Genomic DNA, 72089 nt, shown 5'->3' with positions numbered 1-72089 from the left:
ACCAAACCCCCGCTGGAGAGAGTACCGGTTTCATTCTTCTGAGATCCCGGAGCATACCCCAATCCAAACTTGTCTTCTTTGATGACTGGCTCCACAAATTTGCCCCAGCCTTGGGCATTACCAACTTTAACCACTTCGACAGCTTGCTTGTTTGAAGAGATAGAAGTCCCGACCTTCTCAAACTCACGTGAAAAGACAGCTTCGGGCGCGACCTCATTGATGTTTGTAGTTTCGAAGCCCTGACACAGCATCTCATGCATCTCGCCATCCATCTCTACATACTTAAATGTAGACAGGTGGCTAACAAAAATATCCTCTTCACCACATACAGCGACGATCTGACCTTCTAGTTCATATTTGAGCTTCTGGTGGAGGGTAGAAGTAACAGCACCGGCAACATGAATCCAAGGCCGACCTAGCAGACAGCTATAGGCAGGCTGGATATCCATCACATAAAAGGTGGTCTTGAACACCTGCGGTCCAATCTTAACTGGCAACTCAACTTCGCCAAAACAGCTCTCTTAGAGCCATCAAAAGCCCTCACAACTAAGTTACTTGGCCTCAGGATGATGCCATCGCAATCCAACTTCATTAAGGCTTTCTTTGGAAGAACATTCAGAGAAGAGCCTGTATCAACCAAAACATGGGAAAGCACCACCCCTTTGCACTCCATTGTGATATGCAAGGCTTTGTTGTGATTCCTGCCCTCAGGTGTCAGGTCATTATCGGTGAAACCTAGCCCCCGGCTAGCGTTTACATTGGAAACTACCGACTCCAGCTGGTTAACAGTTATCTCCGGTGGAACATAAGCCATATTCAGTACTTTCAACAAGGCTGCTCTGTGCGCCTCAGAGCACAACAATAGTGAGAGAATGGAGATCTTTGAGGGTGTCTGATTTAGCTGGTCGACTATCTTGTAGTCACTTTTCTTGATAATCCTCATAAACTCATCCACTTCCTTCTCGAATGCAGTCTTAGCCTTTAGCCTTTAGCCTTGGCAGCTGCCTCGGCTTCAGTATTCGTGCGTAATGTTGATGGTGCAAATAGGCGTCCACTGCGAGTGAAGCCACCAACCCCTCCAACATTGTCTATAGCGAAGCTACCAATGTCAATGTCTTCTTCGTTAACTCTCTTCCCCTGGCAGTAGATATCAGCCCCATAGTGCCACGGGATAGCACTGTCTTTCTCATACGGAACAGGTCCTGCTACCGTGATGGTGATTGGACCAACCAAAGTCGGTTGAGGGCTGTCAGAGTAAATTGCAACTGGTGCTGAACTTTCGATGTTCACCGCTGCTGGTTCTGTACTTTCTGGGAAATATATTATTGTCGGAGCGAGTCTCTCGGGAGCATATATTTCTTCAGGAGTGAAAGAAAACGTCACCGTCGATACATCATTCTTCATTGGACGGGCCTGATCGAACTAAAGACAACCTTCATCTATCAGTTGCTGAATACCCCTTCTCAAACTGTCACATCCGTTTTCGGCAGCTTGACAATTTCTGCATTCTTCCCCACAGCCCGGGAAAATCTGTCCTTTCAGAAGTCGGTCTTTAACCACCGATAGCGAAGTCTTCACCTTAGTCACATCAGAAACCAAATTCAAAGTTTCCCCACTATCATCAGCATTAATCCTCTGCCCGCCGTGAACCGGCATCGGGTTCTGGATAACATTAGGCACCGGAGCAAATTTGATAGCCTGGGCATCTCTCAAATCTTGTACCTTTAACTAGAGAGCCTTGCAATTATCTGTAGTATGGCCAGGTGCGTTGGAGTGAAAAGCGCATCTGGCGTTGACATCATAACCTCTAGGCAAATTATTGGGATCGATTGGTGGGGCCAGAGTTCTCAATGTAACCAGATTCATGTCAATCAGCTTGGGAAGTAATACTGAATAAGGCATTGGGATTGGCTCGATGACCCGGTCCGTCTGCCTTGGACGTTGTTGATAGTGTCTCTGCTGACCCGGATTACCTCCTTGTTGTTGATTGTTGTACCTGGGTTGTTGTTGCGGTTGAGGAACAGGTGTTGGAATAGTGACTGCGGCCACTTGATCTTGATAATAATTAGGGCGTCCTTTACTCCTACCTCTGCCGGCATACACAACGCTTTCCTCGCCTTCTTTTCTTCGCTGACCGTTACCAGCAAACGGTCTCTTGGGACCTGATGGGTTGGAAACACTATTGTCTTGAATTTGGCCCATCTTCAACAGACTCTCGATTCTTTCTCCAGCAATTACTATCTCTGCAAAGCTGATTGACGGGCAAGCAGCCAATCTCTCAATATAATTGCCTTAAAGAGTGTTCATGAACATGTCCGCCATCTCCCTTTCATACATAGGGGGTTGGACTGACGCAGCAATCTGTCTCCAACGCTAAGCATACTCTCTAAAGGTCTCCTTGGCAGTCTGGGACATACCTTGCAACAAGGTCCGATTTGGAGCCATGTCCAAGTTGTATTGATATTGCTTGACAAAAGCCTCTGCCAAGTCTTTCCAGCTCTTGATGGTAGTACGAGACAAATGAGAATACCATTCACGAGAAGCTCCAGTTAGACTGTCTTCAAAATAGTACATCCACAGCTTTTCATCTTCCGTGTGAGCTCCCAACCTTCCCAAATAAGATTGGAGATGAGTGCGTGGGCAAGAAGCCCCGTTGTATTTCTCAAAAGTAGGGGGTTTGAACTTGTGAGGAATCCTTACTCCCTGAACCAGACCAAGATTTGTGACATCAAAGCCTAAGGAATTTTGAGACTCCAAAGATTTGAGCTTCTCAGCAAGCTCATCCAAACGGCGAGTGGTCTCGAGGGCCTCGTCGTGCAAAGAAAATTGATCATACTGATAATCTTCAGTAACGGGGTGCCCGTTAATCCGAATTCCTTGATTCACATTGTACCTTCCGCCAATACCATTTCCAACATTCCCTGTGTTGCCAACATTACCCGGGTTTCCATCAGCATTTGCGTTACCCGCGTTACCAGTGTTCACAGGGTTATTAGCGTTCCCAGGGTTACCAGGGTTTCCCTCAGCATTTAGTATCTCCACCTCAGGCCTCGGTTGCCCAACCAATTCCCTCAGCTTTTCTTGACCTGCTGCCATACCAGTCATCAATGTCATGAACTGATCCATCCTTTCACGCATATCAGCCAGCTCTTTCTGTACTTGGTCCATCGCTAGTCGTGGACGGTTTTCCTTTGTCGGGTATCTGTGAACTCGCTTGGGACCAATAACTGCCTGATACAGGGAACAAACATTAGACACTGCGGTGACACCTGCAAAACAGACAAGGGTTAATATGCATGGTATGCGATGCACTGCTTGTTCAGTTTTAAGGCACCCCCGTTTTGAAAGGGAATACCCTGTAAATGAATAAGCATGAGATGTTGGATGCAAATATGCAGATGATGTTATGCAATGCAAAGGCATGTCAATCAGATTGATGGATCTGCTTGAACATCTGTCAGGTTGCACTTCCTGGAGAGAAATTCACTGAGGAATATAATACAAGACCAAAACTCTGCTCCAGAAAACCGGGTTGGTTGGAGGTTAAGGTTTCCTGAATTTAGCCCACCCCTCACTGGTAGGTTCTAAGAACAGAAGTTCGTCAGCATCAGCCCTTCAGTCGCGAATAATACGTTTACCACTGAAGGTTTGGCATTATTACGGGATAAAAGACCTCCACTGACTCCCCTCAACAAGACATCCTAAAGCAAGTTCCCAGTCTCGGGGTCCTCGGATTGATCAGGGAGAATGCGCCCACCAGAGCTAACATAATCACGTCTCGGAGGAGAGGCCTCGACTGAGTTCTCGGGAAATGGTCACCAGAGTCGACGATTTCTAAAGGAACACCATGTCATTACGGAACATCCGTAGGACATAATATATCCAAAAGAAACCTCGTCTGAGTGTGGTTCTTCACGAACGACTTAACGTAGCAACATGCCACGCAAGCCTCATGATCATCCACTCTAAAACCTGTGTGTACACTCAAGCCTGGGTAATGGGCTTATCTCTCATAGAACATCCCATCCCAACAAACAAACAAACAGATCCAATAGATACAACAGATGCATGCAAGCAAGTAAGCAAATAAATGTACAAAAGCATGAACACCCAATAAATAAGAAATCACACAAGCTAGGAGGGACTCGCTTAGGGAAGATGGACCAGCAAGAGGTCAACTTCTTTATCCCCAGCAGAGTCGCCAGCTGTCGCAACCTGAAATATACAGTGCACGAAAAAAACAACTGGCGAAAGAAAAAGACAGAAGAGTCGCCACCGTGCGTTATTCATCCCAAAGGAGGGAAAGGAAACGCTCGAAGTAAACCTGAAAAAGGAAAGGACAAGACGGGGTCTCGCAACCAAATCTTAGGTTCGGGAGTCGGTTATGCGAAGGGAAGGTATTAGCACCCCTACGCATCCGTAGTACTCTACGGGATCCACTTTTGTGGTTTTTGTCTAAAGGGTATGGGTTTACCTAATGTGTTTATTTACTAAAAAGGTTAAGAGAAATGACTCGCGCGGATGTCGCATCCACTGCATACGTATCTCATCTGAATGTGAGAATCAGAGTCTTCGTAGCTCGGATGACCTATGGGTTGGGGGATGTGTGCTCGCTAAGACATCGCGTCTTATGCCTACGTATCTCATCTGGAATGAGAATCAGAGCAAGCCGTAGTTCGGCTAACTACGGGGTTGTGGATTGGGTTTTGGACGAACGACGTCACTACGCAATCTACCGGATGCTCGACCTTTGGAGACTTACTCGCCTGTAGTAGAAGGAGTAAACGTGTGTTATGGAGAAGAAAAATCAATGAAGGGTTTGTTTGCATTGTAGGAACACGCATGCAAAAGGGTAATGAGGATAAGACCTCATAGCTCTTAACCCTGGACAAAGGAACCTGCATAAAGTAAACACAAAAACATTGCCTCCTATCGAGGTCTTCCAGCTAGGAAAGTAGTAAAATGCGGGAAAAATGTAAAAGTACCACGCGGATAAAGATCCGAAGTAACAGCAATTAGAGGAATGGGAAACCCTGAGATCCTTCCAAGCTAACATCATCAAAGAAAGTGGGTCAATACAGGTAATCGGAATGAACCTCCAGGGGTTATCCCACAAATAAAGTGGGAAACCACGCAAGTTATCCCTGCAAAAGTCATGTGAGCCCTCACAAAAACTCAACAAAAAGGTTAGTGAAACACCATAAGCATTTTTTTCATGGATAACAGTATGGTTTCAGAAACCTCAAACCCTGTGGCATACACTTCAGAAATCATGTGATTAAACATTCAAGGCATAGGTTTCACCCATTCATAATACATCACACATTTAGAACATTCAAATTGAAGGCGTAAAATAATGGGAATAGGGCAAACCTGATTGGAGAGCTTGATTGAAATTGAGTTGCACCCGTGAGGCCCTTCAGGGTTTGGAGGCTGCTCTGAGTTCTCTGTCAGGTTTCTCTTCAGGTTTTGTCCAGGGTTTTGTTCCAAGGAAACCTCAGAGTATTTTGCTTCCCTTCCCTTTTCTCAAGTGAAGCCTTGGTATTTATAGACTGAATTTCATGGTTTTGTGGGCTCAAATGAGAGAGACCCAAGTCCAAAATTTTTTATTATATTTTATTTATTTTTTTATTTATTTTTTTATTTTTTATTTATTTTTTTCGTTTTTTTTTTTTCGGATCTAATTCTGATTGACATGATGAAATGCAATATGAAATGCTAAATGAATGCATGAATGAGGAGGGCAAATTTTGGGGTGTTACAGTAGCGATAGGGGACCGCTTTATCAAAGGAGTATGGCACAAGGCCAGCTAGTTTAATGATCAAAGAGGGAGAAGCCTTCTGCTTGCTGCCATCATACCTGATGACAACAGGCTCAAGGATCCGAAATACCGGAGATATCACATTGACTTCATCATCATCATCAACATCTCGATTTTGAAGTATTTCAATTACGCCTTCATCCAGCATTTCTTGGATGTCTTTACGGACTTGGCGACATCTCCTTTGATTGATAGTGCAAACTCGGCATCTGTCATGGTCATGCTCATAATGACTGTATTCACACAACAGTCTGGGCATCTGTCATGGTCATGCTCATAGTGACTGTATTCACTTTTGACCTTATATTTACCAGGGTGGCCCTGGACCATGTTGACAGAGGATTTCCCATGCTCGAGCAATGGGTTCTTCTTCACATTGGGACCTACGTCCTCGAAAAACAAGATACCACATCTCACAAGGTCTTGAACCTTGATCTTCAGTGGGTAACAGTTCTCCACGTCATGTCCGGGGGCACCGGAATGATAAACACAGTGTAGCTCGAGCTTATACCACCACTGAGGGTTGATAGGTATAGCCGGTGGGTCTCGTGGAGTAATCAACTTCCTCTCTATCAAACAGGGCTATAATTCTGCATACATCATAGGAATAGGATCAAAAGTGACCCTCTTCCTCTCATAGCTTGTATTGGCTTGATTGTTGTTTCGAGGCTGGTAGTCCTGCTGTTGAGGACGATGTTGTTCTTGTTGATATTGCTGATGTTGCTGTTGCTGGTTATTGTTGTGCTGATAGTGTTGATTATCTCTAAAAATAGGTGTTACGTGAGCCACCTGATGTTGATTACCGGCAGGACGCACGGTCTTCCTCCTTACTGAGGGTCTTCTTGGTTTAACATGGGAGGTCACAGCATGTGCCTCGCCATCTTTCTTCTTTCCAAATGCCCCATATCGTTTAGCAGAAGAGACTTCTTTTCTGGTCAGGCGCCCTTCCCTGACTCCTTCCTCCAGACGCATCCCCATGTTCACCATCTCGGTGAAATCAGAAGGAGCGCTGGCAATCATCCGCTCGTAGTAAAATGAGCTCAAGGTCTTTAGGAAGATCTTGATCATTTCTTTCTCTTCCAGCGGAGGCACAATCTATGCTTCTAACTCTCGCCACCTCTGGGCGTACTCTTCAAAAGTTTCCTTGTCCTTCTGGGACATGGCTCTCAATTGATCCCTATCGGGAGCCATATCCACATTATACTTGTATTGCTTGACGAAAGTTTCACCAAGGTCATTGAAGGATCGGATGTTTGTGCTGTCCAAGCCCATATACCATCTCAGGGCAGCATCAGACAAACTGTCCTGGAAATAGTGAATAAGAAGCTGATCATTGTTGGTTTGAGTCGACATCTTCCTAGCATACATAACCAGGTGGCTGAGAGGGCAAGTATTTCCCTTGTATTTTTCAAAGTTAGGCACTTTGAATTTTACAGTGATTTTGACATTTGGAACTAAGCAGAGTGTCGCAACTGGATGCGAAAAAAACAACCGGCGAAAAAAGAAAAAACAGAAGAGTCGCCACCGTTCGTTATTTATCCCAAAGGAGGGAAAGGAAACGATCGAAGAAAACCTGAAGAAAAAGGAAAAGACAAGGTCTCGCAACCAAATCTAGGGTTCGGGAGTCGATTATGCGAAGGCAAGGTATTAGCACCCCTACGCATCCGTAGTACTCTACAGGATCCACTCTTGTTGTTCTAGTCTAAAGGGTGTATGTATATCTAATAGATTATTTACTAAAAGAAGGTTAAAAGAAAATGACTCGCAAGGATGTCGCATCCACTGCCTACGTATCTCATCTGAGTATGAGAATCAGAGTCTTCGTAGCTCGGCTACCTATGGGTGAAAGAGAAGTGTGCTCGCTAAGACGTCGCATCTTATGCCTACGTATCTCATATGGAATGAGAATCAGAGCAAAACGTAGTTCAGCTAACTACGAGAACAAGGGTCTCGATTGCAACTAGGGCAAGAGAAAGGGAAGGTCTCGATCGCAACGAGGGCGAGAGAAAAGGATCGCAACAAGGGCGAAAGCAAGTAAGGATTAGTTGTTAGTCGCCAGTCAAAAACACGGCAAGACATCGCAACTTGTGCCTACGTATCTCATATGAACATGAGAATCAGAGTTGTCGTAGTTCGACTAACTAGGGGTTAAGGATTGCCATCTGAACATGGACTTACAAAAGAGGACACCAGCTGTGTCAAAGGAAAGTGGGCAATGTGTTCAACGTCCTAGCAGTAGGTGTCGCAACTCGCTGAATCGAGTCTTAGGCAGTTACCTCTTTGCAATAGAACGGACTGACATGCCACAAGATCGGAGACGCACGAAAGGTCTAAAAAAATGGGGAAGCTCTCCCCTAGAGTTGTCATGCAATATGGACCTATGTGTTAGGATTTACAAATGGGAAATCTCTACCTAAAGTTAGCATGCAAAGAATAAGGGAATTCTACCTATGTTATCATACAAAGGGTTCTACCTAATGGGTGCTACCTAGACGGAACAAGAGTCGACGGATTGAGCAAGGAGAGGAACCAAGGATAAGGGTAGATGGCGATGCCATAGGAAATCGACTTACAGGTAGATGGCGATGCCTGAAGCAATCGACTTACAAGAGAAATGGTGATGCATGAAGCAATCGACTTACAAAAGGATGGATGAATGCGTATTGGTTATGTTAAGTTTTGAAAATGATTACTCGACGTTGGATCGAGCTTTTGATCTTGTTTTGAAATGATTATCGGATGTTCGTTTTAATTCTTGTATTAACAGATGAATAAAGAATTAAAGAATAAATATTATACACTTCATGGGAGAGGGGTACATTTGTTACGAATGGGGATGGCTCATGGCAATCAAACAATAAGAATATATGCCTCATACATCATACAAGTAGGCAACAGTTATCAATCAAATTAGATAAGCAAACAATGTATAATCAAATCAAAGAATCAAAGAATGAAATAACGGAACATTAAACAATGCATGGGAAGTATGAACATGTTAAACAATCAAGCAATAGTAAGCATGGATGAAAGAAACAGGTGTAACAAATAACAGATGAATCAGACATATGAATAAATGCACAAGAAAGGGTTCACTGAAATAATTTAATCAGGAAATGAGGTAAGGACCAAATAAAATCAAGATGAAAGGCCTCTAATACATGGCATACGAGATGAACAAGGGAGGATCAAAAGATCTCTTCAATTGCCATAAGCAATCCCTAAGTCAAACATCGATCATAAAGAAGTCAACTAAAAATTTGAGCCATCTTAATAATTATCAAATAAATAGTAAATTAATCAAGAAAATTATGAAAAATTAAACTAAGTAAGCTGGGGTCAGGACATCATCATCCCCCAAAAAGATTTTAAAAATAATTAAAATTGGTACATAATTTGATTGAAATAAAATAGAGGTCAAACCAAAAGTCAACCAACAAGATTAGGTGTAAAAATAAATCCAAAATATATTGAAAATGGGAAATAAAATTCCAAGAAAAGGTCAGGTTTTCCATGGGACATTTGTCAACCTTCATCCTAAAAATCAAAAGCTAAAAATAATTTGAAGACATAAAAATAAAATCAAGAAAAAAAATGTGTGTTAAAATGGACCATTTAGAATAAATAATTAAAATAAAATATTAACATTAAATAAATATGAAAATAAAAATAAAATAAAATTAAATAAGACATTAAGAAATGTGGAAAATATTTGTCAACCTTCATCCCAAAAATCAAAAGCTAAAAATAATTTTAAGACATAAAAATAAAATCAAGAAAAAAATGTGTGTTAAAATGGACCATTTAGAATAAATAATTAAAATAAAATATTAACATTAAATAAATATGAAAATAAAAATAAAATTAAATTAAGTAAGACATTGAGAAATGTGGAAAATATTTTTGGAATTTTTATGAATAAAGAAAATATTTTAAAATAATTAAAAGAAAAACAGAAAAATAGATGTGAATTAAAAAAGAAAATAAAAGGGGAATGGATTAGTGTTAATGGGCCATGAAAGTGGGGGTGTCAAATAAAGATGCGCAGGCCCATGATCCACAACAAATGTCCAGGCGTGACACATTTAAAATGAACATTTATTTTTAAAAAGCATGTAACATTATATCAACTGGTCATGTTGTTTTAAGTGACTAGAAGACAAAAAATAATGGGCGGCTATGATTAAAAGATGAGCAAGGGATCTAATGGTTATTCAAGCACCACATCATTGTCTTCTTCATGAAGACAAAACCCTAGCCATGCAGCCACGAAAATATGAAAAAAATAGTGGATTTTTTCAATTTTCCACTCAAGAATGCAAGCGCTATAGTGCACCAAATGCCACGAAATAAAAACCAAAATTCAAGTACAAAATGTGTAGATCATCATGGTATCCTTGTTTGAGTAAAATGATGGCTTGATCATGGATAAATATTGACTATAAGATGTCAATATGGGCACAACATAATGGAAAATCACAACACAAATCCATAACATCAAGAACACAAGCATAAGATTGGCATTATAAAGAAACATGAAACAACATGAGCATATGATTAGCAATGGCAAAAAAATAATGATAATAATGATGAGCATGGTAATGATGATGATGATGAACATAGATATATCCATACATGGCCATGGAAGATAGAGTAAGAGTTTACCTAGTCGAAGTTAGGTCCACTGCCCCTTTATTGTGGAGAATATGGAAGAATAGCAGGCTGCCTTGATGCTTCACTTCAAGATCTTAATGAGAGAATAAAGTCTGCTATGTGATGAAACTTTGCCTCTTTTCCTTGCTTGCAACTAAATTCCCATGCCTCCTTTTAGGTTTAGGGTTTGCAGCCTGTAATACCCCAAAATTTACCCTTCATTTTTCCTGAAAAAAAAAAAAAAAAAAAAAAAAAAAAAGTTAAAAATAAATAAATAAATAAAATATAACAAATTTTTTTGGACTTGGGTCTCCCTCATTTGAGCCCACTACCCACGAAAATCAGTCTATAAATACTGAAGTTTCAGTAGAGGAAAACACACTTGGAGTTACACTGGGAGAAGCAAAATACTCTGAGGTTTCCATGGTCCATCTTCCCTAAGCGAGTCCCTCCTAGCTTGTGCGATTTCTTGTTTATTGGGTGTTCATGCTTTTATACATTTATTTACTTACTTGCTTGCATTCATCTGCTGTATCTGTTGGAGCTGTTGTTTGTTTGTTGGAATGGGATGTTCTACGAGAGATAAGCCCATTACCCAGGCTTGAGTGTACACACAGGTTTTAGAGTGGATGATCATGAGGCTTGCGTGGCATGTTGCTACGTTAAGTCATTCGTGAAGAACCACACCCAGACGAGGTTTCTCTTGGATATATTATGTCCTACGGATGTTCCGTAACGACATGATGTTCCTTTAGAAATCGTCGACTCTGGTGACCATTTCCCGAGAACTCAGTCGAGGCCTCTCCTCTGAGACGTGATTATGTTAGCTCTGGTGGGCGCATTCTCACTGATCAATCCGAGGACCCCGAGACTGGGAACTTGCTTTAGGATGTCCTGTTGAGGGGAGTCAGTGGAGGTCTTTTATCCCGTAATAATGCCAAACCTTCAGTGGTAAACGTATTATTCGCGACTGAAGGGCTGAAGTTGAAGAACTTCTGTTCTTAGAACCTACCAGTGAGGGGCGGGCTAAATTGAGGAAACCTTAACCTCCAACCAACCCGGTTTTCTAGAGCAGAGCTTTGATCTTGTATTATATTCCTCAGTGGTTTTCTCTTCAGACAGTGTAACCCGACAGATGTTCAAGCAGATACAGTAATCCTGATTGACATGCCACTGCACTGCATTCACATCATCACATCATTTGCATTCATATCATTTAACACATGTTTATCCATTTCAAGGGGGTTTACATCTTCTTCTTGATTCCAGTCGGAGTTTTTCTGGTTCTCTTAAGATGGATATTGGTAGAAAGAGACTTGTCGCCTACAAGTTTCCGGTGGTCTGTCTGGAGCCCATCCAACAGTTGATGCAGTTAATGGATCCTGGTTCTCTAGAAGGATTCCGAGAGGATTACGGTATGATTCTAAGTTTCGTCACGGTTCTTTCCAAAGATCAACATGACGCCCTATTCACACTGCTACAGTTCTATGACCCTCCACTGAGATGTTTCACATTCCCGGATTATATCTTGGTCCCTACTCTGGAGGAGATTGCCAGTTTTCTCAGAGTTCCTATCAGGTCACAGTTATTGTTCTACAGTTCTGAGTTTCTGCCCGATCTCAGCATGGTTGCTTCAGCCACATATTTGGAGGAATCAGTCTGGAAGGCTAATATGTGTCAGAAGGGAGAAGTTAGTGGTTTTCATCTGAGTTTCTTACTGGGAGAAGCAAAGAAGAAGCTGGAAGACGGTAACCAGAGGGGTTTCAATGCTGTGTTGGCTCTTTGCGTGTATGGGATTGTCTTGTTCCCTAATGTCGCCAAATTTGTGGACATGGACGCAATACGCCTCTTCGTGTTGAGAAATCCAGTACCGACCTTGCTAGGAGATTTCTTTCATTCAGTGCACCACCGAAATAAGAATAGAAAAGGGGGATTGTTGAATTGTTGTGTGCCTTTGTTTTATAGGTGGTTCAGTTCTCACCTACCCAAATCAGGAGTGTTCGTTAATGTCAAGGACTCGTTGAGTTGGTCGAAGAGATTGATGGGGTTGAGAGCTGAAGATATTCCTTGGTGGTCCGACCGGAGCTTGCTTCGGGCAGATATTATTCATAGTTGTGGGAACTTCCCAAATGTTCCGTTGGTAGGAAGAAGAGGAGGAATCAACTATAATCCTTCTCTAGCAGTTAGATAGTTTGGATATGCTTTAAGAACTCCGCCTTTGGAAAAGGATGTGGAAGAATCTCTGTTTTTCCATTCTTCGCCTGATTTGACGGTATCCCGTAAGGCAGCTGAGGCCTGGCTTAAGGTGATCAAGAGAGGAAGAACCGTCCTTGGAAAAGGAGATTGTAGAACTTACCCTCGGTATGAAGAGTGGCTTCAAGGAAGAGTCGAAGAGTTTGGTCTGCCGTTCCCTATTGAAGAACCTTTGTATCCACCTACTCCTGAGCAGTCAACAATGGTGAGCCGAGAGGAGTACGACAAGTTGAAGAGTGCCATGGAGGGACTTCAAACCAAGAACTCAGAGTTAAGTGAGAAGTTGCAAGACTGTATGCATCAATTCCAGGAGGCAGAATATCAGAAGGGGGAAGCCGTCAGAGTGCAAAAGGAAGCAGAGAGGAGATTTACTGTGGAGGCGGACTTCTTCAGGAAGACAGACGAAGCCTTGAGATCATCCAGTTCTGAGTTGACGCGAGTCAAGCAGCAGTTAGTAGATGCTCATGGTAAATTAGCTGGGTGGCATGAGCAATGGGATGCATTTTCAACTTCTCGGAAGGCAAAGGAGGAGGAGACAGTAGCCGAACTGACTGGTCAGATGGAGAAATTGACGACTTTGCTGAAGGGGAAAAACAATGAGCTTCTGTGCGCCCGTTCTACTAATGGCTACATCACAGATCAACTCCATGAGGCTCGAGGACAGATTGAAGAACTCAAGGTGTTGGCAGGTTTGAAGAAATCCAGACTTGAAGAGGTATTCGGAGAAGATGATGGGAATTACTACAGAGAGCACATCAACGAACTGGATGGGATCATTCACAAGAGGAATCTGCTTATCCGGCATTTGACAGAATCTCCAGATCATCCTGACACGGTGGCATTACTGGATGAAGTGAGGAGCAGTCCTTATGGGTTGTATACAGGAGGCTGATCCCTGGTTTATGTTCCTCCCTTTACTTTTTGTTTTGTTGCTGTGTAGTGATAATCCACAGGCTTGTTGTGGGGATCCTCTTTTGATGTACTTTTGGCTAAGGCCCCTTTCCTGGAACTCATTTGTATGTTGGTTTCCCTTTGTTGCATCTTGATCTCAGAAGTTTATCCATGACTCAGTCTTCTTGCATTATTCGCCTGATGTGAGACTGGAATCAAGGGGGTAGAATACCTTTTGGATTTGATAAACATGGCATTGCATTTACATATTCATTGTCATATCTTGCATAACAGGTACCGCTGCAGTGTTCTCATATTGTTTGGTGTCCCACTAGCAGGATAGCTGACTCAGGCATTCATCGTTACTGTACCCGAAGGAATCAACAGAGAGCGATGGAGAGCCTACAAGCAGAGCTCGCCGAGATGAAGATTCGCATGAATCAATTCATGGATTTGGTTCAAGGGGTGGCTCAAGGACAGCAGGAGCTTAGATTGTTGGTACAGAGGGATCCCCCTATTACTCAACCGGAGACGTTGGCTGATCCTCCAGCTGGAGAGGCTAATGGTCCCAATGGATCGGGGCCTATCCCGATCCCGCATGTCAACCTAGATCAACAACCCATTCAGGATGGTCAGGATGATCAGTTTCCCTTGCTTCAGGAAGACTTTGGCATGGACCCCATGTTTAGAAGATTGGAAGAGAGGTTGAAAGCAGTGGAAGGACATAATCTTCTGGGAGTAGATGTTGCTGACTTGGGGCTGGTCCCAGGTGTGAGAGTGCCACCGAAATTCAAGATCCCGATATTTGACAAATACCATGGCAGCTCTTGCCCCAAAACTCACGTGCAAGCCTATTTCCGTAAAATGGTTGCATACTCTGATGACGAGAAGCTACTTATGTACTTCTTCCAGGATAGCCTAGCTGGGGCATCCTTGAAATGGTATATGAGGCTGGACAGAGCCCACATCCGTTGCTGGAGGGATTTGGCAGAGGCTTTCGTGAAGCAGTATCAGTATAATGCAGACATGGCTCCGGATAGAACTCAACTTCAAAATCTGTGTCTTAAAAGCAATGAGTGCTTCAGGGAATACGCTCAACGCTGGAGGGATACAGCTTCCCGTGTTCAGCCTCCTATGTTGGAAAAGGAAATGGCCAACATGTTCATGAATACGCTGCCTGGACCTTATCTGGAGCGTCTGGAGAAAGGGTGGAGAATTACCTAAAGACCTATAAGAGCCAGAGTGGAGGTGGATCCTCATCAGGGGTGAAGAAGCCGTTCATTCAGGGACAGAAGAGGAGAGAAGGGGATGCAAATGCCATATCTTCTTATCAGAACAGGGATAACCGGAGGAATAATTTTCAGAATTATCATCAGCAACCGTATGTTGCGGCTGTGACCATTCCAGCTACAACGCCACTACAACAACAACAATCACAACGTCAACCAGCTCAGTATCAACAGCAGCAACAACCGGGTAACAGACCCGCTTATCAACAGAGGCAAAGGATGATGGACCGGCGTTTCGACACCCTTCCAATGTCGTACGCTCAGTTGCTTTCTAGTCTTCAACAACTACAACTTGTGCAACTGCGCACTCTGGCTCCTCCTATTGGTAGACTTCCAGTGGGTTACGACGCCAGCGCTAGGTGTAGCTTCCACTTTGGGGCACCTGGCCACAATATTGAGAACTGCAAAGCTTTTAAGCACGTAGTTCAAGACCTCATAGATTCAAAGGCCATCGACCTTGCACCGGCTCCGAATGTCGTTAACAATCCCATGCCCCAGCATGGTGGGGCGAACGTTAATATGATGGAAGGAAAAGCCAAGTCCATTAAGGATGTGTTGAAGTTGAAGACTCCATTGTTGGATATCAAAGGATGCTTGCTGAAGGCCGATGTTTTCCCCGGTTGTGGGAAGGATTGTTTGGATTGTGCCACTCAGAGTGGAGGTTGTTTGAAGCTACAGCAGGGTATCCAGGCCTTGCTCGACAAAGGTATCCTCCAGGCTGAAGATTTGTCTGTCCAAGAGTCTGTGGAAGGGGTTGAGGAAGAAGTGTTTGAAGATGCTACTGATGAATTCGCAGATGTTGTTCCTGTTAATTTTGTGATCCCCAGTGAGGTCTCTGCAATAAATGAAGAGGGTGGGGATAGTGATTGTGACATCGACAACTGGGTGCATCCGAGGATCCCGGGTGAAGTCATCAACAATTGGTCTTCTGAGGAGATTGTCCAAGTCACTTTTCTGAAGGAGTAATTATCTTTGTTTATTCATGCATGTCCAAGTCTTACGTTCCGCCCAGGACGTAATGACTCATTGTAGGGCTCATCTATGTGACACTTGCATTTTTTATCATAAATGAAGGATATCTTTTTGCATTCAAATATTTCGTTCCATGTCTTTCTATTTTTGCAGTTTTTTTCAAAAAAAAAAAAATGGCAATGTTTTGTTTAGTTTCCACTTTTTTCTTTCACACTCATAAGCACATACCATCACTCATGCAGATGCACGTCACCGGATCCTATTGATAACGGTTCTGCTATGGCTCGCTTCGACTTTGAAAATCCAATCTTTCAAGCTGAAAAAGAGGGTGATGAAGACTGTGAACTCCCTGAAGAACTTGCCAGGTTCTTAAAACAGGAAGAAAGGCTCATTCAACCGTATCAAGAGCCTACTGAAGTGATTAATCTCGGCCCCGAGGACGCCAAGAGAGAAATCAAGATAGGGGCTGCTTTGGGAGATGATGTGAAGAAAGGGCTGATTGAATTGCTGCAAGAATACGTTGACATCTTCGCCTGGTCTTATCAGGACATGCCCGGGCTGGACACAGACATCGTGGTACACCGCTTGCCTCTCAAAGAAGGTTGTCCTCCGGTCAAGCAGAAGCTCAGAAGAACAAGACCAGAGATGGCTGTCAAGATAAAGGAAGAAGTGCAAAAGCAGTTGGATGCAGGGTTTCTAGCAGTCACCAATTATCCGCCATGGGTTGCAAACATCGTCCAAGTACCTAAGAAGGATGGAAAGGTACGGATGTGTGTCGACTACCGGGATCTGAACAGAGCTAGCCCTAAAGATGATTTCCTATTACCTCACATCGATGTTTTGGTGGATAATACAGCTCAGTTCTCGGTATTCTCCTTCATGGATGGTTTTTCTGGCTATAACCAAATCAAGATGGCACCAGAGGACATGGAAAAGACAACTTTCATAACCCCATGGGGCACCTTCTGCTACAAGGTGATGCCGTTTGGTCTGAAAAATGCCGGAGCAACATATCAACGAGCTATGGTGACTCTGTTCCATGATATGATTCATCATGAAATCGAGGTTTATGTGGACGATATGATTGCCAAATCTCAGACAGAAGAAGAACATTTGGTGAATTTGCAGAAATTGTTTGAGCGTTTGAGGAAATTCAAACTGAGACTTAATCCGAACAAGTGCACTTTCGGGGTGAGATCGGGAAAATTGTTGGGTTTTATTGTTAGCGGAAAAGGGATTGAGGTGGATCCCGACAAAGTAAAAGCGATACAGGAAATGCCAGAGCCAAGAACAGAGAAGCAAGTCCGTAGTTTCTTAGGGAGGTTGAACTACATTGCAAGGTTCATCTCTCACCTATCAACCACGTGTGAGCCAATTTTCAAATTGCTGAGGAAAGATCAGGCTATCCGGTGGAATGAAGATTGTCAAAGGGCTTTCGAGAAGATAAAAGAGTATCTACAGAAACCTCCAATCCTTATACCTCTAGTTCCTGGGAGACCTCTGATAATGTACCTGTCAGTGACCGAGAACTCGATGTGGTGTGTATTGGGACAGCATGACGAGTCTGGTCGAAAAGAGCATGCCATATACTAACTTAGCAAAAAGTTTACCGACTGTGAAATCAAATATTCGCAGCTTGAGAAAACTTGTTGTGCTTTAGCCTGGGCTGCTCGCCGACTGAGACAGTATATGTTGAACCATACTACCTTGTTGATTTCTAAGATGGATCCAGTGAAGTACATCTTTGAGAAGCTGGCTCTCACCGGACGTGTTGCCCGTTGGCAGATGATTTTAACAGAGTATGATATCCAGTATACATCCCAGAAAGCCATCAAAGGGAGTATTCTGTCAGACTATCTTGCTCAGCAGCCGATTGATGATTATGAGCCGATGAAGTTTGATTTTCCAGATGAAGACATCATGTTCCTCAAGATGAAAGACTGTGAAGAGCCAGTTGTTGAGGAGGGACCTGATCCAAACGAAAAGTGGACTTTGTTGTTTGATGGGGCTGTCAATGCTAGAGGAAGTGGAATTGGCGTTGTCATTACAACTCCGAAAGGTGCGCACATACCTTTCACCGCTCGTTTGACTTTTGAGTGCACAAATAATGAAGCTGAGTACGAGGCCTGTATTTTGCGTATTGAGCAAGCCATTGATCTGAGAATCAAGACTCTGGACATCTTCGGAGATTCAGCTCTGGTGATCAATCAAGTGAATGGTGATTGGAATACTCTCCAACCCACTATGGTCCCCTACAGAGATTACACGAGAAGACTGTTGACTTTCTTCACAACAGTAAAATTGTATCATATACCTCGTGATGAGAACCAGATGGCAGACGCACTTGCTACTCTATCCTCCATGATCAAGGTAATTCGTTGGAACCATGCTCCCAGGATCGATGTGATGCGCCTTGACAGGGCCGCATATGTGTTTGCTGCTGAACTGGTAGTCGATGACAAGCCTTGGTATCACGATATCAAGTGCTTTCTGAAGAATCGAGAGTACCCTGCAGGGGTATCCAACAACGACAGAAAGACTTTGAGAAGATTGGCAGGAAGTTTCTTCTTGAACAAAGATAATGTGCTATATAAGAGGAACTTCGATATGGTTTTGCTCAGATGCGTGGACAGACACGAGGCGGACATGTTAATGCAGGAAGTTCATGAAGGTTCCTTCGGTACTCATGCCGGAGGACATGCAATGGCTAAGAAATTGTTAAGAGCGGGTTATTATTGGATGACCATGGAATCAGATTGCTTCAAATATGCTCGGAAGTGTCATAAATGCCAGATTTATGCTGATAAGGTGCATGTACCGCCGAGTCCTCGGAATGTGATGTCTTCGCCGTGGCCGTTTTCTATTTGGGGTATTGACATGATTGGAAAGATTGAACCGACTGCTTCCAATGGGCATCGCTTCATCCTTGTTGCCATTGAATATTTCACCAAGTGGGTCGAAGCAGCGTCGTTCGCGAATGTCACCGGACATGTGGTTGCCCATTTCATCAAGAAAGAAATCATTTGTCGCTATGGGATCCCCGAAAGAATCATTACTGATAATGGTTCTAACCTCAACAACAAAATGATGAAGGAGTTGTGTCAGAACTTCAATATTCAGCATCACAATTCTTCCCCTTACCGCCCTAAGATGAACGACGCTGTTGAGGCGGCAAATAAGAACATAAAGAAGATTTTGCAGAAGATGGTCGTCACGTACAGAGATTGGCATGAGATGCTACCCTTCACCTTGCATGGGTACCGTACTTCAGTACGTACGTCGACCGGGGCAACCCCTTACTCCCTTGTGTATGGTATGGAAGCAGTCCTACCTGTTGAAGTGGAGATTCCTTCTCTAAGAGTCTTGTTGGATGTCAAGTTAGACGAAGCCGAATGGATTCGGACAAGGTTCAATGAGTTGAGTCTTATCGAAGAGAAGCGAATGGCAGCCATTTGTCATGGGCAGTTGTATCATAGTCGGATGAAGAGAGCCTTTGATCAGAAAGTGCATCCTCGTTGTTTCCAAGTCGGAGATTTAGTGTTGAAAAGGATCCTTCCTCCTCAGACAGATCACAGGGGCAAGTGGACTCCTAACTATGATGGACCGTATATTGTCACCAAGGTTTTTGATGGTGGAGCCTTAATGCTTGCAACTATGGATGGTGAAAACTTCACTTCCCCTGTGAACTCAGACGCAGTTAAAAAATACTTCGCATAAAATAGACCCGTTGGACAGTAAAAAGAATAGTCCAGGCAAAAATGGGCATGCCGACGAACCAAGAAAATGAAAAGGTTCGGGCAAAAATTAGGGATTAAAAATGAAAAGATCGTACACCCGGTAAGTTGAAAACCTGAAAAGGCAACTTAGGCAAAAAAATGGGTATCCCGGTGGATTGAAAACCCGAAATGGGCGATCCAGGCAAAAGTTAGGGATTAAGCGAATGACTGCGTTCTAAGTTAGTTCTGAATCTCATCTCATGTCGATGACTGGAAATTTTCGAAAGGTAGGAAACAGTCCAATCACCTTTTCAGAAGGCTGATCATTTGGAGGATCTTGAAGACGAGCAAGTCATAGCAGAATTGGAACCCAATAGAAATCCATTTCACATTGCCATTAGATTAATTTCTGTTTCTATCTTTTGTGCGATTACCTCTTTCCAGGGATTGCTTCCTGATGTAAATGCTTATTCAGAGGCCATTCAGTCAATAAAATCTTGTTATTCAGTATATCTCTGTTTTCATTTTCATTTTACTGTTTTGTTTGCAAAAATGACGTCCGAATTTTTGATAAACATTGCATCATGACACATAAGGGCTTTACAGGTACATGCTCAATAAACATTTAAAATTGCTGTAAATTTTAAGTGCTTTGGATCGTCTATTCAGAACAGATACCCTCGGGGCATTTCCTTAAAGTCCCCTGCAGATGATCGTGAATATCTTCCCCAGTGAAGTCGCCAACAGACGGATCTGGTGTCTTATCCCTGCAGAGCTGATCAGAGTGTTGGATTCTTCAATCCCCAGCAGGTTCTCACCACTGTACTTCCCCAAGCGTTTGTTTCAGGACATACACTCCCCAGTAGAGTTGACAGTGCCAGATTGTATACCCCCAGCGGAGTTGACAGTGTCAGACTGTATCTTCCCAGCAGAAGTGGCTGCTCCTTAGAGTTCAAGGCCAGATCGATAATCCCAATGCCAGATCCATGGTTTCTTTCCTTGAAGCAGAACCTCGGTACCGTATCAGTGTTTGCTTCCCCTGCTAAGTCATCTCTCGCAGATCGTGGTTGCTAGAACCGCTATCGCTTTCCCCAACAGCAGGTTTTCAGTGTCAGAATCTCGGTATTTCGTCATTGCTAGAACACCGTGTGGAGGGTCATTTCCCCACAGAATTCTTTGCGCTGTGCATCTCCAACAGCCTTGCCAGGGTCCAGAAGATGGTGATCATTTCCCCAGTAGATCCCCTTGCCTCAGCTTGGCATTCTACCCAGCATTTTGCATCCCTGCATGTAGAATCATATTGCATTGCATCCTCCCAAATCGCGTAGCATTTCCATTTTCATGGAGCATTACGCCATTGAAAAATTCAAACATACGCATGTAAGCATAAAACATTCTCGGTATCCCAAGTGATAAGCTAGAAGTTGTTTCCAGTACTCAGACTTAAGATTGTTCATGACCCACCTTGGTTATCCCCAGCAAGTGTCATTGGCCCATGCGTCGCCTCTATTATCATTCCCTATTTCTGCCGATGCTGACAGGCATGAAATTTCCGATATTCAGATCGAAGTGGCGTTCAGGCCATTTTCCGGTATTCAGATCGAAGTGGCATTCAGGCCAGTTTTCCGGTATCCAGACCGAAGTGGCATTCAGGCCAGTTTTCCGGTATCCAGACCGAAGTGGCATTCAGGCCAGTTTTCCGGTATCCAGACCGAAGTGGCATTCAGGCCATTTTTCCGGTATCCAGACCGAAGTGGCATTCAGGCCAGTGTTCCGATATTCAGATCGAAGTGGCATTCAGGCCAGTGTTCCGATATTCAGATCGAAGTGGCATTCAGGCCAGTTTTCCCGATATTCAGATCGAAGTGGCATTCAGGCCAGTTTTCCGATGTCTAGATCGAAGAAGTTTCCGACGTTCAGGTCGATGCAACTTGTGGCGTTCAGGCTAATTTTCCGATGTTCAGATCGAAGAAGTTTCCGACGTTCAGGTCGACGCAACTTGTGGCATTCAGGCCAACCTCTCGGTGTTCAGACCGATATTAATAATCTCATATCTCTCGATGTTCAGATCGAAGTCATTTCCAGTATTCAGACTGATGAGCGGCATTCAGGCCATGGTTATTTCTGTGTTACCATTTATTTTGGTATCCAAGTTAACATTCTTTTTCGGTATTCAGACTGACTCTCACCGTACCAGACGGATTCTTCTTTCAAGACCACCTCTTTGCCGATTCTGACAGACATTGTTACTTCACTTCACTTCAGTGCAAATTTTCGGGCTTTTATTGTATTCAATCCCTTGATACCTCGAAAGTACGAAAGCAGCTGCCATCTTCTTTCCGGGTCTCCAGTTGATTGAATAGGGGCAGCTGTAATACCCCAAAATTTACCCTTCATTTTTCCTGAAAAAAAAAAGTTAAAAATAAATAAATAAATAAAACTAATTAAATAAATAAATAAAATATAACAAATTTTTTTGGACTTGGGTCTCCCTCATTTGAGCCCACTACCCACGAAAATCAGTCTATAAATACTGAAGTTTCAGTAGAGGAAAACACACTTGGAGTTACACTGGGAGAAGTAAAATACTCTGAGGTTTCCTTGGAACAAAACCCAGAGGAAAAAGATAGTGAGAGAAGAACTAACAGAGTTCAGAGCAGCCTCCAATCCCTGAAGGGAACTCAACTGCACAGAATCACCTCTGCCTCACATAAACCCTAAAGATTGTTTTGTAAACCTCACGGGTGCAACTCAAATTCAATCAAGCTCTCCAATCAGGTTTGCCCTATATCCATCATCTTTATGCCTTCAATTTGAATTTTCTGAATATATGAGGTATTATGGTTGAATTGGATATCCTTTTGATGCATATGTTTGACAAGAGGTTTAGGCCTCCTACCCTTGGTTGCTTTTTGTGAATTTTGATGGAATTATTCATGTGGTTACATTTTGATTTAGGGGCAACTCTTGATTACCCTATTTTTTTGTCTCTAACCTGTTTGTTGAGTTTTTGTGAGGGCTCACATGACTTTTGCAGGGATAACTTGCGTGGTTTTCCACTTTATTTGTGGGATACCCCCTGGAGGTTTCATTCCGATTACCTGTACTAACTCACTTTCTTTGATGGTGTTTAGCTTGGAAGGATCCCTGGGTTTCCCATTCCTCTAACTGCTGTTACTTCGGATCTTTATCCGTGTGGTACTTTTACATTTTTCCCGCATTTCACTGCTTTCCTAGCTGGAAGACCTCGATAGGAGGCAATGTTTTTGTGTTTACTTTATGCAGGTTCCTTTGTCCAGGGTTAAGAGCTTTGAGGTCTTATCCTCATTACCCTTTTGCATGCGCGTTCCTACAATGCAAACAAACCCTTCATTGATTTTTCTTCTCCATAACACACGTTTACTCCTTCTACTACAGGTGAGTAAGTCTCCAAAGGTCGAGCATCCGGTAGATTGCGTAGTAACGTCGTTCATCCAAAACCCAATCCATAACCCCGTAGTTAGCCGAACTACGGCTTGATCTGATTCTCATTCCAGATGAGATACGTAGGCATAAGACGCGATGTCTTAGCGAGCACACATCCCCCAACCCATAGGTCAGCCGAGCTACGAAGACTCTGATTCTCATATTCAGATGAGATTCGTATGCAGTAGATGCGACATCCGCGCGAGTCATTTCTCTTAACCTTTTTAGTAAATAAACACATTAGGTAAACCCATACCCTTTAGACAAAAACCACAAAAGTGGATCCCGTAGAGTACTACGGATGCGTAGGGGTGCTAATACCTTCCCTTCGCATAACCGACTCCCGAACCCAAGATTTGGTTGCGAGACCCCGTCTTGTCCTTTCCTTTTTCAGGTTTACTTCGAGCGTTTCCTTTCCCTCCTTTGGGATGAATAACACACGGTGGCGACTCTTCTGTCTTTTTCTTTCGCAGGTTGTTTATTTCGCGCACTGTATTTTTCAGGTTGCGACACAACCTTTTAAATATGTAGGTCAAATGTTTAATGGGCTTTGAAATCCATGTTTGTCCATGAGAATAATAATGTGAAGTGAGGTGTACTAGACATGGACATATGATGTTGGTGTTATTTTGGGCCAAACTTAAGTGAGTGAATATCCAATACATGGCCAAAAGAGGTGGCAAAAACGTGGGCTGGTTTGCAGCATAACTTGGCAAGCAAGAAATCCATTCCAAGTTGGTGACTTTGAGGCCATGTAACTTGATGAGCAAGCCACTAAATGATGAAATAATGCAAACAATAGCAAGACCTCATGGAGCATAGCATCTTTCATGTTAAGCACAAGTTGAAATGATGAATGGAAGAAGGTGAAAAATGGGCCTCAAGTTCGTGTCCCACCATGCAAAACTGATTGGGCCAGTTTGACCTAAATGCTGCCTAGAAAATCAAGTCATGATGCCCACTTTAGGTGAATGTATCACTCAAACCATAGATCCAAATGAGATGATTCCAAAAGGATGTGAAAGAGGACATGGCAAGGTACAATTGTTGTGAAAAAAGTATTTTCAAATGATGCCTTGAAGTGCAAGAAAACTGCCCAAGAAGTCTTGACAAACTTTGAAGATTTTGGACTTAAAATTTTTTCTAAGTGTCCTAAAAAAATGTCTCACTTTGACTAGGCATAACTTTCTCAATTTTAATCCAAATGGAGAAAACTTTCATGGTGGAGAAAGTTTCAAATGGAGCTTTTATCCTGATGGAAAATGGGCTTTAAGTGAGTGCAACAATCATGAAAACTTTCCCTAAATGGAAAGTCAAAGAATTCCAAATTAAGTAACTTTTCCAATACCTGATTAAATGATGAATCCATGATCCAACCTTGATCAAATTTCACATGTAGGATCTACTAGGCATGGGTTTTGAGATTCCACTCTCAAAATGTCAGGAGTTGACTTTTGTGGCCCTACAGTTGACCCAAACTGTCTGATTCCCGATTCTAGTGATCAATTGAAGCACCTCTGGCTCAAATAAAAAGCTGATTTTTTGTATGTAGACCCTTGTGGACATATGGAGGGCCATGGAAAAGAGTTTCACCTAAAGAATCAGAAATAAACTAATTTTATACCAAAACCTAATTTAGGGCAAAATTGATCGGGAACTGATTGCACTGATTGCCAATGGATCTTTCTGAGATAATTATGAGTCTCCCTAGGCCAAGATGCCTCTCTAATCATGACATGGATGAGCCCCTCTATTTCCAACAAAACATTGCCTGTTGCAGGTAGCCATGAAACCCTAATTTCTTGATCAAATCCAAATGAACACTCTGATAGCTCTGAATCCTTCACTGATGAACTGAGGACCATAATAAGACACCTGGACCCCCTTGAGACTTGTATATTTAGAAAATGAAGTCCAACTCTCAATCTTGCTTTGTGTGGGCTCCTTCTGTCAAGGAGTGATCAATCAAAACCTGATTTCCATGTCACTAATGCAGTATGCAATGAGTATGACCTAGTATGATGCTAATGAAGTGTGAAACATAATCCCATGCTTCTAAGAAAAATGAAGGGTAAATTTTGGGGTATTACAGTGCCCTTATTCAATCAACTGGAAACCCGAAAGGAAGATAGAAACGGCTTTCGCACTTTCAAGGTATCAAGGGATTGAATATGATAAAAGCCTGAAAATTTACACTGAAGTAAAAAATGAAGTAATAACGCCTGTCAGGATCGGCAAACAGATGGTCTTGAAAAAAGAACCCGTCTGGTACGGTGAGAGTCGGTTTGAACACCGAAAAAGCAATGTTAGCCTGAATACCAAAATAAATGGTAACATAGAAATAACCATGGCCTGAATGCCGCTCATCAACCTGAATACTAGAAATGGCTTCGCCCTGAGCATCGGAAGATACTAGATTATCAATATCGGTCTGAACACCGAGAAACTGGCCTGAGCGCCACTTCGGTATGAATACTGGAAAACTGGCTTGAATGCCACAAGTTGCATCGACCTGAACAATTGAAACTTCTTTGATCTGTACATCGGAAAATTGGACTGAATGCCACTTCGATCTGAATATCGGGAAACTGGCCTGAATGCCACTTCGGTCTGAATACCGGAAACTTGGCGTGAATGCCACAAGTTGCGTCGACCTGAACGTCGGAAACTTCTTCGATCTGAACATCGGAAAACTGGCCTGAATACCACTTCGGTCTGGATACCGGAAACTGGCCTGAATGCCACAAGTTGGGTCGACCTGAACGTCGGAAACTTCTTCGATCTGAACATCGGAAAATTGGCCTGAATGCCACAAATTGCGTCGACCTGAACGTCGGAAACTTCTTCGATCTGAACATCGGAAAATGGGCCTGAATGCCACTTCGGTCTGAATACCGGAAACTTTCATGCCTGTCAGCATCGGCAGAAATAGGAAAAATGATAATTGAGGCGACACGTGGGCCGACGACCCCTGCTGGGAGTAAAGAAGGATAAGTCATGAACAAACATCAGTCTGAGTTTTGGAAACAAACTTCTGGCTTATCACTTGAGATACCGAGAATGTCCTATGCTTTACATGCATATGTTTGAATTTTTCAATGGCGTAATACTCCATGAAAATGGAAATGCTACGCAATTTGGGAGGATGCAATGCGATATGATTCTACATGCAGGGACGTAAAATGCTAGGTTAGAGAGAACGCCAAGCCGAGGCAAGGAATTCTGCTGGGGGAATGATCATAATCTTTTGGACCCTGGCAATGCTATTGGAGATACACGTCACGATGAACTCTGTGGGGAAATGACCGGCCACGTGGTGTTCTGGCAATAACAAAATACCGAGACTCTGACTTGGGAGAAATGACACTGAAAGCTTGCTGCTGAGGAAAGCGACAGTGGTTCTGGCAACCATAATCTACGAGAGAGACGACTCAGCAGGGGAAGCAAACACTGATATGGTACCGAGATTCTTCTTCAAGGAAAGAGACCATAGATCTAGCGTCGAGATCATCGATCTGGCATCGAACTCTGAGGAGCAGCTGTTTCTGCTGGGAAGATACAGTCTGACATTGTCAACTCCGCTGGGGATATATAGTCTGACACTGTCAACTCCGCTGGGGATATACAGTCTGACACTTTCGACTCTACTGGGGAGTGTATAATCTGAAACAAATGCTTGGGGAAGCACAGTAGTGAGAACCAGCTGGGGATTGAAGAATCCAATGCTTGGACCAACTTTGCAAGGAAAGATACCAAACACTAACTGTTGAAGGAAAGCGTCGGCGATCACCTGCTGGGTACCTTAAGGAAATGCCCCGAGTGTACCTGTCCTGAATAGACGATCCAAAGCATTCAAAATTTACAGCAATTTTAAATGTTTATTAAGCATGTACCTGTAAAGCTCTTATGTTTCATGATGCAATGTTTATCAAAAATTTGGACGTCATTTTTGCAAACAAAATAGTAAGATGAAAATGAATACAGAAATATACTGAATAACATGATTTTATTGATTGATTGGCCTCTGAATAGGCATTTACATCAGGAAGCAATCCCTGGAAAGAGGTAATTACGCAGAAGATAAAAACAGAAGTTGATCTAATGGCAATGTGAAATGGATTTCTACAGGGTTCCATTTCTGCTATGACTCGCTCGTCTTCAAGATCCTCAAAATGGTCAGCTTTCTAAAAAAGGATGATTGGATTGTTTCCTATCCTTCGAAAGTTTCCAGTTATCGACACGAGATGAGATTCAGAACTACTCAGAACGCATCCATTCTCTTAATCCTTAACTTTTGCCTGGATCGCCCTTTCGGGTTTTCAATCCACCGGGATACCCATTTTTGCCTAAGTTGCCTTTTTAGGTTTTCAACTTACCGGGTGTACAATCTTTTCATTTTTAATCCCTAACTTTTTTCCGAACCTTTTTCATTTTCTTGGTTCGCCGAGATGCCCATTTTTGCCTGGACTGTTCTTTTTATTGTCCAGCGGGTCTATTTTATGCGAAGTATATTTTAACTGCGTCTGAGTTCACAGAGGAAGTGAAGTCTTCACCATCCATAGTTGAAAGCATTAAGGCTCCACCATCAAAAATCTTGGTAACAATATATGGTCCATCATAGTTAGGAGTCCACTTGCCCCTGTGATCTGTCTGAGGAGGAAGGATCCTTTTCAACACCAAATCTCCAACTTGGAAGCATCGAGGACGCACTTTCTGATCGAAGGCTCTCTTCATCCGACTTTGATACAACTGCCCATGACAAATGGATGCCATTCGCTTCTCTTCGATAAGACTCAACTCATTGAACCTTGTCTGAATCCATTCAGTTTCGTCCAACTTAACATCCAGCAGGACTCTTAGAGAAGGAATCTCCACTTCAACAGGTAGGACTGCTTCCATACCATACACAAGGGAGTAAGGGGTGGCCCCGGTCGATGTACGTACTAAAGTACGGTACCCATGCAAGGCGAAGGGTAGCCTCTCATGCCAATCTTTGTACGTAACGACCATCTTCTGCACAATCTTCTTCATGTTCTTATTTGTTGCCTCGACAACATCGTTCATCTTAGGACGATAAGGGGAAGAATTGTGATGTCGAATGTTGAAGTTCTTGCACAACTCCTTCATCATTTTGTTATTGAGATTAGAACCATTATCAGTAATGACTCTTTCGGGAATCCCATAACGACAAATGATTTATTCCTTAATGAATCGGGCAACCACATGTCTGGTGACCTTCGCAAATCACGCTGCTTCGACCCACTTGGTGAAATAGTCGATGGCAACAAGTATGAAGCGATGCCCATTGGAAGCAGTCGACTCAACCTTTCCAATCATATCAATGCCCCACATAGAAAACGGCCATAGCGAAGACATCACATTCAAAGGATTTGGCGGCACATGCGCCTTATCAGCATAAATCTGGCATTTATGACACTTCCAAGCATATTTGAAACAATCAGATTCCATGGTCATCCAGTAATAACCCGCTCTCAACAATTTCTTAGCCATTGCATGTCCGCCGGCATGAGTACCGAAGGAGCCTTCATGAACATCCTGCATTAACATGTCCGCTTCGTGTTTATCCACGCATCTGAACAAAACCATTTCGAAGTTCCTCTTATACAACACATCGTTTTTGTTCAAGAAGAAATTGCCTGCCAATCTTCTCAAAGTCTTTCTATCATTATTGGACGCCCCTGCAGGGTACTCTTGATTCTTCAGAAAGCACTTGATGTCTTGATACCAGGGCTTGTCATCAACTACCAGTTCAGCAGCAAACACATGCGTGGCCCTATCAAGACGCATAACATCGATCCTGGGAACATGGTTCCACCGAATCACCTTGATCATGGATGATAGAGTAGTAAGAGCATCTGCCATCTGGTTTTCATCACGAGGTATATGATACAACTTTACTGTTGTGAAGAAAGTCAACAGTCTTCTCGTGAAATCTCTGTAGGGGACCAGATTAGGCTGGAGAGTATTCCAATCACCATACACTTGATTGATCACTAGAGCTGAATCTTCGAAAATGTCCAGAGTCTTGATTCTCAAATCAATGGCTTGCTCAATACCCAAGATACACGCTTCATACTCAGCTTCATTATTGGTGCACTCGAAGGTCAGACGAGCGGTGAAAGGCATGTGGGCACCTTTCGGAGTGGTAATGACAACACCAATTTCGCTTCCCTTGGCATTGACGGCCCCATCAAACATTAAAGTCCACTTTTCATCTGGATCAGGTCCCTTCTCAACAACTGGCTCTTCATAGTCTTTCATCTTGAGAAACATGATGTCTTCATCCGGAAAATCAAACTTCATCGGCTCATAATCATCAATCGGTTGCTGAGCAAGATAGTCTGACAGAATACTCCCTTTGATGGATTTCTGGGATGTATACTAGATGTCGTACTCTGTCAGTACCATTTTCCAACGAGCAACCCTTCCGGTGAGAGCTGGCTTCTCAAATATATATTTGACTGGATCCATCTTGGAGATTAGTAAGGTTGTGTGAGTCAGCATGATTGTCTCAATCGCTTAGCAGCCCATGCAAGTGCACAATATGTCTTTTCAAGCATTGAGTATCTCGACTCGCAATCTGTGAATTTTTTACTCAGGTAGTAGATGGCATTCTCTTTCCTACCTGTCTCGTCGTGTTGACCGAGAACACAACCCATGGAATTATCAAGTACTGTGAAATACATAATCAGTGGTCTCCCTGGGACTGGAGGCATAAGGATTGGAGGATTTTGCAAATACTCTTTTATTTTTTTGAAAGCCCTTTAGAAATCATCATTCCACCTGATAGCCTGATCTTTTCTTAACAATTTGAATATTGGCTCACACGTGGCTGTTAGGTGAGAGATGAACCTTGCAATGTAATTCAACCTCCCTAAGAAACCACAGACTTGTTTTTCTGTTCTTGGCTTAGGCATTTCTTGTATCGCTTTCACTTTGGCTGGATCCACCTCAATCCCTTTTTCACTAACAATAAAGCCCAACAGTTTTCCAGATTTCACCCCGAAAGTACACTTATTCGGATTAAGCCTCAGCTTGAATTTCCTCAAACACTTAAATAGTTTCTGCAAATTCACCAAATATTCTTCTTCTGTCTGCGATTTGGCAATCATATCATCAACATAAACCTCGATTTCATGATGAATCATATCATGGAAAAGAGTTACCATAGCTCGTTGATATGTTGCCCCAGCATTTTTCAGACCAAACGGCATCACCTTGTAGCAGAAGGTCCCCCATGGGGTTATGAAAGTTTTCTTCTCCGTGTCTTCTGGTGCCATCTTAATTTGATTATAGCCAGAAAAGCCATCCATGAAGGAGAATACCAAAAACTGAGTCGTGTTATCTACCAGAACATCGATGTGAGGTAATGGGAAATCATCTTTAGGACTAGCTCTATTCAGATCCCGGTAGTCGACACACATCTGTACCTTTCCATCCTTCTTAGGTACTGGGACGATATTTGCAACCCATGGCGGATAATTTGTAACTGCTAGAAACCCTGCATCCAACTGTTTTTGCACTTCTTCCTTTATCTTGACAGCCATCTCTGGTCTTGTTCTTCTGAGCTTCTGCTTGACCGGAGGACAATCCTCTTTGAGAGGCAAACAGTGTACCACAATCTCTATGTCAAGCCCTGGCATGTCCTGATAAGACCAAGCAAAGATGTCGACATACTCTTGCAACAATTCAATCAGCCCCTTCTTCACATTATCTTCCAAAGCAACCCCTATCTTTATTTCTCTCTTGACGTCCTCGGTGCCGAGATTAAGCACTCCAATAGAATCTTGATGCGGTTGAATGACCCTTTCCTCCTGTTTTAACAACCTGGCAAGTTCTTCAGGAACTTCACAGTCTTCATCACCCTCTTCTTCAGCTTGAAAGATTGGATTTTCAATGTCGAAGCGAGCCATAGAAGAACTATTATGAATAGGATCCGGTGACGTGCATCTGCATGAGTGATGGTATGTGCTTATGAGTGTGAACAAGGAGTGTAAACTAAACAAAACATTGCCAAATATGTTTTTTTTTAAAACTGCAAAAATAGAAAGACAGTGAACAAAATATTTGAATTCAAAAAGACGTCGTTTATTTATGATAAAAAATGCAGGTATTCACATAAATGAGCCCTACAATGAGTCATTACGCCCTGGGCGGAACATAAGACTTGGATATGCATGAATAAACAAAGAAAATTACTCTTCAAGAAGAGTGACTTGGATAATCTCTTCAGAAGACCAATTGTGGAGAACTTCACCCGGGACCCTTGGACGCACCCAGTTGTCAATGTCGCAATCACTATCCCCGTCTTCTCTGCGAGCTCTGCTTGTAGGCCTTCCATTGCTCTGCATTGGTTCCTTCGGGTACCGTATCGGTGAATGCCTGAGTCAGCTATCCTGCTAGTGGAATACCAAACGAAAATGAGAACACCGCGGCGGTACCTGTTATGCAAGACATGTTAATGGGTATGCAAGTGGAATGACATGTTTATCAATTCCAAAGGGTATTCTACCCCTTGATTCCAGTCTCATATTAGATAAACAGTGTAAGAAGATCGAGTCGTTAGGAGAACCAGAAAAACCCCGACTAGAATCAAGAAGAAGATATAAACCCCTAGAAATAGGTAAACATGTGTTAAATGATATGAATGCGAAATGATGTGATGCAATGCAGTGACATGGGAATCAGGCTTGCTACATCTGCTTGAACAACTGTCAGGTCGCATTGTCTGAAGAGAAAACCACTGAGGAATATATAAGAGATCACAACTCTGCTCCAACAAGGATACCAGAAAACCGGGTTGGTTGAAGGTTAAGGTTTACTAAATATAGCCTGCCCCTCACTGGTAGGTTCTAAGAACAGAAGTTTATCAGTTTCTAGCCCTTCGGTCGAGAATAATACGTTTACCACTGAAGGTTTGGCATTATTACGAGACAAAAGACCTCCACTGACCCCCCTCAACAAGACATCCCAAAAGCAAGTTCCCAGCCTCGGGGTCCTCGGATTGAGCAGCGAGAATGTGCCCACCAGAGCTAACATAACCGCGTCTCGGAGGAGAGGCCTCAATTGAGTCCTCGGGAAATGGTCACCAGAGTCGACGATTTCTAGAGGAACATACTGTCGTTATGGAACACCCATAGGACAGAATATATCCAAAAGAAACCTCATCTGGGTGTGGGTCTTCATGAATGACTTAATGTAGCAACATACTACGCAAGCCTCATGACTATCCACTCTAAAACCTGTGTGTACGCTCAAGCCTGGGTAGTGGGCTTATCACTCACAGAACAACCTTCCTTAACAAACAACCAAACCAACAGATCCAACAGATACATCAATCATATGTACACAATGCAATAAGATAAAGCAGATAAATGATGAAAGTAAATAACTCTACAAAAGAATAAACACCCAACAAACAAGAAAACTCACAAAAGCTAGGAGGGACTCACATAGGGAAACCAGGGTCCCCAGCAGAGTCGCCAGTTGTCGCAACTGGATGCGAAAAACACAACCGGCGAAAAAAAGAAAAAAAGAAGAGTCGCCACTGTTCGTTATTTATCCCAAAGGAGGGAAAGGAAACGATCGAAGAAAACCTGAAGAAAAAGGAAAAGACAAGGCCTCGCAACCAAATCTAGGGTTCGGGAGTCGATTATGCGAAGGGAAGGTATTAGCACCCCTATGCATCCGTAGTTATCTACGGGATCCACTCTTGTTGTTCTAGTCTATAGGGTGTATGTATATCTAATGTATTATTTACTAAAAGAAGGTTAAAAGAAAATGAATCGCAAGGATGTCGCATCCACTGCCTACGTATCTCATCTGAGTATGAGAATCAGATTCTTCGTAGCTCGGCTACCTATGGGTGAAAGAGAAGTGTGCTCGCTAAGACGTCGCGTCTTATGCCTACGTATCTCATATGGAATGAGAATCAGAGCAAAACGTAGTTTAGCTAACTACGGGAACAAGGGTCTCGATTGCAACTAGGGCAGGAGAAAGGGAAGGTCTCGATCGCAACGAGGACGAGACAAAAGGATCGCAACAAGGGCAAAAGCAAGCAAGGATTAGTTGTTAGTCGTCAGTCAAAAACTCGGCAAGACATCGCATCTTGTGCCTACGTATCTCATCTGAACATGAGAATCAGAGTTGTCGTAGTTCGACTAACTAGGGGTTAAGGATTGCCATCTGAACATGGACTTACAAAAGAGGACACCAGTTGTGTCAAAGGAAAGTGGGCAATGTGTTTAACGTCCTAGCAGTAGGTGTCACAGCTCGCTGAATCGAGTCTTATGCAGTTACCTCTTAGCAATAGAACGGACTGACATGCCACAAGATCGGAGACGCACGAAAGGTCTAAAAAAATGGGGAAGCTCTGCCCTAGAGTTGTCATGCAATGTGGACCTATGTGTTAGGATTTACAAATGGGAAATATCTACCTAAAGTTAGAATGCAAAGAATCAGGGAATTCTACCTATGTTATCATACAAAGGGTTCTACCGAATGGGTGTTACCTAGACGGAACAAGAGTCGACGGATGGAGTAAGGAGAGGAACCAAGGATAAGGGTAGATGGTGATGCCTGAGGTAATCGACTTACAGGTAGATGGCGATGCCTGAAGCAATCGACTTATAAGAGAAATGGCGATGCATGAAGCAATCGACTTACAAAAGGATGGATGAATGCATGCTGGTTCTGTTAAGTTTTGAAAATGATTACTCGACGTTGGATCGAGCTTTTGATCTTGTTTTGAAATGATTATCGGATGTTCATTTTAATTCTTGTATTAACAGATGAATAAAGAATGAAAGAATAAATATTATACACTTCATGGGAGAGGGGTACATTTGTTACGAATGGGGATGGCTCATGGCAATCGAACAATAAGAATATATGCCTCATACATCATACAAGTAGGCAACAGTTATCAATCAAATCAGATAAGCAAACAATGTATAATCAAATCAAATAATCAAAGAATGAAATAACGGAACATTAAACAATGCATGGGAAGTATGAAGATCTTAAACAATCAAGCAATAGTAAGCATGGATGAAAGAAACAAGTGTAACAAATAACAGATGAATCAGACATATGAATAAATGCACAAGAAAGGGTTCACTGAAATAATTTTATCAGGAAATGAGGTAAGGACCAAATAAAATCAAGATGAAAGGCCTCTAATACATGGCATATGAGATGAACAAGGGAGGATCAAAAGATTTCTTCAATTGTCATTAGCAATCCCTAAGTCAAACATCGATCATAAAGAAGTCAACTGAAAATTCGAGTCGTCTTAATAATTATCAAATAAATAGTAAATTAATCAAGAACATTATGAAAAATTAAACTAAGTAAGCTGGGGTCAGGACATCATCATCCCCCAAAAAGATATTAAAAATAATGAAAATTGGTACATAAATTAATTGAAATAAAATATAGGTGAAACCAAAAGTCAATCAACAAGACTAGGTGTAAAAATAAATCCAAAATAAATTGAAAATGGGAAATAAAATTCCAAGAAAAGGTCAGGTTGACCATGGGACATTTGTCAACCTTCATCCCAAAAATCAAAAGCTAAAAAAAAGTTTAAGACATAAAAATAAAATCAAGAAAAAAAATGTATGTTAAAATAGACCATTTAGAATAAATAATTAAAATAAAACATTAACATTAAATAAATATGAAAATAAAATTGAATTAAATAAGACATTAAGAAATGTGGAAAATATTTTTGGAATTTTTATGAATAAAGAAAATATTTTAAAATAATTAAAAGCAAAACAGAAAAATAGATGTGAATTAAAAGAGAAAATAAAAGGCGAATGGATAAGTGTTAATGGGCCATGAAAGTGGGGGTGTCAAAAGCAGATGCGTAGGCCCATGATCCACAACAAATGTCCAGGCGTGACACATTTAAAATGAACATTTTATTTTTAAAAAGCATGTAACATTATATCAACTGGTCATGTTGTTTTAAGTGACTAGAAGACAAAAAACAATGGGCGGCTATGATTAAAAGATGAGCAAGGGATCTAACGGTTATTCAAGCGCCACATCATCATCTTCTTCATGAAGATAAAACCCTAGCCATGCAGCCACGAAAATGTGAAAAAAATAGTGGATTTTTTCAATTTTCCACTCAAGAATGCAAGCGTTGTAGTGCACCAAATGCCACGAAATAAAAACCACAATTCAAGTACAAAATGTGTAGATCATCATGGTATCCTTGTTTGAGTAAAATGATGGATTGATCATGGAGAAATATTGACAATAAGATTTCAATATGGGCACAGCATAATGGAAAATCACAACACAAATCCATAACATCAAGAACACAAGCATAAGATTGGCATTATAAACAAACATGAAACAACATGAGCATATGATTAGCAATGGAAAAACAGTAACGATAATAATGATGAGCATGGTAATGATGATGATGATTAACATAGATATATCCATATGGCCATGGAAGATAGAGTAATAGTTTACCTAGTGGAAGTTAGGTACACTGCCCCTTTATTGTGGAGAATATGGAAGAATAGCAGGCTGCCTTGATGCTTCACTTCAAGATCTTAATGAGAGAATAAAGTCTGCTATGTGATGAAACTTTGCCTCTTTTCCTTTCTTGCCACGAAATTCCCATGCCTCCTTTTAGGTTTAGGGTTTGCAGCCTTTTAAATATGTAGGTCAAATGTTTAATGGGCTTTGAAATCCATGTTTGCCCATGAGAATAATAATGTGAAGTGAGGTGTATTAGGCATGGACATATGATGTTGGTGTTATTTTGGGCCAAACTTAAGTGAGTGAATATTCAATACATGGCCAAAAGAGGTGGCAAAAATGTGGGCTGGTTTGCAGCATAACTTGGCAAGCAAGAAATCCATTCCACGGTGGTGACTTTGAGGCCATGTAACTTGATGAGCAAGCCACAAATGATGAAATAATGCAAACAGTAGCAAGAACACATGGAGCATAGCATCTTTCATGTTGAGCACAAGTTGAAATGATGAATGGAAGAAGGTGAAGAATGGGCCTCAAGTTCGTGTCTCACCATGCAAAACTGATTGGGCCAGTTTGGCCTAAATGCTGCCTAGAAAATCAAGTCATGATGCCCACTTTAGGTGAATGTATCTCTCAAACCATAGATCCAAATGTGATGATTCCAAAAGGATATGAAAGAGGACTTGGCAAGGTACAATTGTTGTGAAGAAAGTATTTTGCAAGAAAACTGGCCAAGAAGTCTTGACAAACTTTGAAGATTTTGGACTTAGAAATTTTTCTAAGTGTCCTAATTCTCAATCTTGCTTTGTGTGGGCTCCTTCTGTCAAGGAGTGATCAATCAAAACCTGATTTCCATGTCACTAATGCAGTATGCAATGAGTATGACCTAGTATGATGCTAATGAAGTGTGAAACATAATCCCATGCTTCTAAGAAAAATGAAGGGTAAATTTTGGGGTATTACACAGAGTTCAGCAGCAGACTTGCCAAAGAGGTCCTTTCCTCTGAGAGTTTTCAATTCCTTGCGGAGCTCAAGAAATTGATCATTCATAGCATCCATCTTTTCATAGACATTTGGGCCCTCAAACGACTCAGAGTGGTAGATATTGTCGTCTACTCTTGGCATAGTATGCATGATAGGAGGTGGAACGGCGAGGACCGGGTTAGTATGCACGAAAGAAGAAGAAGAATACTAAAGTGCATAAATGGAAATGAAAAGAAATAATCAACAAGCATTGACCAAAGATAGAGAAGATCAAGGTCAAACAATTGTAAACAGAAGCAAAATGAAGATTAGAAGTCAAGAAACAAATAAAATATTTTTGGTATTTTTCAATATTAAAATAAAACTTGAATTAAAATATTAAAGAAAGGTCAAACTTCAAACTCACTTCAAATCAACTTTTAAAAGTCCATGTGAATTATCCCAAGTTCAACAAGGTCAAACAAAGTTTGACAAAATATTTCAGCATTTTTAGAAGTCAGAAAGTATTTTTTATCAATTAAAAATGCATAAAAATAACCTAATTGAATTAAAATCACAAATAAATCTCAAATCAATTAATAAATTGACGAGAATATTTTTCATAGATCTATCATCATTCAAAGAGGTTGGAAAAATATTTTTGTATTTTTTGAATATCAAAAACTATTTTAAATGAATTAAAAATAACCAGAAAAGAGAAAATTCCTAAAAAATATCAAATGATAAAATAAAAAATATTAAAAATCCTTTTTAGAAACTAGAAATTCAAATTAGAAAAATGCAATTGGTCTCACATTTTTTGGACCAATAATGAAGGAGATATGAATTTTTAAAATGAAATGGAATTAAAAGAAATAAAAGAAAATTAAAATTAGAAATTAAAATGATGGAAAAACGCGGATCGTCTGATGAGATTTCATTAATTGACGTGGATCATCACGCGGCTGGGAAGCGCGCGTTCACCATGCACACTAGTCAAATGAATAACACTTGACATATGGAAAAGTCATAATAATGTGTGGATTGGATTAAATCTGGAAAAAGAAATGGATGGCTCAGATTCAATCTGGAGACCAGACGGTGACCAGCGCCACCGTCTTCTCTGGCCAGCTTCCGGCGCGGCCTAAAATTGCAGAGAAATAAATGTTAACCAAATTCCACGATCTTGGTACCAATCGAGAGCTGGGGTGATGTACATCACCCATGTACCAACCAAATCCACTCTAAGTTTCTACATTGAGAGAAATAAGAGATGGAATTTCTGTGGTGTTCAAGTGAACTTAATGGAATTTAAAAATTCAAAGCTCTAAAATGTTGCCTCTATGCAGAGGACTTCAAATCACACAACAACAGCAAGAAACAAGCACAATATGAGTTGATTGGAAGAAATTAAAATCAAAAGTAAACCTCTGACTTGCAGGTCTTGGAGACACAATTCCTTGGTGTTAATGCTTGGAGTTTGTTCTATGGAATGAGGTAGCAAGGTTTATGAACTTTTAGATCTGAAAATCAATTGAGGAAATTAAAATTCAGATATGAAAATGGTGAGTTCCTTTTGAGTGAGGTTGAGGGATCAGTTGTACAGCATTTGGGGCGCCTTTAGGTTGCTGAAATGAGAGGCATGAGCACTGTATTTATAGCCAAAGCAAGGCTGAGTTGCATGATCAAAATGCTTGCATGGATGGAAAGGGCCTCCATGCATGGGCCTGTACAGGCGCATGGAGGGCCCAATTCCACTTGGATTTGGCAGCTGAACAATAATAGATGCAAATTGGACGTGCAAATGGTACAGGCTTAGCTCATGCAATGCAAATTAATTGATTTTCCGAAATTGCACCAATGTGTTCATGTCTTCGAATATGCCAGGTCCAAACTTGAAACACCACCTCATGAGTAATGGTTGGAAATCTTTTTGCATGAAGATCATTTGTTATGTTGATCAAAACTCCATTTGAAACTTGGAAATTGATGAAAAATGGTCATGAAGTGTAGGGTGCAAAACATGTACATGTGAAAATCTCAAAAATGGCCAAAGTTCAAGCCCTTATGTTTCAATGATGAAAGCTCCAAATTACAAAATCTTTAACATAAAAGTTGTAGATATTTTCAAGATAATAAATTTGGACTTAAAGTTTGCATCATTTGGATTTTTGATGAAGAAGTTATGGGCACTTGAAGTTGGACTTTTTCACATTTCAAAGTTTTTGTTCCAAAGTGACCTATACTGTTTTGCATTATCAAATGTATTTCTTTTAGGACTTTTAAATTTTTCTCAACATAACATTTGAAGTAGACATATTAAGATTTCCAATTCATTTGATCCCACCTCAAAATCATGAAAAATGAAGGAGTTATGTCCTTAGGAAGTTGACCCAAAATTAGGGTTTCAGTCAAAATGACCTATAATGTCTTGGAATGGATGATGACCTTCCAAGCTTCAAATAAATTTTGGATGAAAATGAAAGTTGTTCACATGGTTCTTAAGAACAGGTTTTCTCTTGGGTTCATCTCCATTTGACAAACACATAAAGATTCAGGTCTCAGTGTACTTCAAAATAGTTAGATGAATTGACTGATCAACTTCTCAAGTCTACACCTCATATCTTGATGAATTTATGAATGAGGACACTCAAACAAGTTCAAATATGCATGAAATGATGAATTAAAGAACTTCCCTTGATTGTATTTGAGCAAAGGTTGAGGTTTCTTCATGAGCAAGGCACAATTGATACATAGATGAATTAGGGTTTCCTTGGGAAACAAGCCTCAAACCCTTTGGTTTGGTTTGATCAAAACGATGAATTGAGATACTTGGGAGGCATATTTGATGGATTAGAGATTTGGGAACCATTGCCATGCTTTCTTTCATCTTCTCTTGGCTATATCAATGCACATAGGATCTCCTAGAAGCTTTGGACCTTATGACTGTTCAAGCTACAAACAAAAGATGTTAGTGACATATTTTTATGCTTTTGGTTAGTGAATAAAAAATGAGAAAAGAAATAATATACAATTTAAGCATGCTTTGTGATCTCAAACCAACTCTCAAAAGATCCCACCCTAGGGTAAGAGCCAAGATGCTTATGATCCTTAAGGCAAGATGCAAATGCAATGTTATGATGCCATGAGGGATCTTAGGGTCAAATAGGGGTCTTACAGTATGTTCGAGCATGCGATATGTTCGGGTATATTTTCGCTAGCTTCACGGACATAGTACGGACACTGTTTAGGTGTAGACCTGATAATAGTTGCTATGCAATACTACACTCAGATGAGTTTCTCTTGAGAATATTATGGGTTGATGAGTTAGTTATCCTAACCTATAATATATGATAGATGGGATTAAGACTCTAGGAACTTTCATAGAACATGATCTACAGGTTTTTATTCTTAGTACACTCCTTTGGGATGGTTCTTAACCTGACTCCATGCTTGTGACTCACAATAAACCCATTGATTTTTGGTTGATCCGATCAAGTCTTGTCAATATCAATGGAACTTGGGTGTTGATAAGGTGAAATCCATAATCCCCCAAAATGGATGATTGATCTTGATGATGACTTGATACATCCCTTGACCTTTGTTTGTGTTTGCCTTGTGTGTGATCCCTTATGTGTGATTGTTGTATCCATGCATACATGCGCATCATAACATTCACCACAGAAAAATAAATTTCAAGGAACTGAGGTCTTATTTGCAAATACTTTCAGACCATGGATTGTGGACGAAGGAACCCTAAGAAGTATAGTTTCAAATGTCCTGATTTGAGAGAGCTAAGGAGGTTTTCATCCTTTGTGTTAGATCCCTTGGATTTCAAGCAACGTCATGGGAAGATTTTGTCGGTATTATCTGCTGATGTGGTTGAAGGACTTCTGAGTGTTTTGGTTCAGCTCTATGATCCTCTTTACCGGTGCTTCACTTTTCCGGATTATCAACTTGTGCCTACGTTAGAGGAGTATGCCTATCTCTTGGGAATACCTGTATCTGACAAAGTACCTTTTAGTGGATTGGGGGAGATTCCCAGATATTATATCATAGCACCTATTAGTGGATTGGAGGAGATTCCCAGATCTCATATCATAGCTGAAGCTTTTCATTTGAAGAAATATGAGATTGATGCTCATTTGGTGAAGAAAGGAGGAATTCTTGGTCTGACTTCTGAGTTTCTCGTTGGTAGGGCTACTGTCTTTTCTCAAGACGTTAGTCTGGATTCTTTTGAAGCTATCTTTGTATTTCTCATCTATGGTTTAGCTTTGTTCCCTAACATTGACGGTTTCGTTGATGTTAACGCCATTAGAATCTTCTTGGTTGGGAATCATGTTCTGACTCTATTAGGTGACATGTATTTCTCTTTGAATTTGAGGAATTCTAAAGGTGGTAGGACTATTGTATGTTGTATTCCTCTTCTGTACAAGTGGCTTATTTTGCACTTGCCTCAGACGCTTTCTTTCTTGGAGAATAAACAATGTCTACGGTGGTCTCAGAGACTTATGTCTCTCACTAAATATGATATGTCTTGGTATGACTCTACATTGGGTAGCTTGGATATTATTGACAGTTGTGGTGAATTCTATTATGTGCCTCTGATTGGTACACAAGGAGGAATCAACTACAACCCTGCTTTGGTTTGTCGTCAATTTGGGTTCCCCTTGAGAGATAAACCTAATAACACTCAGTTGGAAGGTCTTTTCTATCCAGAGGGTAAAGCTCCCCAACATTTGAAGCAGAGGATGATACAAGCTTGGCATAATGTGCATAGGAAAGGAAGATCCGAGCTTGGTCGATGCAACTGTGTAGCTTTAGAAGCTTACACTATTTGGGTGAAGAAGAGAGCATTGGAGCTGAAGATGTTGTACGCTTGTAAAAGACCTATGTCTTTGGTTGTGGCTAAGCCATCAACTCTCCCTAACAAAGATGTAGAAGAGTTGGAAGATGCACTCACCAAAATGAAGCAAGAGAAAGACATGTGGGAAGAGCAGTTCCATGCTTTGAGCTGAAAGCATGAAGTGTTACAGCTTGAGTCGAAAGACAAAGATGCGCTTATTGAGATTCTTGAATACCGAGGAGTGAAGAGATAGAGAGAGTCAGAGGGTCCATCTTCCTCTAGCATACCCCAGCCTTCCGGTGCTTGGAAGAAGATTGCTGATCAGCTTGTCCTTGAGAAGGCTCAAATGAAGAAATCCTTTGAGTTCGAGATTCAACGCATCCGAAGGAAGTACGCGCCCGCAGCCAGATAATCTGATACTGTTGCTAAGGGATCCTTAGGATGATTAGTTTCCTTTTCTCTTCTATTTGTATTTTAGTTTCTGAAATTGTACTCAGTGTAATCCTTCTAAATTTTTATGAATAAAAAGAAATTTTTATGGTCAATCAAATTATTACTATTATTATTTAAAAATATTTGCAAACAAGATTTCATATGAAACTAAAAATAAAACAAAAACATTGCATTTCATGCATCATTTTCATAAGCAGGTTTTCTTCTGCCAGATGTCATATCCGTTATTCTTATGTGGTTTAGCCAAGCTAACTCACTGATACAACACTCATACTAATCAACCAAGGATAATGGAGCATCTAGAGTAGGAGAACAGAGAGCTGAATGATGAGATTTCCAGGTTAACAACATTGATGGAATTTGTCATTGCTGCGCAAAACCAATCTTCACCAACTCCTTCAACTCCTCCCTAAAGGACTATCATTTTTGAGGTTGCTACCTCGACCGTTCCTGTTGCTGCCAGCCAATCCGGTCCTTCCGTGCCTGCTAGATTCCCTTGTGGAATGTCATCCAACTTTATGCTAGAAGGGTATGCATCCACTTTTGTTTCTCTTCCCGCATCTACCCCGGTCATGCTAGTGCCTCCTCCAATTGTTCACACTCTGCCTCGTGTTGAGGACACTATCTACCATTTTGAGCAATCTGAGGGCCCAAACGTATATGAGAAAATGGACGAGATGAAAGATCAGTTCCCCGAGTTGCGTAAAGAGTTGAAGAATTTAAGAGGAAAGGATTTGTTTGGGAAGAATGCTGTTGAGCTCTGCTTGGTGCTTAATGTCAAAATCCCGATGAAATTCAAGGTCCCTGACTTTAAAAAGTATAAGGAGAACACTTGTCCGCTAAGTCACCTTGTGATGCACGCCAGAAAGATGTCTACTCAAACTGATAAAGATCAGTTACTGATTCACTACTTCCAAGACAGTTTAACTAGTACCGCTTTGAAATGGTATATGGGTTTAAACAGTGCAAGTGTTTGTACTTTCAATGACTTAGACGAGGCCTTTGTCAAGCAATACAAGTACAACGTTGATATGGCGCCCGATAGACACCAGCTGAGGTCTATGTCTCAGAAAGATAAGCCTACATTCAAAGAGTATTCCCAGAGATGGAGGGAGTTGGCTGCCCAGATAAGTCCATCATTGGAAGAGAAAGAGATGACCAAGATCTTCCTGAAGACATTGAGTTCGTTTTACTACGAACGTATGATTTACAGTGCCCCCCAATGACTTTACCAAAATGGTAAATATGGGGATGAGGTTAGAAGAAGGAGTCCGTGAAGGATGTCTATCTAAAGAAGAAGAATCATCTAGTAATAAGTATGGTGGGAGTTTCTCCAAGAGGAAAGAGGGAGAAACTAATTCAGTATCATAGGGGAGGCATATGAGGCCTCATACCAGAAAGAGTTCTCAACCACGACTACATCAACATCATGTTTCATCAATGATTCCTGTATTTTCCAACAATTCCAACAATCTATCAGTTCCGATTCAGTAACAACAACATCAACAACAACCACAACCAAGAACCAACTACAACAACAACAACAATAACCAACAAAGATTTAAGATAAATAAGGTCTCTTTTGACCCTATTCCTATGTCATATGCATAATTATATCCGTCCTGGTTCTCAAGAACCTCATTCCACCCAGAAATCCTCCAAAGATTCCTGAGCCACTTCCATGGTTGTTCAAACATGAACTTCACTGTGCTTTTAACCAGGGATCCCTGGCCACGACATAGAGAACTACTATCCATTAAAGTATGAGGTCTAGAAGCTTTTGAAGAGTGGAATGGTGTCCTTTGAGGACAGAGCGCCTAATGTGAAAGCTAATCCATTGCTTGCTCATGGTAATGCTACTGTCAATATGGTGGACGGTTGTCCTGGGAATTTCTGAGTATTCATGTACAACGTATCCGTAGGTCATTTGTGGAAATGAATAGAACCTTGTGTTTGATCAGTGACTGTGAGCACAACCATGATGGTTGTGAAATCTATAGCATGAACCCCCGTGGGTGTATGATTGTCAAGAGAGATATCCAGAAGTCGATGGATGGAAATGTAATCCAAATTCAATAGTAGAGGAATATAGATGATGTGAATGTAATCGTGCATGTGTTCAAGACCCCTGAGCGGGTAGTTATTCAATTTGATAGCAGCAACAACAATAATGTCAACAAGTCAGTATCGTAGTTGGATATACGGTTAGTGGGCCTTGTTCTGTATGCATCCGATAAAGTTATGCCTTACCAATACACCACCACAATGATAGAAAATGGTCAAGAGGTCCCTCTTCCAGTTGCAGACTCTATGGTGAATATTGTTGATATTGCAAAGATGAGTTGTAGTGGTCGTTTGTTTGGTCTAGTTGTTCCAAAAGAGGTAGAAGATGTTGTAGCAAGTAAGAAGGCAGAGATTCCAGTAGCGAATCCAATTAGTACTTCAATGTTGTGGAGCAACTACTCCAAACTCCATCAAAGATCTTCGTGTTGTCCCTATTAATGAATTATGAGGCACATAGGGAGGCATTGTAGAAAGTGCTTGAGCAGGCTTATGTGGAGCATGATGTGACTGTGGATCAGTTTGACCACATTGTTGCTAATATTACTTCTTGCAATAATCTGAGCTTTTGTGATGAATAACATCCTGAGGAAGGCAGAAATCATAATTTGGCGTTGCATATTTCAATGAATTGCAAGGACGACGTTATGTCCAATGTGTTGGTTGAGACTGGGTCATCATTGAAAGCGCTTCCAAAATCAACATTTTCAATACTTTCTTACCAAGGAGTCCCAATGAGGTACAATGGCGTAATTGTTAAAGCGTTCGACGGTTCTCGTAAAACTGTCATTGGTGAAGTGGATCTTCCAGTAAAGATAGGTTCGAGTGATTTCCAGATTACTTTCCAGGTAATTGATATCCACCCGACCTACAAATTTCTATTGGGAAGGCCATGGATCCATGAAGCAGGAGCTGTAATGTATACTCTACACCAAAAGCTAAAATTTGTGAAGACCGGCAAGCTTGTCATTGTTTGTGGAGAGAAGGCGCAATTGGTAAGCCATTTGTCATCTTTTTCATATGTTGAAGCCGAGAAGGAGGTTGGCACGTTGTTCCAAGCCTTGCCTATTGCTGAAGAGAAGAAAACTAGGGCACCCATGTCTTTTTTAAAAGATGGACAAAAGGCTATTGAGGCTGGCAGCATTACTCAGTGGGGCCGTATGATAGAAATTGGTGAAACCAAGAATAGGGCTGGATTGGTATTTCAACCAGGGTCGTTCAAAGTCAAAACTGAAGATGTGCAATCGAGTTTCCGCAGTGGAGGGTTCATTCATAGGAATGATCATTACTCAACTGCTGTGATTGAGAATGGTGATGATGAAGACGAAGCTTGCGCCAACTTTGTGACGCATGGCCAGACTTGCAATAACTGGGTTGTGCCGATGTTCCTACTGTTATTCATCTCTCTAAGTAATTTGTTTTTCATTTTAAAGAAAAACCCTTATCATATGCCTAAGGGAGAAGTGAACGTTGTTGGGTATTTCTATTATCATCAATAAAATACAATTTTATTCATCCACATCTATGATGTTTTATTTTTAGTTTTTGCTTTTCTAAAAATGGTAATCACAGAAAACATAAGTAAATAATAATCTACCATTTGCATAATATTTGGTCACAATTCACTTCTCTAAAATCAAAATATCAAATCATTATGCAGGTTGGTTCTCAAACCCACTGAATACAGTGATCCTACTCACTCTCCAAACTTTGATTTCCCTGTATTTGAAGCTAAGGAAGAGACTGATGATGAAGAAGTATCTGATGAATTATCCTGTTTACTTGAGCACGAGGAAAAAGCCATTTAGACATTTGAAGAGAAGATTGAATTAGTCAACTTGGGTTCCGAGAATGATGTAAAGGAAGTAAAGATTGGGTCTTAACTGTGTCCAGAGGCTAAGAAGGGGTTGATTGATTTTCTTCGAGAATGCCCGCCGGTCAAGCAGGAGTTAAGAAGAACTCATACTGACATGGCAGTTAAGATCAAAGAGGAAGTGCAAAAGCAGATTGATGTTGGTTTTCTTGTCACCTCCAAATACCTGCAGTGGGTGGCCAATATTGTGCCTGTTCCTAAGAAATATGGAAAAGTCCGCATGTGTGTTGATTATAGAGATTTGAACAAAGTTAGCCTGAAAGATGATTTTCCTCTGCCACACATTGATATGTTGGTAGACACTACAGCTAAATTCAAAGTCTTTTCATTTATGGAAGGATTTTCCGATTACAATCAAATCAAGATGGCACCTGAAGATATGGTGAGGACCACATTCATTACACCCTGGGGAACATTTTGTTATAGAGTGATGTCTTTCGGTTTAAAGAATGATGGTGCAACAACCAGAGAGTTATGACCACTATTTTTTCGGATATGATGCATAAATAGATTGAAGTTTATGTTGATGATATGTTTGCAAAATCAAGTGATGAAGAAGAACATGTTGAGCATTTGTGGAAGTTATTCTAGCGTTTGAGGAAGTACAAACTCCGCTTGAATCCCAATAAGTGTACTTTTGTTGTACGTTCTGGTAAGTTGGTGGGCTTTATTGTCAGTAAGAAGGGTATTGAAGTTGATCCTGCCAAGGTCAAAGCAATACAAGAAATGGTTGCACCCAAAACTGAGAAGCAAGTCAGAGGATTTCTCGGCCGCTTGAATTATATCTCAAGATTTATATCACATATGACTACCACTTGTGTGCCTATATTCAAGCTTATTCGAAAAGATAGGTTTTGTGATTGGACCGAGGATTGCCAGAAAGCTTTTGACATTATCAAGGAGTATCTGCTCGAGCCTCTGATTCTGTCTTCGCCTGTTGAAGGAAGACCGTTGATCATGTATTTGACTATGTTTGATGAAAGTATGGGTTGTGTTCTTGGTCAGCAAGACGAAACTGGAAAGAAAGAATATGTAATTTACTACCTCAGTAAGAAGTTCAGCGGCTGTGAGACTCGGTATTCTATGCTTGAAAAGACTTTTTACGCATTAGTTTGGGTTGCTAATCGTTTGCACCAATATATGTTGAATCATACTACTTGGTTGATATCCAAAATGGATCCGATCAAGTACATTTTTGCGAAGCCTGCTTTAGCTGGGAGAATTTCCCGTTGGCAGATGTTGTTATCTGAGTATGATATTAAATATAGATCTCAAAAAGTGATTAAAGGTAGCGTCTTGGCTGACCATTTGCCTCACCAACCTATTTAAGATTACCAGTCAGTGCAATATGATTTTCCTAATGAAGAGATTTTATACTTGAAGATGAAAGATTATGATGAACCATTGCTTGAAGAAGGGCCAGAACCTGATTCTCGTTGGGGCATGGTATTTGATGGAGTTGTTAATTCGTATGGTAATGGCATTAGGGCAGTGATTATTACTCCTCAAGGCACTCATTTTCCATTCACAACTAGATTAACCTTCAAGTGTACAAATAAAATAGCTGAGTATGAAGCTTGTTTTATGGGGCTTGAAGAGGCCATTGATCTCTGAATAAAGTATCTTGACGTCTATGGAGATTCAACTTTGGTTGTGAATCAGATCAAAGGTGAATGGGAGGCGAATCAACCCAGTTTGATACCATATAGAGTTATGCGAGGAGAATTTTAACTTTCTTTACAAAGGTTGAGTTTCATCATATCCCTCGAGATGAAAACCGGATGGCAGATGCTCTTGGAATGTTGGCTTCAATGATTATGGTGAAATTTTGGAATGAAGTTCCCAATTTGAATGTGATATGTCTTGATAGGCCATCTCATGTGTTTGCTCCTGAAGAGGTCAAAGATGAAAAGCCATGGTATTATGATATCAAGTGTTTCCTCCAAATTCAGATTTACCCGTCTAGGGCATCTTTGAAAGATAAGAAGACTTTGAGAAGATTAGTTGGCAAATTTTACCTGAATGATGATGTGCTTTTCAAGAGAAATTTCGATATGGTTTTGCTCAGATGCGTGGATAGACACGAAGCAGACATGTTGATGACTGAAGTCCATGAAGGTTCCTTTGGTACTACTTCCAATGGACATACTATGGTAAAGAAGATGTTGAAAGTAGGTTACTATTAGCTGACAATGGAATCTGACTGTTGCAAGGTTGTGAAGAAATGCCATAAGTGTCAAATTTATGCAGATAAGATTCATGTTCCTCCGACACTGTTGAATGTCATTTCCTCTCCATGGCCCTTCTCCATGTGGGGAATTGATATGATTGGCATGATTGAGCCCAAAGCTTCGAATGGACATCATTTCATTTTGGTGGCTATTGATTACTTCCCAAAGTGGGTTGAAGCGACATCGTATACAAATGTGACCAAGCATGATGTTGTGAGGTTTATCAAGAATCAGATTATATGTCGTTATGGTGTGCCAAGTAAGATCATTACTGATAATGGATCTAACTTGAAGAATAATATGGTGGAAGCTCTTTGCAAAGAATTCAAGATTGCACACCATAATTCTTCTCCCTACAGACCCAAGATGAATAGGGTTGTTGAAGTTGCAAATAAGAACATCAAGAAGATCATTCAGAAAATGGTTGTGACCTATAAAGATTGGCATGAAATGCTCCCATTTGCTTTGCATGGGTACCATACATCCATCCGCACTTCAACAGGGGCAACCCTTTTCTCTCTCATTTATGGCATGGATATTGTGCTCCCAATAGAGGTTAAGATTCCATCTTTGCCCTTCTTGATGGAAGCCAAGTTGACTGAAGCTGAATGGTGCCAAACCATATATGACCAGTTTAATTTAATTGAAGAGAAGAGGTTGACTGCCGTGTGTCATGTTCATTTATATCAGCTAAGGATGAAGAAAGCTTTTCATAAGAAGGTCAGGCCTCGTGTGTGAAGAGAAGGTGACTTTATGCTTAAAAAGATATTAGCTTTCAAACTTGATGCTAGGGGAAAATAGAATCCTAACTATGAAGGCCCGTATGTTGTTACGAGAGACTTTTCAGGCGGTGCATTGAGTCTTACAACTATGGATGGTGAAGAGTTCACTAGTCCAATGAATGTCGATGTAGTCAAGAAATGCTTCTCCTAAAAAGGAAAATAACAACTCGCTAAGTTGAAAACCTGAAAGGGCGACTTAGGAAAAAATGAGCGTCTCGATGTATTGAAACCCGCACAATGGGGCAATATAGGCAGAGATTGGGGATTATGGCAAGTAACTGCATTCGGTTGGTCCTGATCATTGGAGGCAGTTTTGAGCAAGTCGTTTGGTTCTGATTCGTCATTCTCAACCAAAACCAAGAGCGCAGTGGATATTAAAGTGGGTAGGGAGAGTAGTGATCATTGTATTCAATATAGCCCATTTCCATGTAAATTACCATTTTCAACTTTTGTAAAGATCTATTGAGTCTTGTCATTTACAGACTACCATTTTATTAAATAAAGTTGAGCTTTTTATCCAATTGTTTCTATTCTTATTTATTTCAGCTAAATAAAATTGAATTTTTATGATGATAATTTTGAAATAAATGAATACATAAAGATTGTTTTTTTCTTAAGAATAAAAAAACAATTAATTTAAGAACAATCAGTTTCAGCAAGGAATATCAAAAGCAGTATGAGAACAGGTAAATCTTGAGATGCGAAGCCTTGTTGGTCTTTCCCGAGAAGTTTGGTTCGGTGTTTTTTCCCCAACAGTTCGTCAGGTATTCCCAGCTGAGTTGTAGGGTCACCCCCCAGCAACTGGCTCAGATCCCCGTGTAAAGTTTTATCTTTTGTGTTCCCCAGCAGAGTAAATCTTCAGATATTGAAGATCTCTCATTCTCAACATTATTCAGTCTTGAGCAGTGTTTAATTTGGTCCCCTGTGAGGTTGTCTCCCATTTGATGGGGTGCTAACATAAAATTCTCTATAGAGTTGACAGTTTGTATCCTCAGCAAATCTTCTCTCTCTCCCCATCCAGGTTAAGTTGCAGGATTTATATTCATCCCCAGTATCTTTCTCAAGTTGGTGTTTCCATCATGTTGAGATTAGCCGAGTGTTGCAACGTTAATTCAAATCTGTGATATTTGTACCCTTTGTGATTGTTTTGTAAGCATAATTATAATCATATACAGACATATTCATGCATAAAACACAACATCAGATTATGCATTTTTATTGCATTTGATTCCTTATTTTTGATCTCTTACTTCGGTGATACTATTTCCCCATACAGGTTTGGTGCGTCTGTCTTCTTTCAATTGTAGAGTGTCGGCCCCCTTTAGGCAGAAAGAGTTTAACCTTTACCATTCCCCACTGAGTTATTTCCTCGTGGATGATCATTATTTCCGTTTCCTACCCAGTTAAGTATCTGGATGGAACCACTCCCCTTGAGTTATATCCTCACTGGGTCGAGTCTTTGTTTGACCATTAATTTTTGGTTACTACCTAGACGGATATTTTCTGGACCTTCGAGAGTCTATTGCCTAGTAACTGGTAATATTCTTCTCAATTTTTGAGTATATTACTTTTTCCCAATACCCGATAAAATGTAATCTATTTCCTTTTCTTTCCCCAACATATTTGTTTTCACGTTTCCCTAGGCAGTCTATCCTTGACATGTTCATCCTAACCGATGACGGATATTCTTCCTTTGTTGGTTTTCTACCTAGTAAAAGGTAGTTGTAATCCCTACTTTTTCCCCCAGAGGGTTAATCCTTGATATTTTCATCTTAACCGATGACGAATTTTCTCCTCTTTGCGGTCTTTTGCCTAGTAACTAGTAGTTATAAATCCTGCTTTCCCCTGCTGAGTCTATCCCTGATATGTTCATCCTAGCCAATGACGAATATTCTCTCTTTGGTGTTCTATCCAGTAACTGATAGATATAATTCCTACTTTCTCCCGGCAATCTATCCTTGATATGTTAATCCTAACCAATGAAGAATATTCTTCCTTTGAGTATATCCTTGATGTGCTCACTTTAACCTGTGACGGATATTCTCTCGTTGGTCTTCTTCTCAGTAACTGGTGGTTGTAAATCCTATTTGATATTTTTCCCCAGCAGGCTATTCTTACCCAATAACCGGTAACGAGTACACCGCTTTTTCGTCAATGAGTCATCCTTGATATGTTTACCCTAACCGGTAACGGATGTCCCTCTGTTTGAGTATATTATCTTCCTACCCAGTAACCGGTAATAGGTAATATACTTATGGTACTCCTGGGTTGAAGTTCAATCTTCCCTAGTTGATTTTGAGTGCGTATTTCCCCAATGAAGTTGTTAATCCCCTGTTTGGGTCGAGTATTTCAGTTTTGTTCTGATTTACCCTTTTCCCCTGCATATTTTCCTTATCCCCAACCGAGTCCTTCCATTGATTTATTTTCATGGAACTCCTCTCGTGTCTCCGACAGTTTTCAAGTCGTAACCTGGCCTACGAACAACTTTTATCCCCTAGAGTCTCTGTCTCCCCCAGTAAGTTTTCCTTATGGAATACATTATACTGTTGTGGACTTTCGGTCTCACTGTATTCTTTTTCTCTGTGGCAATATATCCTCCATAGAGATTACTTTTAACATTCATATCATATGCATCATGAGGCCTCTTAGGGGTCCATTCTACTGAGTTGATAGAAAGATTTTAACCTTCACATCCTCAGTTAGAATGTCCTTAAATTGTAGTAGCTGTAAGACCCTAATTTTGACCCTAAGATCCCTCATGTTATCTCACCATATGCTTTAGCTTTGGGATCACACCTTGGCATCCTCCTTGCCCCTCATTCATTAAGTTTGCATTGGAAGAGGTCACCGAGCATGTTTGATTGTATCATACTTTGTTTTTCATTATTTACTAACCAAAATACCAAAAATATGTCTACGTATAGCTTCTTTCTTTTGTAGGTAGTGTGTGTGTTCACCCATGCTCCATCAAGCTCATATCTAGGGTTTGACACCCTCAATGCAAGGAGACTAATCAAGAGATTGTTCACAATGATTTTGTACATCATATATGGACCCCTGTGGTCTTCACATATCATTTTAATCAATAATTAATCAAGATTTTGAAGCTTGTTTGCCTTGGAAGCCCTAATTCATCTAGGTGTCTTGTGTGACTTCCTCAACAAGTTTTTTCATAATTTGATCAAAGATTTAAGTTTATAATTCATAGTACATCATATTACACATATATGATCATCCATGAGTCCCAAATATTAATAGAATGTCATGTTTGCAAGATAGTTCATGGTGGTTGACCAGAGAAAGTCAACTAGTCAAAACTGTGGTTCCCTAGAACTTATCACCTACAATATTTATCATATGAAAATGATTCCAAGAGAAACGTTACTCCTTATGACACTAAAAACAACTTTTTTGTTTAAGTCAAGAGCTAGTTTTGCTTGTAAAGTCATTTTTTATGGTGAAAGATTATATGTCATTTTGTCTGAACCCTAGCTAGGAGGTCAGTTTCCAAAGACTATAACTTGCTCAATTTTTGTGATAATAAAGCCATTCAAGTTCCATGATCAAATTAAAGATGTCCTCTCCAACATTGATATTTGTAATAAGTTCCAATTCAACTTGAAAATGCATGTGCCAAGAGGAAACATTATAGGTCATTTTGGGCCATTACCATTGAACAAGTGATTTTCCTCAACTTCGAAAATGCATAACTCCTTCATGCCAAATCCAAATGAGGTCAAATATATGAACAAATTGAAGAGGTTTGAAAGATCTACAACTTTGATGAAGGACATGTTACCATTTTAAGTCCACAGAAAACGTTATTCAAGGTGGAAGAAGTGAACTTTTGACTTGGTACTTAGAAAATTTTCAAATATGTTTGATTTTCCAAAATTCCACCTCAAAATTCCTCATTATCCATGCTTCAAATGGAATAGTGTCCAACATTAAAGTTGTTCCCCTTGATCTCACCTTTCCAAAAAGTTTGAGATCATCTCATTGGCCAATAAATGAAGGACTTGCACATGGGTTATATTCAAGGGCTCATTTGGATGGATTTCACATGCACTTTCCAATCTCCATTGCATGACCACATGACATGATTTCAGCATTGTACATTGGTGATTTTGGACCTGAATGCATCACTTGATGGGAATTTGTAAATTTGGAAAATTTTGGAAGTGTGTGGAAATGAATCACAATGCCCATAAATACAACCCTATTGGCTCAGAATTGAGGACCTCATGCCCAAGCTTTGAACCTGCAATCCAAACCCTCACTATTAAAGTATAATCTTGAAGGTTTTCATTTGAAAATCGAGCTTCAAATCTCATTATGTTTTGTGATTGAAACTAAGCTTTTCTTTGATCTAATTCACCTCCTACAAGCTTCTGAAGACATGCCAAGGACCAATGGAAGCAAGAACAAGCAAGGTGGAAGCTCATTTAAGGATGATTTTCCAGATTTTTCATCTCTTTGATTCTCTCTCAATTCTTCACTATTCTTTGTGATTTTTGGTTGGCTGAAGTCCTACCAATGTAGGCAACAAGATTCAGTTGCTTTGAGGTTAAATTGAAGCAACTCAGTTCATGATCCTCAAAATTCAAATCCTTGTATCTTTTTGTATACTTGGAATTAGAGAAAATTGATGCCAGATTCGTGATCGTGAGCATTTTCTCTTTGAAATAGTGTCCTTGTTTTCCATTTTTATTTGAAATGAAGTTGGACCAGTCCGGTGGAGGTCACGGGGAAGATGACCGGAGCCCTAGCTCCGGTGGTGTGTTGTCACACTTCCTTGCCATCTGATTTATTTGAAATGTTTTAATCCTAGCATTTGGATCTGATTACCACGTGTGTGATGCATTGACTGAGGTTCACCATGGAATGTGCGTGCTTGCCCATCAGATCTGCCACCTCAATCAATGAGGGAGATCCGATGGCCCTTGATTTTTTGTATTTTATGATTTTTCATTTAATTGCTTTATTTTGTTTAATTCGTAATAATTTCATTTTTAATCCAAAAATATTGGACTTTCACCAAAAATATTTAAATATTTTTCTATTCCATTTTCTAAATTAAAATTATATTTTGGATTAATTTTGATATTTTTCATTAATTAAATGTTTTTGTGCATATTTTTAATTGTTTAAAAATACTTCTTACTTTTCAAAAATCATGATATTTTTTGTCTAAGGTCCTTTGACCTTGTTTGACCTAGGATAAATCTCTCGGCCATTTATTTGGTATTTGAAGAGATTTTAGGTTTTGACCAAATTAAATTGTATTTTAATGCATTTTTAAATTGATTTTTAATTGATTAAATGTGTAAAAATCATGTTGAGCCATTTTTATGGTCTTGTGATGTTTGACTATTTGTTTGGGCCTTGGTTAAGGTTGATTTGACTATTGTTGGGTTAAAACCATTTGATTTAGGGGATTGATGAAATGTACATTTCATCTCCCAAAATGAATGGATAGTTTTAATTTGATGAAATTCCTCCCATGACCAATTTGTGTTTCTCTCATTCCCATCCATCTTCATATTCATCCCTATTCTTTCCCATTCCTTCATTTACTAATTAAATCTCTAATGTCTTAAGGCTAATTGGTTCATCAATGACTTTGTGTCAGATGAACCAATACAAGTATGAATGAGATAGGTCCATCCCTCTTGATCTTTTCTTTTAGTGTGTGGAATGTTTTAGGAGTTTGGTTCATTATACCAAATCTCTAACATGCATTAACATCTAAATTTTTATTGCCCGACCTCAGATAGTTGTGACTTCTACATAAGTCCAATTATGATTGCTTAACATAGAGATAAGTTTGACCCTAGAGGCGTAATATTCTAGTAAGTGAGATTGTAAGTCTCCCATTCTTAATGGTATTATGTGGAAACTTGACCTTTTTTCCTTCTTATGGAAGATGTCTTGGTTTAAGGATTCATGCTTGTGAATGGATGGTTGAGTGCTCTCCAAAGAATGACTTAATCAATTAAAAAACATCACTAACACTTGGATAACCTTTGACTAACATTTGACTAACTCTTGTTAATATTGCTTTACTTTTAAGTCATTTACTCTATGCAATTTAAATTTCAGTCATTTATCATTCATTGCCATTTACATTTCATTTAACTTGTTTATGTTTATGCGATTTTCACTTTGCTCATTTGAGCCATATCTTGTGATTGTATATATTGTTTGTGCATTTTGAATTTGTTTGTGGTCTTAAGACCTTAAAACACTTAATAAACAACAAAAACCCTAAAAAACATTTGGTGGACTGTTGATCTTGATCTGAACTTTTGGACTTAGGATTAGGCAACATTCCCTGTGCAAAAAGGACTTGGCCAATGCCAACATTTTGGGACCAAGTTATTGTAAACTGAACCTTCATTTGATGCAAGCCTTGGACTCTGTTTGAATTCATCTATTACTTTGTCTTAGTGATAATTGTTATTTGTATCTTGTGTCTGATGCTTTGTTCTGAGTTGATCAAGGAATATTTCATCTGGTACATGAGAAGACAAAGAAGATTGCTAGCTACGGGGTTTGCATGCTTGGATGTGGCTATCTTTATTTGAAGCCTTGATCTTCTTGATGTTTGGATATTGCTAATTGCTTGTTGATTATTGCTTGATTCAAAGTCCAAAGGGGAAGTGGATTTTCTACATGTCATTCCTTTCTGTTGGATTGCATCCCATTGGTCATATCGTTTCAACTCTTAACCTTTAATTTTATGCTTAGGATAACCTCTTCATCTTTTCCCACTTCTTTAATTTCAAAATCTCTCCCCCCTTTCAAAAACTTTCTTTGCTTGTGTTTTCAAACTTAGACCTTATTTCAAGTAGAAACTTTGGCCTTATGCCATTGAATTTTTCAACTTCTTTTTCTCAAATCAAACTTGTAAATAAACTTAACCATATTGACTTAAAATTTCAAAAGACAAAAAGAACTAACAACTCCATTCAAACTTTTGGCCCTTTATTCCCTTTTCAATTAAATTTTTGTTAAAAGAAATTCACCAATTTTGAAATTTTTACCATGAACTACGAGGTTTTGATCCCTCATTTTTATGTTGGTACGTAGGCACAAATCCGAAGACCTTATCAAACACAAAAATATAATAAATGAATTCTTTTCTCATCCCCATACTCTATTTTTCTCAAACATGTTTTATACCAAGAACACATACACACATAAAAAAGGGCTCCCTAGGAGTACCTAAGACACTTTGGGTGCTAACACCTTCCCTCTATGTAACCAACCCCCTTACCTGTAATCTCCTGCATTTTTATTAGTTTTGATTTGAGAACTTCTTATCTTTGGGTTTTGTTCGTACTTTTCCCTTTTCCTTTGGGAACAATAAAAGCGCGGTGGCGACTCTGGTTTTATTGACGTTAAACTTATCCATAGTTTGACGGTCATGAATTTACCGCTACAAGTGGCATTAGCGGTATATGTGTAGCGGTAAATTCATGACCATTAAGCTATTTATAAACTTAACATCGATAAAACTAGAGTCACCACCGCGCTTTTATTGTTTCCAAAGGATAAGGGAAAAGTACGAACAAAACCCAAAGATAAGAAGTTTTCAAATCAAAACTAATGAAATGCCAGAGATTACAGGTAAGGGGGCTGGTTACACATAGGAAGGTGTTAGCATCCAAAGTGTCCTAGGTACTCCAGGGGAGCCCTTTTTATGTGTGTATGTGTTTTGGTATAAAAGATGTTTGCAATAAATAGAGTATGGGGATGAGAAAAGAATTCATTAATTATATTTTTGTGTTTGACAAGACCTTCGGACTTGTGCCTACGTATCAACATAAAAATGAGGGATTAAAACCTCGTAGTTTGTGGTATCAATTTCAAAGTGAGTGAATTGCTTTTAACAAAAATTTAAATTTAAAAGACGCACAAAGGGCCTAAAAGGGTTTGGATGAGTATTAGTTCTTTTTGTCTTTTGAAATTTTAAGTCAATATGGTTAAGTTCAATTAAAAGTTTGATTTAAGAAAAGAATTCAAAAATACAATGAAATAAGGCCAAAGTTTCTAATTTGCAATAAAATCTAAGTTTAGAAATCTCAAGCAAAGAAGGTTTTGAAAAGAGGGAGAGATTTGAAATTTAAGAAGTGAGAGGAGATGAAGAGACTAATCCTAAGAAAGAATTAAAAGTTAAGAGTTGAAAAGATCTGAAAAATGGGATGCAATCTAATATACAAGAATGTCATATAGAAACCCACTTTTCCTTTGGACTTTAGAATCAAGCAAATACCAATAAATAAGAAATATGAAGAGTAAGGCATCAAATAAAGATAGCCACATCCAAGCTAGCAACTTCATAATCATCTTCCGTAATCTTCCCCATGTATCAGATGTCATACTCCTTGAATGACTCAGAATAAGGGATTAGACACAGGTTCAAAGTAACATTTGCATCAAGACCATATGGCAGATGAACTCAAGTGGATCTTAATACTTGCATCAGATGAAAATTCAAATCACAAGAACTTGGTTTAAGAAATGTTGGCATTGGCCAAGTCCTTTGCCTAGGGAATGTTGCTTAATTCTAACTCCAAAGCTCAGATCAAATCCTACAGTCCACACAAACATTTTTAGGGGTTTTTGTTGTTTATTAAGTATTTTAAGGTCCTAAGACCACAAACACAAACAATGTACACAAACAAATATATACAATCCCAATATATGGCTCAAGTGAGCAAAGTGAAAATGGCATTAAAATAAACAAGTTAAATGATATGTATAATGACAAATGATAAATGGATTGAATTTTAAAATGCATAAAAGTAAATGACTTTGAAATTAAAAGTTAATCAAATGTTAGTTGATTAGAAGTTAGTGGAGTTTTGCTTTTCAATTGTTTAAGTCATTCTTTAGAGAACACTCGACCCTCTATTCCCAAGTATGGACCCTTGAACCAAGACATATTCCAAAGGAAGGAAAAAAATCCAAGTTTCCACATAATACCATTAAAGGGGGGAGACTTAAAATCTCACTTACTAGAATGTTATGCCTTTGGATAAAAATTTAGCACTATGTTAAACAATCATAATTGGACTTATGTAGAAGTCACACCTATCTTAGGTCGGGCAATAATTTTTTTGGTGTTAATGCATGTTAACTATATGGTATAATGGACCACACTCCTAAGAAAAAACCACACACAAAAATAAAATGACAAAAGGGTGGACCTAATCTCATCCATACTTGTATTGGTTCATCTAACACAAAGCTATTTATGAACCAATTAGCCTTAGGATATGGAGACTTCATTGGCCAATGAGAGGAATGAGATAGAATGGGATTGAAGATGAAGAGGGAGGGGAAATGAGACAAACACGAATTGGTCATGGGAGGAATTTTATCAAATTAAAACCATTCATTCATTTTTGGAGATGAAATGTACATTTCATGAATCCCCTGAATCCAACGATTTTAATCCAACAAAAGTCAAATCAACTTTGACCAAGGCCCAAACACATAGTCAAACTTCACAAGTCAATAAAAATGGCTCAACACAATTTATTCACAATTAATCAATTAAAAATCAAATTAAAATGCATTTAAATTAATATTTTATCAAAAACGTAAAACCTCTTCAAAACACCAAATAAATGGCCATGTGATTTATTATAGGTCAAACAAGGTCAAAGGATGTTGGAGAAAAAATTTCACTATTTTTGAAAAGCCAGAAGTATTTTTTAACAATTAAAAATATGCACAAAAACAATTAAATCATGAAAAATATCAATCGTGATCCAAAAAATAATTTTAATTCAGAAAATGAAAGAGAAAAATATTTGAGAATTTTATGTGAAAGTCCCATATTTTTTAGATCAATAATAAAATTAATATGAATTAATGAAAAATAAAGCAATTAAAAGGAATTTCACAAATTCAAAAATACGCGGACCATCCGATCTCCCTCATTAATTGAGGTGGCAGATCAGATGGACCAGAGTGCGTGTTCCATAAAGGTATGAGTTAAATGATATGCACGCATGGTAATTAGAAGCAACACTCAAGATTAAAATAATTTAAATGGATCATATGGTTGAGGTGCTTCCAACACATCGCCGGAGCCAGAGCTCCGGTCTTCTTCTCCGGTGGACCTCACCGGACTGGTCCACCTTCAACCATCATCAAAATGAAAAAGCAAGACATGGATTTAAAGAAAAAATGCTCAGGATCTCGAATCTGGCCTCAATTTTTTCCAATTCCAAGGATATGAAAATATACAGTGAGTTGAATTTTAAGGATCATGAACTAAGTTGCTTCGATTTGACTTCAAAGTAACTCAATCTTGTTGCATACATTGGTAGGACTTCAAACAACCAAAAATCAACAAGAATAGTGGAGAATTGATTGAGAATCGAAGACAAGAAGTTTCTGAAAAATCACGTTCGAGTTGATCTAATTTCACTTGATCTTGATCTAGATTTGATTGCTTTCTCCTCCTCTTGCTTGTAGAAACCAAATGGAATGAAAAGGGAAGTGAATTTCTGGAGTTTGAACTTCCAAACAGAAGGTGAAGTGCAAGCTCGATTTCAAGAGAAATCTCAGAAAATTCTATGGCAGTGAGGGTTTGCATTGGTCTAGCAAAGCTTGGGAAGGGTGTCGATGATGAATTTGAAGCCTTAAGCTTGTTTAAATAGGCAATGCACTTGATATTTGCATCACTTGAAATTTGGATAAAATTAGAAACCTCCTTGCATGGGGTGTATGGGCAATGATTTGGGCCTTGAGAATGATGCAATCCACTTCCAATTCGTGTGTAAAGAGTACTCAATGCATCATGTCCAAGCATGCAAAAGGAAATGATCATGTGAAGTTAAATCTTGCCAAAACACTCTCCATAATGAAGCCATGCGCAAGTCCCTCAATTTTAATCCAAATGAGATGATCTTGGATTTTTTGGAAAGGTGAGATTAAGAGGAACAACTTTCATGTTGAACACGTTTTCATTTGAAGCTTGTATCATGATGAAACTTGAGGTGGAAGTTTGGGAAATCAAACATATTTGAAAATTTTCTAAGTCCCAAGTCAAATGTTATATTCTTCCACCTTGAATAACTCTTTCTATGGACTTCAAATGAGAAACATTCCTTCATAAAAGTTGTATCTCTTTCAAATCTCTTCAATTTGGTCATAAATCTGACCTCATTTGGATTTGGCATGAAGGAGTTATGCATTTTAGAAGTTAAGGAAAATCACTTGTTCAATGGTATTGGTCCAAAATGACCTATAATGTTTTCACTTGGCACATGCATTTTCATGTTGAATTTGCTCTTACTCCAAACATAAAATTTGAATTCTACATATTGAAATTGATCATGGAATTTTAATGGATTTCATCTCATAAAAATTGAGCAAGTTATGGTCTTGGGAAGTTGACTTTCAAACTAGGGTTTAGACAAAATGATTTCTTTATCAAAATCTTGATGATTTCTTTATCAAAATAACATGTGAAGATCATGGGGATCCATATAGGATACTTGGAGCCAATGTCAACCCATTCTTGATTTATCTCCTTGCATTGAGGGTTTCAAACCCTAGATAGGAGCTTGCTAGGACATAGGTGAGCATACATACTACCTACAAAAGCAACAAACTATACATTGACATATTTTTGGTATTTTGGTTAGTAAAATAAATAAAAATGAAGTATGATACAATCAAATGTGCTTGGTGATCTCTCCTAATGCAAACCCAATGAATGAGGGGAAAGGGGAATGCCAGGGTGTGATCCCAATGCTAATGCATATGATGAGATAACATGAGGTAAAATCTTCGTATCGACTCAGTATAATGGACTTAAATAACAAGAATAGAAGCAAATTTTGGTCCCTAAGAGACCTCATGATGCATATGATATGAATGCTAAAAATAATCTAGGTGGGGAAAATGTTGCCACAAAGGAAAAGAATCTAGAGAGACTGAAAGTCCGCAGGAGCCTAATGCATTCCATAAGGAAAACTCACTGGGGATACAAAGACTCTGGGGGATAAAAAGATTGTGTGTAGCCCAGAATACGACTAAAAAACTGTTGGGGGACACGAGGGATTTCCTACGAATAAATCAATGGAAAGACTTAGTCAGGGATAAAAGGGAAAAGTCTGCAGGGAAAATGGGTAAAACAGGACAAAGCTGAAGTACTCGATCCAAATAGAGGACAATGATTTCATAGAGGAAACACACACTCAAACTCTATTGGGGAAGAAAATATCTTCAACATAGGAGTAACAGGAATATACGATCTACTACCGGTTACTGGGTAAGGAGATAACATAAATCTGACAGCGATGACATCTGTTACCGGTTAAGGTAAGCATATCAAGGATGACTCGCTGAGGGAAACCATGAGGTGTATTCATTACCCGCTATTGGGTAAGAATAAACTGCCGAGGAAAAATCAAGAATAGGGTTTACAACTACCAGTTATGGGGCAGAAGACCAAAGAAAGACAATATTTGTCACTGATTAAAGTGAACATATCAAGGATAGACTCGAAGGGAAGAATATCCATCATCGGTTAGGATGAACATATCAAGGATATATTCCGAGGGGAGCAATAGGAATTATATCTATCATTTACTGGATAGAATAACAAGGGGAGAATATCCATCACCGCTTAGGATGAACATATCAAGGATAAACTTCGCAAAAGGAGAAATAGGATTTACAACTACCGGTTACTGGGCAGAAAACTACAAAGAGGAGGAAATTCATCATCGGCTAGGATGAACATATAAAGGATTAACCCTCTGGGAATGGAATAGGGATTACAACAACCTTTTTACTAGGTAGAATACCAAAAAGAGAATTTCTGTCACCAGTTAATATGAACATATCAAGGATTAACTCAAAGTAGGGGAAGAAAATATCTGTCATTGGTTAGGATGAACATATCAAGGAAATACTTCCCGGGAAAACGTGAAAACAAATCCGCTGGGGGAAATAGATTACTCCTGCCGAGTATTGGGAAAAAGTAAAATACTCGCAAATCGAGAAGAATATTACCAGTTACTGGGTAATACACTCTCAGAGGATCAAAAGCATTTGTCTAGGTAAGATGTTGAAAGAAACGGTCAATCAAAGACTTCACCCAATGAGGACATAACTCAGGGGGAGTGGTTCCATCCAGATAATCAACTAGGGAGGAAACTGAAATGATAATCATCCACGATGAAATAACTCGGTGGGGAATGAGAAAGGTTAAATTATTTCTGCTTAGAGGGTTGACACTCTATAATTGAAAGAGGGCAGACATACCAAATCTGCGTGGGAAAAAAATATGCCACCATAGCAGAGAATTAGGGAAATAATGGAACACAAAGTGCATATAATAATGCAATAATGAAATTTATGAATGTGTATGTATATGTATATGTATATATGATGATTATGCTGACAAAACAATCACAAAGGATACAAAGGTCACCAGTCTGAATCGTCTATACAACACTCAACCAATCTCAACAGGAGGGAACCAAATGGAGAAAGAGGGGTGAAGGGAGAATGATAATCATCAATCTGAAAGACTCGACCCTGGCTTGGGAAGAGAATAAGATCTGCCGAAAATTTGTACTATCATCCCTACGGGGAATTTTAAGTCAAAACCATATCAAATGGGAAACAACCTTGCAGAGGATCAGACATACTGCTCTAGAATCAGTGCTTAATGAAATCCACTGGAGACTTGAGGGGAATCAAAATCTTGTGTTGGATCTATGCAAACCGCTAAGAAGATTTGCCTACAAATCAAGGGAGGCAAATGTACACTCGGATGGGGAAACCAACAAAATTCAGCTGGAGATGCTAAAATGCTGCAGGGGATGAAATAGAGATCATGCCAACTGCTTGGGGAAAACCAACAATCTTCGTATTTTTAGGGCTTACCGGTTTTCAAACCGCTATTAATGTTCCTTAAATGAAATAGAGTGCTCTTATAGTAGCTGCTCTTATTATTTAAGAAAACATGATTTTGATTTAAAAGTTAATTTCAAAATGATCATCATAAAATTGAAACCTATTTGGCTGAAAGATAAAAAAGAGTAAAAACAATTGGATAAAAAGCTCGACTTTATTTAATAGAATGGTAGCCTATAAATGACAAAACTCCATAGATCTTTACAAAAGTTGAAAAATGGTAATTTGCATGGAAAAGGGCTACATTGAATACAATGATCACTAATCCTTCTACCCACTTTAATATCAACTGTGCTCTTGGCTTTGGTTAAAGATGAATCATAATCAAATGACGTGCTCAAGAATGTCTTCAAAACTAAGGATCAACAGGATGCAGTTACTTGTCATGATCCCTAATTTTTGCATAAATTTCCCCAAGGTGGGGTACTCAATTTAGTGGGATAAATATCTTCTGTTTTATGTCTCTAACTTTGGCCTGGATCGCCCTTTCGCGTTTCAATCCCCCAAAATGCTCATTTTTTCCTAAGCCGCCCTTTCGGGTTTTCGACTTAGCGAGTTGTTCTTTTCTTTTTAGGCGAAGTATTTCTTGACTGCATCGACATTCACAAGGAGAGTGAAATCTTCATCATCCATAGTTTTAAGAATCAAAGCACTGCCTAAAAAGGCTCTCTTAACAACATATGAGCCTTCATAATTAGTAGTCCATTTTCCCCTGGCATCTGGTTTGAAAGATAGAATATTCTTGAGCACAAGGTCACCTTCTCTAAACACACGAGGTCTGTGTAATACCCCAAAATTTACCCTTCATTTTTCCAGAAAAAAAAAATTTAAAAATAAATAAATAAATAAAATATAACAAATTTTTTTTTGGAATTGGGTCTCCCTCATTTGAGCCCACTACCAACGAAAATCAGTCTATAAATACTGAAGTTTCAGTAGAGGAAAACACACTTGGATTTACACTGGGAGATTCACTGGAGAAAGATTTTGAGAGAAGGAAACCTAGGAACTACTCTGCAGCGACCTTCAGGCAGCCCTGAGAAGTTCACTCCGCCTCACACAAACCCTAGTACTACTTTGCAGATTCGGCCGTACCATTCAATTTTAATCAATCTCTCCAATCAGGTTTGCCCTATATCCATCATCTTTATGCCTTTAATTTGAATGCTCTAAATGTATGAGGTATTATGGGTGAATTTGATACCCTTTTGATGCATGTGTTTGACAAGAGGTTAAGGCCTCCTACCCTTGGTTGCTTTTTGTGAGCTTTTTTTGTGAATTTTGATGGAATTATTCATGTGGTTACATTTTGATTTAGGGGCAACACTTGGTTACCCTATTTTGTTTCTCTAACCTGTTTGTTGAGTTTTTTTGTGAGGGCTCACATGACGTTTGCAGGGATAACTTGCGTGGTTTCCCACTTTATTTAAGGGATACCCCCTGGAGGTTCATTCTGATTACCTGTACTGACTCATCTTTCTTTGATGGCATTAGCTTGAGAGATCTCAGGGTTGCTAATCCTTTAATTGCTGTATCTTCGGATCTTTATCCGTGTGGTAATTTTTTCCTTTTCTCGTACTTTATCGCTTTCTTAGCTGGAAGACCTCGATAGGAGGCAATGTTTGAGCCCCTTGGTGGCATTTTACTTTGAGATACATGTTTTGTGTTTTGTATTCATATCCCCACATGTAGCGCGGTTCCTTCGTCAAGGACTGCCTGTTTTCCCTCGAGCATCCCAAACCCTAAAACCCAAAGCAACACGTTTACTCCTTCTACTACAGGCGAGTAAGTCTCCAAAGGTCGAGCATCCGGTAGATTGCGTAGTGATGTCGTTCGTCCAAAACCCAATCCATAACCCCGTAGTTAGCCGAACTACGGCTTGCTCTGATTCTCATTCCAGATGAGATACGTAGGCATAAGACGCGATGTCTTAGCGAGCACACATCCCCCAACCCATAGGTCAGCCGAGCTACGAAGACTCTGATTTTCATATTCAGATGAGATACGTATGCAGTGGATGCGACATCCGCGTGAGTCATTTCTCTTAACCTTTTTAGTAAATAAACACATTAGGTAAACCCATACCCTTTAGACAAAAACCACAAAAGTGGATCCCGTAGAGTACTACGGATGCGTAGGGGTGCTAATACCTTCCCTTCGCATAACCGACTCCCGAACCCAAGATTTGGTTGCGAGACCCCGTCTTGTCCTTTCCTTTTTCAGGTTTACTTGGAGCGTTTCCTTTCCCTCCTTTGGGATGAATAACGCACGGTGGCGACTCTTCTGTCATTTTCTTTCGCCGGTTGTTTTTCGCACACTGTATTTTTCAGGTTGCGACAGCTGGCGACTCTGCTGGGGAACAAGAAGTTGACCTCTTGCTGGTCCATCTTCCCTAAGCGAGTCCCTCCTAGCTTGTGTGATTTCTTGTTTATTGGGTGTTCATGCTTTTGTACATTTATTACTTACCTGCTTGCATTCATCTGCTGTATCTGTTGGATCTGTTTGTTTGTTTGTTGGGATGGGATGTTCTACGAGAGATAAGCCCATTACCCAGGCTTGAGTGTACACACAGGTTTTAGAGTGGATGATCATGAGGCTTGCGTGGCGTGTTGCTACGTTAAGTCGTTCGTGAAGAACCACACCCAGACGAGGTTTCTCTTGGATATATTATGTCCTACGGATGTTCCGTAACGACATGATGTTCCTTTAGAAATCGTCGACTCTGGTGACCATTTCCCGAGAACTCAGTCGAGGCCTCTCCTCCGAGACCTGATTATGTTAGCTCTGGTGGGCGCATTCTCGCTGATCAATCCGAGGACCCCGAGACTGGGAACTTGCTTTAGGATGTCCTGTTGAGGGGAGTCAGTGGAGGTCTTTTATCCCGTAATAATGCCGAACCTTCAGTGGTAAACGTATTATTCGCGATTGAAGGGTTGAAGTTGACGAACTTCTATTCTTAGAACCTACCAGTGAGGGGCGGGCTAAATTCAGGAAACCTTAACCTCCAACCAACCCGGTTTTCTGGAGCAGAGCTTTGATCTTGTTTTATATTCCTCAGTGGTTTTCTCTTCAGACAGTGTAACCCGACAGATGTTCAAGCAGATACAGCAATCCTGATTGACATGCCACTGCATTGCATTCACATCATCACATCATTTGCATTCATATCATTTAACACATGTTTATCCATTTCAAGGGGGTTTACATCTTCTTCTTGATTCCAGTCGGAGTTTTTCTGATTCTCTTAAGATGGATATTGGCAGAAAGAGACTTGTCGCCTACAAGTTTCCGGTGGTCTGTCTGGAGCCCATCCAACAGTTGATGCAGTTAATGGATCCTGGTTCTCTAGAAGGATTCCGAGAGGATTACGGTCTGATTCTAAGTTTCGTCACGGTTCTTTCCAAAGATCAACATGACGCCCTATTCACACTGCTACAGTTCTATGACCCTCCACTGAGATGTTTCACTTTCCCGGATTATATTTTGGTCCCTACTCTGGAGGAGATTGTTAGTTTTCTCAGAGTTCCTATCAGGTCACAGTTATTGTTCTACAGTTCTGAGTTTCTGCCCAATCTCAGCATGGTTGCTTCAGCCACATATTTGGAGGAATCAGTCTGGAAGGCTAATATGTGTCAGAAGGGAGAAGTTAGTGGTTTTCATCTGAGTTTCTTACTGGGAGAAGCTAAGAAGAAGCTGGAAGACGGTAACCAGAGGGGTTTCAATGCTGTGTTGGCTCTTTGCGTGTATGGGATTGTCTTGTTCCCTAATGTCGCCAAATTTGTGGACATGGACGCAATACGCCTCTTCGTGTTGAGAAATGCAGTACCGACCTTGCTAGGAGATTTCTTTCATTCAGTGCACCACAGAAATAAGAATAGAAAAGGGGGATTGTTGAATTGTTGTGTGCCTTTGTTTTATAGGTGGTTCAGTTATCACCTACCCAAATCAGGAGTGTTCGTTAATGTCAAGGACTCGTTGAGTTGGTCGAAGAGATTGATGGGGTTGAGAGCTGAAGATATTCCTTGGTGGTCCGACCGGAGCTTGCTTCGAGAAGATATTATTCATAGTTGTGGGAACTTCCCAAATGTTCCGTTGGTAGGAAGAAGAGAAGGAATCAACTATAATCCTTCTCTAGCAGTTAGACAATTTGGATATGCTTTAAGAACTCCGCCTTTGGAAAAGGATGTGGAAGAATCTCTGTTTTTCCATTCTTCGCCTGATTTGACGGTATCCCGTAAGGCAGCTGAGGACTGGCTCAAGGTGATCAAGAGAGGAAGAACCGTCCTTGGAAAAGGAGATTGTAGAACTTACCCTCGGTATGAAGAATGGCTTCAAGGAAGAGTCGAAGAGTTTGGTGTGCCGTTCCCTATTGAAGAACCTTTGTATCCACCTACTCCTGAGCAGTCAACAATGGTGAGCCGAGAGGAGTACGACAAGTTGAAGAGTGCCATGGAGGGAATTCTAACCAAGAACTCAGAGTTAAGTGAGAAGTTGCAAGACTGTATGCATCAATTCCAGGAGGCAGAATATCAGAAGGGGGAAGCCGTCAGAGTGCAAAAGAAAGCACAGAGGAGATTTGTTGTGGAGGCGGACTTCTTCAAGAAGACAGACGAAGCCTTGAGATCATCCAGTTCTGAGTTGAGGCGAGTCAAGCAGCAGTTAGTAGATGCTCATGGTAAATTAGCTGGGTGGCAGGAGCAATGGGATGCATTTTTAACTTCTCGGAAGGCAAAGGAGGAGGAGACAGTAGCCGAACTGACTGGTCAGATAGAGAAATTGACGACTTTGCTGAAGGGGAAAAACAATGAGCTTCTGTGCGCCCGTTCTACTAATGGCTACATCACAGATCAACTCCATGAGGCTCGAGGATAGATTGAAGAACTCAAGGTGTTGGCAGGTTTGAAGAAATCCAGACTTGAAGAGGTATTTGGAGAAGATGATGGGAATTACTACAGAGAGCACATCAACGAACTGGATGGGATCATTCACAAGAGGAATCTGCTTATCCGGCATTTGACAGAATCTCCAGATCATCCCGACACGGTGGCATTACTGGATGAAGTGAGGTCCAGTCCTTATGGGTTGTATACAGGAGGCTGATCCCTGGTTTATGTTCCTCCCTTTACTTTTTGTTTTGTTGCTGTGTAGTGATAATCCACAGGCTTGTTATGGGGATCCTCTTTTGATGTACTTTTGGCTAAGGCCCCTTTCCTGGAACTCATTTGTATGTTGGTTTCCCTTTGTTGCATCTTGATCTCAAAAGTTTATCCATGACTCAGTCTTCTTGCACTATTCGCCTGATGTGAGACTGGAATCAAGGGGGTAGAATACCTTTTGGATTTGATAAACATGGCATTGCATTTACATATTCATTGTCATATCTTGCATAACAGGTACCGCTGCAGTGTTCTCATATTGTTTGGTGTCCCACTAGTAGGATAGCTGACTCAGGCATTCACCGATACGGTACCCGAAGGAATCAACAGAGAGCGATGGAGAGCCTACAAGCAGAGCTCGCCGAGATGAAGATTCGCATGAATCAATTCATGGATTTGGTTCAAGGGGTGGCTCAAGGACAGCAGGAGCTTAGATTGTTGGTACAGAGGGATCCCCCTATTACTCAACCGGAGACGTTGGCTGATCCTCCAGCTGGAGAGGCTAATGGTCCCAATGGACCGGGGCCTATCCCGATCCCGCATGTCAACCTAGATCAACAACCCATTTAGGATGGTCAGGATGATCAGTTCCCCTTGCTTCAGGAAGACTTTGGCATGGACCCCATGTTTAGAAGATTGGAAGAGAGGTTGAAAGCAGTGGAAGGACAGAATCTTCTGGGAGTAGATGTTGCTGACTTGGGGCTGGTCCCAGGTGTGAGGGTGCCACCGAAATTCAAGGTCCCGATATTTGGCAAATACAATGGCAGCTCTTGCCCCAAAACTCACGTGCAAGCCTATTTCCGTAAAATGGTTGCATACTCTGATGACGAGAAGCTACTTATGTACTTCTTCCAGGATAGCCTAGCTGGGGCATCCTTGGAATGGTATATGAGGCTGGACAGAGCCCACATCCGTTGCTGGAGGGATTTGGCAGAGGCTTTCGTGAAGCAGTATCAGTATAATGCATACATGGCTCCGGACAGAACTCAACTTCAGAATCTGTCTCTTAAAAGTAATGAGTGCTTCAGGGAATACGCTCAACGCTGGAGGAAGACAGCTTCCCGTGTTCAGCCTCCTATGTTGGAAAAGGAAATGGCCAACATGTTCATGAATACGCTGCCTGGACCTTATCTGGAGCGTCTGGTGGGGTGCAATGCTTCCAACTTTGCTGATGTGGTCTCTATTGGAGAAAGGGTGGAGAATTACCTAAAGACCTATAAGAGCCAGAGTGGAGGTGGATCCTCATCAGGGGTGAAGAAGCCGTTCGTTCAGGGACAGAAGAGGAGAGAAGGGGATGCAAATGCTATATCTTCTTATCAGAACAGGGATAACCGGAGGAATAATTTTCAGAATTATCATCAGCAACCGTATGTTGCGGCTATGACCATTCCAGCTGCAGCGCCACTACAACAACAACAATCACAACGTCAACCAGCTCAGTATCAACAGCAGCAGCAACCGGGTAACAGACCCGCTTATCAACAGAGGCAAAGGATGATGGACCGGCGTTTCGACACCCTTCCAATGTCGTACGCTCAGTTGCTTTCTAGTCTTCAACAACTACAACTTGTGCAACTGCGCACTCTGGCTCCTCCTATTGGTAGACTTTCGGTGGGTTACGACGCCAACGCTAGGTGTAGCTTCCACTTTGGGGCACCTAGCCATAATATTGAGAACTGCAAAGCTTTTAAGCACGTAGTTCAAGACCTCATAGATTCAAAGGTCATCGACCTTGCACCGGCTCCGAATATCGTTAACAATCCCATGCCCCAACATGGTGGTGCGAACGTTAACATGATAGAGGGAAAAGCCAAGTCCATTAAGGATGTGTTGAAGTTGAAGACTCCATTGTTGGATATCAAAGGATGCTTGCTGAAGGCCGATGTTTTCCCCGGTTGTGGGAAGGGTTGTTTGGATTGTGCCACTCAGAGTGGAAGTTGTTTGAAGCTACAACAGGGTATCCAGGCCTTGCTCGACAAAGGTATCCTCCAGGTTAAAGATTTGTCTGTCCAAGAGTTTGTGGAAGGGGTTGAGGAAGAAGGGTTTGAAGATGCTACTGATGAATTCACAGACGTTGTTCCCACTGATTCTGTAATCCATGATGATGTATTTATTTTTTCCAACGTGGATGATCCTGATGTAATTGAACTTGATTCCGATGTTTCGGATGCTTACATTTCAATGAATGAGATTTCCGAGTACGACTGTGATATTGCTACTATCACTATTTTCTACCCAACTAATCAGATCAGTGTGCCAGAAGCGCAACCCGTGCCACCAGTGTGACGATCTACTATGACCATCACAACCCCTAGTCCTTTACCTTTCACCAGTGAAAGGGCCATTCCGTGGCATTATGGGGGGAGTGTGTATACGCACGATCATAAGGTGGAACGACCACTGAAAGTAGAAGACGGTCAGAAGCCTAAACTTGACGGTCCCGCAGTGGATAATGTCGGTGGAATCGGCCGATTCACCAGGAGTGGTAGATTGTTCTCACCACCGGTTACCCAAGCTGATAATGCTGATGCTGTGGCGAAAACCAAAGGCAAGCAAGTCATGAATGAGGGTACCTCTGCACCCCAGGATGGTTCTGAGCCCACTTTTGCAAAGGATGTGGACGAGCTTCTGAGAATCATAAAGAAAAGCGACTACAAGGTAGTCGATCAGTTGATTCAGATCCCGTACAAGATATCCATTCTCTCACTCCTGTTGTGTTCGGAGGCACTTCTGAAGGTTCTTAATGCTGCATATGTACCTCAAGAAATCTCGGTAAACCAACTAGAAGGGATCGTCGCCAATGTGCATGCAAGCAACGGGTTGGGTTTCACCGATTCTGACTTGACACCAGCCGGACGCAATCATAACAAGGCTCTGCACATCTCGATGGAATGCAGAGACACCGTGCTATCGCATGTTCTGGTGGATACAGGCTCATCTCTCAATGTGCTACCCAAGAGAGCCCTGTCGAAGTTAGAAGTAGAGGGTTTGGTCTTGAAACCTTCAGATCTTATTGTGAGAGCCTTTGATGGTTCTAAGAGATCGGTGTTTGGAGAGGTAGAATTGCCAATTCTGATTGGATCACAAACCTTCAACACTGTCTTCTACGTGATGGATATCAGTCCTTCCTACAGTTGCCTGCTGGGTCGTCCTTGGATCCATAATGCTGGGGCAGTCTCTTCAACTCTACATCAGAAGATTAAGTTTCCGGTCAACGGACGAATTATCACCGTCTGTGGTGAGGAGGACATCCTGGTCAGTAACCTGTCTACATTCAAGTATGTAGAAGTAGAAGGTGAAATTCATGAGACTCTGTGTCAGGCTTTTGAGTCAGTTCAAATCAAGGATGCAACTCCAGTGGAAGAGGTTAAAGCGGGTGCCTCTATCTCATCCTTTAAGCAGGCACGGGCCGTGGTGGATTCAGGTGTTGCTCCCGGTTGGGGGCGTCTGCTGGAATTACCAGTGAAAGAAGATAAGTTCGGGATTGGGTATCAGCCAGTTTTGACTTCTACAACACTTCAGGGGCCGATCACTTTCTCCAGTGCTGGCATCATTCAGTATGGTCAAGTCTCTGCAGTCAATGAAGAAGATGGGGATAGTGATTGTGACATTGACAACTGGGTGCGTCCGAGGATCCCGGGGGAAGTCATCAACAATTGGTCTTCTGAAGAGATTATCCAAGTCACTCTTCTTGAAGAGTAATTTTCTTTGTTTATTCATGCATATCCAAGTCTTACGTTCCGCCCAGGGCGTAATGACTCATTGTAGGGCCCGTCTATGTGACACTTGCATTTTTATCATAAATAAAGGACGTATTTTTGCATTCAAATATTTCGTTCCCTGTCTTTCTATTTTTGCAGTTTTTCAAAATAAAAAAATGGCAATGTTTTGTTTAGTTTCCACTTTTTTTTCACACTCATAAGCACATACCATCACTCATGCAGATGCACATCACCGGATCCTATTGATAAAGTTTCTGCTACGGCTCGTTTCGACTTTGAAAATCCAATCTTTCAAGCTGAAGAAGAGGGTGATGAAGACTGTGAACTCCCTGAAGAGCTTACCAGGTTATTAAAACAAGAGGAAAGGGTTATTCAACCGCATCAAGAGTCTGTTGAAGTGATTAATCTCGGCACCAAGGACGCCAAGAGAGAAATCAAGATAGGGGTTGCTTTAGAAGACAAT

This window comes from Lathyrus oleraceus, chromosome 1 (genome assembly GCF_024323335.1).
Source record: "Lathyrus oleraceus cultivar Zhongwan6 chromosome 1, CAAS_Psat_ZW6_1.0, whole genome shotgun sequence".
Taxonomy (NCBI): domain Eukaryota; kingdom Viridiplantae; phylum Streptophyta; class Magnoliopsida; order Fabales; family Fabaceae; genus Lathyrus; species Lathyrus oleraceus.
Note: the sequence above shows the minus strand (reverse complement) of the source record.